This window comes from Coffea arabica, chromosome 9c, assembly GCF_036785885.1.
Source record: "Coffea arabica cultivar ET-39 chromosome 9c, Coffea Arabica ET-39 HiFi, whole genome shotgun sequence".
NCBI classification, from domain to species: Eukaryota; Viridiplantae; Streptophyta; class Magnoliopsida; order Gentianales; family Rubiaceae; genus Coffea; species Coffea arabica.
Window position 1 is genome coordinate 36443393 of NC_092326.1, and position 71746 is coordinate 36515138.

A 71746-nucleotide genomic window follows, 5' to 3' on the forward strand; every position below is an offset into this window, starting at 1 on the left:
AGGTGGAGGAAGGAAACATGGAGAAAAGTGAGGTAAGTTTTGTTTTCTTGTAGGAAGTTTTCTTGGCAAAATACCAAAATGTGCCAGGTTCATGCAAAAAATTAAAAAGGGCTGTTTTGGCTTTGTATGGACTTTGTTGACAAAGTAAAAGAGGGATCACAAAGTGTCATTGAAGGGAAAGGACGGCTAAAGCTTTTTGGTTCGTCGCTTTTCTTTTTCTTTCTTTTTCCCTTTTGATAAAAGAATGGGCTTTAGGTTTTGGGCTTACCTTGGGGACTTCAAATTAGGCCTAATAGACTCCCTTAAATTTAAACATCTTTATTTGACACTCAGAAAACACTCAAAAGCTACTTAAAAACGAAACAGCCCTACTTGTGTATCTCTAAAATGTCAAAAGAAATCTAAATTAAAAAATAGAAAGGGATTAAATTAGACAACTTAGACTTAATTTCAAACAAAAAAAAATAAATGTATGAAATTTTATCTGAAAAATGTGCAACAAAGGTTTTTTAGCAAACAACAATTTTCAGATACGGTTCAAAATTCGATGTCTATAGTTTGCCCCTATTTATCGGGAGTTCATAGAGGTTCCAAACAAAGAAGTAGACATTTTACGACTAAGATCAGCATTATGAACTTCTTCAACTTTCCTCTATGAGAGTTACCTAATTCGATAGCTTCAAATAACTTCTTCATTTTTGTCAGATTTAACACCGTTCCATCTTTTAATTTAGGCTTCATGATTGATAGCATATTTAAATGGTCTACCAAGAAGAGAGAAGTTAGTAGCATAAGAAACAAATAAATAGCAAATAAGCACATTAGAGCAACAAAATATAAATAAATGTAAAGAAAATAAGAATGAGGGTAAGATCCCTCCCCTCATATCCAGTGCGGGATTATTAATCAAGCTTACAAATGGGAGTAATTTTTATTTTTTTTAAAAGAAAGAAGGTTATTGGTGATTTTTCACTGATTAGTAGCTAGAGCTATAAATGAGTCAAACTGAGCCAAACTTTTAACTTTCAATCTCGATTCATTTATGTAATCAGAAATTTGTAAAAAAAATTTCAGTAATCAGGATTTCGGTAATTGGAAATTCGATAAAAAAAAAATTCGGTAATTCAGGAATCGGTTGTTTGAGACTAATATCCAATTATCGTCCAAACTTTAGTTTGGTAAATTGGATTGGAAAATTGGTAACTCGATGATAACCAAAATTTGAAATGTCAATAGCGAGTTAAAATATTTTAATTTTCTCTAAAAAATTGTTGTAATAAAATAATATCCCATATGTTTTTCAATAAAATTGAGTTAACTTAACTCAAACACACATGGTATGCCAAAAAAAGGGTCATAAGCCTAAGTCCTAGGTCATAATTTCAATTCTTAAACAAGAATTTCAAATTTAATTGTCAAGTTAAACTCCAACACGTCAACTTTCATCAAAGTTTGACTTCCAAGTATAGTTATAGTTAAGTTAGCTAATTAGTAATTACTAAGTAGTATTAGTAATAGGATAAAGATTTACTCTTATATTTAGTAATATATATATATATATGTAACATTATATTACAAAAATTTCAATAATTTGGCCGGTTATTGGTAATTCGCTGATGTATTTTTAATATTTGTTCCTAAACCATTTTACCAAACATTATATTTCGATTTTTTTTAAATCTATTTTCCTGATATTCGAAATCTGATTTAAATTGGATCGGCTGATTTTTCAAATTTTCCAAAATATGGACATGCCTAGGCTTGATAACTTAAATAAGTCGAAATTGAAAGCTAAAATTTTGGCTCAATTTAGAACGATATTTGAATAGAGGTTTCAGCAGAAGAGTTAGTTCTTCGACTTGGTTCTAATCCTTACGATTGCTCTTTTTAAAATTGTGATTAATTACTTTACTCAATTCTTCCGGAATTCTGCATTCATCTGGTAAATGATTTTCTTAATTAGTATAGTCTCTGATATTTATTCATGTACCGGGGTTAACATGATTTCCAAGTGAAGCAACCTACTGAATCACTTGTCCCACATCGGTCCCAAGAGAGCAACTATCTAATTATAAAAGAAGCCCACATCGACGATTAAATCGTGGTAATAATTGTTGTGATGATCTAATATGGTAAGAAGCCATGCTATGTATTAAAAAATTCATAACTTGGCTCTGATATCATATTGACTATCATATACTATTATTAGCTTTTATGATTCGTGTTCAATCACTTTAATTTTATTTACTTCTTTCATTTTTATTTTTTATTTTTTTTTATTTTTCAATTTGTGTGATATTTTATGTTTTGTAGTTGAATTACTTTAATTTTGTTTACTTCTTTCTTTTTTATTTTTTATGTTTTTTTATTTTTCAATTTGTGTGATATTTTATGTTTTGTAGTTAGGTGTCAATGTATTTTGTTTTCATTTACTTTTTTCGCTATTTGGTATTCAATTTTCCCTCTTTCAATAGGTATGAACAAAATTTGAGCATTTTTTCATTTTTGCTTTTTTTTTGTGTTTTTATATTTTTTTTCAATTTCTGTGGAATTACTTTATTTTTGTTTATTTTTTCATTTTTCATTTTTATTTTTGTTTATTTTTTAATTTGTGTGATATTTTACTTGTTGTAGTTGGTGTCAATGTATTTTGTTTTCATTTACTTTTTTTTTAATGTTTGGTACTCAATTTTCCCTCTTTCAATAGGTATGAACAAAATTGAGTACTTCCTTTTCTATTTTTGCTTTTTTTGTGTTTTTATATTTTTTCCTTTTTTAATTTCTGTGGCATTTCACATGTTATAATTTGAGTGAACTTATCCTTCTTTTTTATTTTTATTTTATGTAGTTATGATTTTCCTCTTTCAAATTGTGCGATATTTTGCATTTTTTATTTGGTGTCAAGTTGTTTTTTTTTGTTCATTTTTTAATTTGGGAAGGTATTTTTCCTCTTTCTATAGGTTTGAACAAAGTTCAGTACTTCCTATTCATTTTTTATCTTTTTTAAATTAACAAATTTCCTTTTTATTTGTTTGAAATTATTTTTCTTTTTTCAATCTAAAATGATGTTTTGCTTTTTCATTTAGAGTGAACAAAATTCAGCACTTTTTTTCTTTGGAAGTGCCAAATCAAGCACTTCATTTTCTACTTTTTCTTTTTTCTATAAAGAAACTTCCCTTTTTTTTTTTTGGGTTGAGGTGAACAAATTTGAACATAAGAGCTAAATTATGTGAATGCATATTTATGACCTACCTTAAGCAACAGTTAAAAATTGTCATCCATTATTTCCTATTTTTATTTATTTTTTCTTCTATTTTATTTAAGTGAACAAAAGTGAACCAAGACAAATCAAGTCATCTCACATTATCAATTAAAGCAGACAAATGCCCAGTTAACAAGCTCTGGCAACATAAAATAAGATAGAATAGCTCAGTTTAGCTTCAACCTGCTGCTAAGCCAAAGGGTTTGAATCCTGTTTTCTACTTTAAAAAGCTTCTTAAAGTAAGAATATTATAAATTAAAGAAATCCCAGACCCAAAGGGTTTAGGATCAAGAGTATATTAGTAGGAACCAGTATTAAGGTGTTAAGGGTTAGGGAAAGCAATGGTTGAGTAGAGTCAAGCTCGACTTAATTTCATTGCAACTCGATTGAGCATGAACTCAAATTTCAGCGTAATCTATGTTTTGATGGGATTCAAATTAAAATAAAAGTATTTATGATATTATTTTAAAATAAATACATAGATATTTCATTCCAATGACTATTGATTAGCAAGGATAAAATCATGAATATCATTAGATTCGACGAGTTTTCAAGTTGAATATCTTTGAACTAGACATGTAAATTCATTCAACCGGCTGAACTCGACTTGAGTTGTCCAACGTTAAATCTAGTATTGATTGTGCTCGCGAGCATGTTCAATTCATTTGCAGTCCTGATCAACTAAATGAAATTAAAGAAAAATTCTATAATTTTAAAAAAGAAAAAAACCAAAGGGATGAAAGGATAAGCTTATTCCTGCAACGGTAACTTAGGAAAATTGTAAGTAGAGCTCCAAATGAAGACAGTTTTAGTACAATTAGAATCATATACAAAGTTTTCGGGACCTAATCTCACAGGTGGGCTCAAAATGCCATACGTTTTATTTCTTTATGTATCAACTTTGCAGTTGTGTGTTAAAACTTGTTTGTCACAGCAGCTCCCTGAACCAAAAGGTGAATCTTAGTTGAAAATCAATATGGTGAAGTAATTATGTTTTGCTGACTTAATTTACTCATTGAAAAGTTATAACTCGAATTGAAAATTCCAGAGTAGATAAAATTACCCTGAAAAACCTTTGAGGCCTTGATTTACTAGTCAAAGTTGAGAACTTAGGATTTAAAGATTTTAGATTCAAGTCTAACCAAAGTGTGAGTCTCTTCTGATTTCATATTAGTATTTATACCACCAAATATTTTGGGGGGGGGGGGGGGGGGGGTTGTTATAGTTTGAAATTAGTTATGATCTCTTCCAATCTCTTGTATTGATCCCACAATTGTAGGTTATATGTAATCACATCCCAAAAAAAATCTACAGATAAAGTGTAACGTCTCTCTCCTTCTAATTTCATTTCTTTTACTAGGCAAGGAATAACTCAAGAAAAATGGATAAATTCTATAACACGTAGTTCATATTTACAACTATCTTCACTGTGCCATCTTGCTGTGAAGAGGCATGGTAAAAAATGATCTAGGAATAATTTTATGGCATTCTATGGTAATAGTAATTGATGATGCTGAAAATTTTGGCATCAACCACAATGATTTCACTGGACAAGATTGTTTTTATTGTGACGAATTTTTATTAAATTAGCTTATCTTTCCATTTTGTCCGAAATATTTTTTAACCAATATATATGAAAAGAGAGAGCCATTTTCATATGTGACAAAATTAACAATCTTGAATTAATAACCCATTTTTCCCAAAAAAAAAAAAAAAATAGGAGGAAGGAGGACGGAAGAATAGAATTGTTGAAAATCAATTTTTTCCGAGGAAACAAAGAGTCAAACACTCTCAACCCTCATTATCTTTTTGAAGTAAAAACCTATCCAATTGATCAAACCTCAAAGCCCACTTATTTTCTTGACAAGCTCTTCGGAACTTTGCCTTGCAATCTGAGCAAGCAGATAAAATTTCTCATTCCCGTTCTTTAAATTTGCAGGATCACGCTTTGCTGCAAGGAAGACTGTCTTACAAGCTTGAACTTCTTGCTCAGCATCAACTGTCTCAATTGGAATGTTGTCGAATTGATAAGAATTGAAACTCCTCTTGGCAATTGTAAGATCACGAATGGCATCGTTATAGTTCTTGGAGCAATGCCAATACAAATTGTTCAAAAATTTATCTTTTTCTTTCTTGGAAACTGCATTGATCTTAGTATGGATATCTTTAGCCTGCTGTAGTGCCACAACAATTGAGGCTTTAGTTATGGCTTCCAAAGTTTTGGAAGTCTTGACATGTTTGAGGTTCAAACATTCTTGAGGGTTTGATGTTTTGGAGCAAATTTTATGCTGGATATCAGGCTTATTGGCTATTGAAGAGGGAACAACAGAGATCAAGAACAGGAAGAAGAAAATCAGCATGGGGGAAGTGTTGAACAAAGAGGCCATTTTTGAGGGGCTTAACTTCTCTCTTTTGTCACTGAGATGAGATTTATTTTCTGGGATTGTGAAGCAAATGCTTAATTCGGACTATTTATACAAGGTTTGAAAGGTTGGAGGAAATGTTTTAATGACATTGAAAATGTCATGCATTACTGCTTTTCACCTTACACATTGGAAATTGGCAGATAATGGACTGGAGGTTTCATTTATTCTTCAGTTAAGAAAAGAAAGATTAGTGTTATTTATGATAAGATAACAAAATTAACGTTTCAAATTAAAGGACGAATTTATGCTAGCTTTTACTTTTGGTAAGAATTAAAGATATTTAAGCACAGATGGTATGCAGTTCAGTTGACACATTTGAACAGTGCACGTAATTTCAACTCCATTCTTACAATTAAACTTATCGAAAGTAAATAGTGTTCCTCCCATGGCAAAAAGGTGTATCTAATTCTCGATTATTCCAACTCATCAGGAGGTTTTCCCAATAGAAACTTTATGTAAATAATCAGTGTACCAATATATTCAACAAGGAACTCCATGTTTATCCAACATACCAAGTAAAATCTAATGAAAGAATTTGTACAAAAAAAATACTTTTCTAAAATACATTTTACACGGATTGTAACAACGAAGTTTTGGCTTTTTAAGATACACAATACTGAACATAGAATAGGTTTTAATGTACCACTAGTGATTAATAAATATTGAGTAAATCTTGTATGTATGGTCAATGTATATACTATCGTGATTAGATAAATGCCATAAATGTAAAATTTAGATTTAAACTTTAAATTCAACAAATGTAACATATATGGATTGCTATTTTCTACAGAAAAATTTTTACGTTTTGAACACATTTTTTAATCATTTTTTTCAATCGTTACAGTATGTTATTCTATAAAAATTCCTAAAAATAGCAATCCAAACGGGCAATTTTAGATTGTCTTTGCCATTCACAGAATTACAATTTGGTAGTTTACACGATAAATATCATTACAATCTTTTCGAACAGAGGGTAGTTAAAAAAATAATTAAAGAAGGTATCACTCGTTGAAGTATCCTTCCAATTGAAGATAATTCAAGTGAATAAATCAATTTATCTTGATTATCATGTGTGTGAGAAATGCAGTACAAAAATTCTAAATTGTTTATTTTAACCAAAACAATAACAATCTTATACTGCAACTCCACAATTTACTAACTTATCAGAAATAGCTTTCTCCATAATTCCAAGTAAATTACTAGAGAATTACAACATTCAAAAATTTAAATAAATAACAAGGGGAAAAAAATAAAAGCCAATTGAGGAAAATGTAAAAATTAAGGGATTTGCATACTTGTTTGTTCTGTGGAATATCAAGAAACTCCTGTTACCATCATTTTCACAAGAAAATCCACCATTTGCTGAATTTGCTCCCAGCCCTCCTCCTATGGAATCCTCTTGATGTTCGATTCTACAGCCCATCCTCGGCTTCAGCCACAGCTGCAACAGCAGAAGTACTAGTACTGCTAGTACTAGATTATACTACTACCGTAGATTTCCCGAGACCCATCTCCATGTCTCCATAATCTTCCTCTATTTTCTCATACTTCCTCAAATTCAAGGCTGTTTCACGCCAAAAGGTTGCAATTTATGTGTAATAATGCCTCAAGCTCATCTACTAGCAGTGTTGATCAGAACCCATCTCAGAACTTGCTGTTCTTCTTGAAGTTGAAGGGTATCTTACTTTTTTCATTTTAAGTTCTTGGTTATTACAAAACATGAATAAATTGGTCAAAATTTTTATTGTTTTTGAATGAAATGTGTGTCAGATTGACTGGCTTAAATGAAATTGTTTGCAGATATGAAGTTTATCGTTCTTGTGATTCTGTGGAGTTTTTTTCCCAATTAATTGTGATTCTGTTGTTGTTTTGCTTTCGGGGTTGTGTTGTTATTTAGTTCAAGATTTCTGCCAATGTCAATGTCAACTTCTGTTTTCTCCAGCTCGCGAGCATGTCCAATTCATTTGCAGTCTTGATCGACTAAATGAAATTAAAGAAAAATTCTATGATTTAAAAAAAAAAAAAAGAAAAAGAAAAAAACCAAAGGGATGAAAGGATAAGCTTATTCCTACAACAGGTTACTTAGGAAAATTGTTCGTAGAGCTCCAAATGAAGACAGTTTTAGTACAATTAAAATCATACACAAAGTTCGGGGACCGAATCTCACAGGTGGGCTCAAAATGCCATACGTTTTATTTCTGTATGTATCAGCCTGCAGTTGTGTGTTAAAACTTGTTTGTCACAGTAGCTCCGTGAACCAAAAGGTGAATCTTAGTTGAAAATCAATTTGGTGAAGTAATTATGTTTTGCTGACTTAATTTACTCATTGAAAAGTGATTACTTGAATTGAAAAATCCAGAGTAGATAAAATTACCCTTGAAAAAACCTATGAGGCCTTGATTTACTAGTCCAGGTTGAGAATTTAGGATATAGAGAATTTGGGTTCAAGTCTCACCAAAGTATGAGTCGCTTCTAATTTCATATTAGTATTTATACCACCAAAGATGGGGGGTTTGTTATAGTTTGAAATTAGTTATGATCTCTTCTAATCTCTTGTATTGATCCCACAATTGTAGGTTATATGTAATCATATCCCCAAAAAAAAAAAACCACTAAAAAAGTGTAATGTCTCTCTCCTTTTAATGTCACAAGTCTAAACACCCGTGCTACGAGCACGCATAATAGATCATATTTTTGAAAGAAATTATAATCAATGAAGGAATTTAAAAAGAATAAGGAATGTATGTAATTGTTCGTATAATTTAGGGCACATGAAAGTATAGTTAAAAAAAATGAGATTTTGTACCAATAGTTCAATATATGATAAAAACATCCCCATTATTTATAAACTACCACATTGATGAAAGTTGGATCCTGCAAAAAAAAAAAAAGTAGAAATCTATATCATAAATTGAGCGACATAAGGGTTCAATTAAATGTAACTGAATATTTAATTTAATAAGTAAATGAAATGCTTACAAATATTTTGCCTTCGATTTGATAATCTTCTATGAATGTAGGAACATTATTCACACCAATTAATCAACTCTGAGTATGAATGCTAGTATTGGGGGTTTAATTAATTCTACTGAAATTTGTGGAATTAGTACTATAAATAAGAATGCATAATTTTTGCATGAATTAATGTGTTGGTCGAATAGTGTACCTCAATTTTCCTAACAATTAAGAGCAAAGAATTCAAAATTATCATTTGTTTTAGAAAGTTTGTAAATAATATTGTATAAAAACATATACGTATAAATAATTTATGCCTTCCCTTTTAAATCTCTAAAATAAGAAGCATTACAATGAAATATGAATCATGCATACCTGTCTTGAAGAGTGAGGTATAGATTACCACTGGAATCTCTAACTTGTATTTTAATATTGTATCTATTAAGAAGAAATTGTGATATATAACAAAAAAATGTAAATAAAATTACAGAGATATTAAAATAATTACTTGACAATAGTATCGACTACGTCATTACAATGGATACACACTATTTTTGAAAAAATGAGATTGACATGATTGTCCACAATTTTTGCCTAAGTCATGAAACATATTGTCTATATTAATGCTTTGAATGTAAGCAAGTACACAAAAATATTTAACCTAAAACCATTTAAAAAATGTATAGATTACAATTATTAATTCAAAATAATATGTAGATAATTGTTCATTAATTAATTAATTGAGAGAATTTTTACCATAGGTGTGAATGCATATTCGGATATCCGTATTCTCTTAGCATTTGATATCAACAATGTCCGTGACATTATAAAATTGCATGACCGCAACAACGTCACTAACTAATTTCTGAGCACATTTATCATTTTCAAACCTACATATTTTTCAGATACATATTCATGAGTGTATGAAATATTTTTAATAATTTAATAATTTGTTATTTTTAAAACTTACCAACTGTGTAGATATTGAGCAAAATCCAAGTAGTGATTGACATAAAATTTGCTTGCTCGAATTGTACAAATTGATGGCCCTGCATAATGTGCTATATTTATTAATAAACTATAAAAATTAAATAAAATAAAGTGAAAAGAAATTGATTTACCTTTATAATTTCTTACACAAATACCATAGGCTAGTAAAACATTATTTTTTTGCAACAGTTTGATGCAGATGTTCACCATCATCAGTAGCAAATTTATTACACAAAGTCAATCGAGCTATTGTCAAGCTTCATTTCGAGAATTTTGGTAAGTATAAATCAAAATTTGTAGAAAAAAATGTTTTGAAAATATTGAATTTATTACAATCAAAATGCCAATATTTAAAGAATAAATAGTACCGAATTTCTAATTTGATGTGTGTGACATTTGAATCGATGTAGTTGGAATTTTATCCATCGTAGTTGACATGAGATTTCTCGTTCGTCAAGGCAAAGTTGTTGGAACTTTTCGAATTGTTGTGTGGGATCGTTGTGGTGTATGTTTCGTATTGTAACCAAATGTTTCCTCCGTTTGCAATCTGGCGAATTTGAAATTTAGGCGTTGGTGGAATGCTTGTAGGCGGGCATGTTCCATGGTGAAACTAAGTTGAGAGCTATGATTGATACTAGAGGTTCCGTATTGTAAACAAATGTTTCCTCCTTTTGCAATCTGGCAAATTTGAAATTTAGGCATTGGTGGAATGCTTGTAAGCGGGCATGCCATGGTGAAATTAAGTTGAGAGCTATGATCGATACCAGAAGGAAGTTGAAAGAGACCGATACCAGAAAGAAGTTGAAAGAGATAGTAAATTGCGATTTTTTGGTCAAATTATGTTGTTATCTAGGGGTGCAAACGAATCGAGCCGCTCGATTCGAGCTCGACTCGAGCTCGATCAATATCGAGCTCGAGCTCAAAACATTAAGCTCGTTAGCTCGCGAGCCGGCTCGCGAGCTCGAGTATATATATATATATATATATTTATTTTTATTTTTAATAGTAAAATTACATAAATATCCTTAATATTTTATTATTTATTAAGAAAAAATATTATTTTATTTATTTTTTTTAAAATAAAATAATTATTTTTTATTTTTTTCGAGTTCGAGCTTGAGTTCGAGTTCGATGAAATTAAGTTAAGGCTCGACTCGATAAGGCCAAAACTTGACTCGACTCGACTCGTTTGCACCCCTATTGTTATCTTTTATTATTGGGTTGGAGGAGTTTTAATTGGAGTGGAATTGTTAATTGGAGGAGTATTAATTGGAGTGGGAAGGTGTGTGAAGGGAGGAACATTAGTCAGAGTGGAATTCTTATTTGACAGAAACGTAGTCGTGTGACTCAAACGTGGACATAATGCATTTTATAACATAAATTAAATGTAAAATGCTAGAAAAATGAAATTAAGAATGGAACGGTGTATGAAGGTTTGTTGCTAAAAACCTCTTTTCAAATTTATATAGATGTAGATTTCTTTTGCCAGGCAAGGAATAACTCGAGAAACATGGGTAAATTCTATAACGCGTAGTTCATATTTACAACTATCTTCATTGGGCCATCTTGCTGTGAAGAGGCATGGTAAAAAATGATCTAGGAATAGTTTTATGGCATTCTATGGTAATAGTAATTGATGATGCTGAAAATTTTGGCATCAACCACAATGATTTCATTGGACAAGATTGTTTTTATTGTGACGAATTTTTATTAAATTAGCTTATCTTTCCAAGGGCTACCTAAAAATCATTTTGTCCGAAATTTTTTTAACCAAAATAGATGAAAAAAGAGAGTCATTTTCATTAGTGACAAAATTAACAATCTCGAAGTGAAAACCCAATTTTCCCCAAAAAAAAAAAAAAAAAGGAAAAAGGAGCAAGGAGGAAGGGAGAATATAATTGTTGAAAATCAATTTTGTCCGAACAAACAAAGAGTCAAAGACCCTCGACCCTCATTATCTTTTTAAAGTAAAAACCTATTCAATCGATCAAACTTCAAGGCCCACTTATTTTCTTGACAAGCTCTTCAGAACTTTGCCTAGCAATCTGAGCAAGCAGATAAAATTCCTCATTCCCTTTCTTTAAATTTGCAGGAATACGCTTTGCTGCAAGGAAGACTGTCTTACAAGCTTGAACTTCTTGCTCAGCATCAAGTGTCTCAATAGGAATGTTGTCGAATTTATGAGAATTGAAACACCTCTTGGCAATTGTAAGATCACGAATGGCATCGTTATAGTTCTTGGAGCAATGCCAATATAAATTGTTCAAAAGTTTATCTTTTTCTTTCTTGGAAACTGCATTGATCTTAGTATGGATATCTTTAGCCTCCTGTAATGCCACATCAATTGAGGCTTTAGTTATGGCCTTTAAAGTTTTGGAAGTTTTGACATGTTCGAGGTTCAAACATTCATGAGGGTTTGATGTTTTGGAGCAAATTGTATGCTGGATGTCAAGTCCCTTAGGCTTATTGGCTATTGAAGAGGGAACAACAGAGACCAAGAACAGGAAGAAGAAAATCAGCATTGAGGAAGAGTTGAACAAAGAGGCCATTTTTTGAGGGGCTTAGCTTCTCTCTTTTGTCACTGAGATGAGATTTATTTTCTGGGGTTGTTAAGCACATGCTTAATTAGGACTATTTATACAAGGTTTGAAAGGTTGGAGGAAATGTTTTAATGACATTGAAAATGTCATGCATCGCTGCTTTTCACGTTACAAATTGGAAATTGGCAGACAAAGGACTGGAGGTTTCATTTATTCTTCAGTTAAGGAAACAAAGATTAGTCTCATTTATGATAAGATAACAAAATTAACGTTTCAAATTAAAGGACGAATTTATAATACTAGCTTTTACTTTTGGTGAGAATTAAAGATATTTAAGCATAGATGGTATGCAGTTCAGTTGACACATTTGAACAGTGCACATAATTGCAAAACTCCTTTCTTACAATTAAACTTATCGAAAGTAAATAGTGTTCCACCCGTGGCAAAAAGGTGTATCTAATTCTCGATTATTTCAACTCATCAGGAGGTTTTCCCAATAGAAACTTTATGTAAATAATCAGTGTACCAATATATTCAACAAGGAACTCCATATTTATCCAACATACCAAGTACAATCTAATGAAAGAATTTCTACAAAAAAAAATTACTTTTCTAACATACATTTTACACGGATTGTAACAATGAAGTTATGGCTTTTTAAGATACACAATACTGAAGGGAAAATCATTCAAAATGTCTTTCATATTTTGTAAAATGTTTTTTTTCTGTCCCTCACTTTTAAAAGTATAATGTTACGCCTTTTACAAATTCACATTGGTCAAATTTAGTCTCTGCTTAGGTTTTTGACCAGTTTTTGGTCGAAATTCATTACATGCCTTGTATGTGATCATTTTTAGGGATAAAATTTTCAAATTAAAATTTACATAATCCATCTATAGTCCTCTACATTTTACAAAATGAATTATTTTGTCTCTCTCATTTCACAAAATAAATTTTTTATCTCTCACATTTCACAAAATGAATTTTTTCATCCCTCATTGACGATGTGTACGAATAAATTTTTTTTAAATCCATGTATATATTTATTTGATTTTATCTAAACAGTACGAATAGCATGTACTATATTTCTATTTGATTTCACCTAAACAGACTAGTTGTAGTTGTACACATGCTATTCAATAGATATATACGTGGGTTTAAATCTAACAATTCTATTTTAAAGCCATGTATATATATTTGTTTTCACCATGTGAATATATTCAATATTTGTAGCCTTTTCTATTTTGATAATAATTCATTTATTGAGTTGTGTAATAAAATCATCTAATTAATCGGTTCTAATTCGAATTCTATAGTCATGCTAACAAATTATAGTTTAAATTTGAAATTTTCACTCACCACTTTTAAGACCAACAGTTGAATTTATTGTATTGTGATTATTTTAAAATTTGAAAATGTCAATCACTTACTTCTTTTTGTCATACTTTTTCTTTGTTTATTTTTCTGTCCAAATTTAATTCGATATAAACACTTGATAATATTTAGAATTAAATCTCTTCTTTGTTTTCAATTTTCGAGTAAAAAGAAATGAACATGAGTGAAAAATTAATAATTTTTTAAACCCCTATATATATATATCTATTTTAATTTTATCTAAAATTAAATAGAGATATATTACATGCTATTCGTATTGTTCATGTGAAATCAAATAGATATATACATGAGTTTAAAAAATTATTCATACATATGATCAATGAAGGATGAAAAAAATTTATTTTGTAAAATATGAGGAATAAAAAATTCATCTGGTGAAATATGAAGGACGAAACAACTCATTTTGTGAAATGTGAGGGATAAAAAAAATTCATTTTATGAAATATGAGGAACTATGGATTGAATTATGTAAATTTTGATTTCACAATTTTACCCTTCAAAAATTATCACGTGCAAGGCACATAGTGGATTTTGACAAAAAAATTAGTTGGAAACTTAGATAGGGACCGAATTTAATCAATATGAATTTTTAAAGAACATAAAAGTACTGTCGCACCCCATTTTTGAAATAAAATAAATTATGAGTATTTACTATTTAGGTGTTAGAAAAATGAATTTTTTGATTTGAAAAATGAGTTCTTTATTTTAGAGAATAAACAAAAGAAAAAAGGTCTAAAATGGGACTTAAGAAATGCGATGGTTTTGACCCACAATAATAGTCTAAAAAAGATTTTTATGAAAAATAGGAGTCGCCACTTGGTATTGAGTTAAGGTGTATCAAGTCACCCAAAAATATGTTTTTTAATAAAAAAATAAACAAAATCCTTTTTAAACGACTCCAATTTTTCGAAAACAAGAGAAAAAAGTTCAAGAGTCACGGTTGAAGAAAAGGAAGGCAAAGATTTGATCTAAGGCATTTTTTCATCCTAGTCAAGGTTAGTTGCGTGATTTAGTCGAAAATTTTCTTAATCTAATCTATAAAATTTATCACATTTGGATGTTTCTATATGGATACAAATCTAGACCTAATAGATATCGAGAGGGTCAAAATATCTCTTCAAAATTTAATTGGTACAAATCATATTAATTGTGATGCCCAAAAATAATTCTTAGAAGAGGTCACGAATATGCAAGAATGAGATTCAAAGAAAAGAAAAATTATAATAGATAAATATACGTGACCTAAAAGAGAGGAATACAACATAACGGGTATAGGGGACTCAGATTCGTGACTTTAATTTTTCTTTTTATAGAGAGGATGAGAGCGTGTTAAGACTAAAAAGTTACACTCGTTCATTTCTCATATTTGAAAGGTGACTCTCCTAACCTAATCAAGCAAATGAACTAATCTACTTCTAATTTTCCTAAATAGTATGCAAATCTAAATGTCATGTTTCGCGCACATAAAGAGAAGGGAGATAATATAAAGGAAATATCATGCCAAATGAGAAAAAGGATCGTAAAAGTGAAAAGTATGCATGAAATGCAATAAATGTCAAGCAAAGTATGAATTCTAGCATGAAAATAGTCTAGAGGGGTTTAACATTGAACTAACCCATTTCTACAAGTCTTTACTAACGTTGGACTAGTGAAAAATCAGGGAGAAATGCCACAACTAGTGTGATGACGTCATGCATTTATTATAACTAAATAAATCATATAAAACATAATTAAAGCGAGTAAACATATAATGCACATGGAACACATAACACATGTGCATAATTTCTAGATACAAAACCCTGATGAAAGCGAATAAACACGTAAGCACACAAGCATGCAAGCACACAAGCAAATAAATGCAAATAAAAACCTAACTGTTACATTTGGGGCCCTAATTACAATCTAAGGGGGGAATTTAAAAAATAATAATCTAACTATTATATTTATCTAACTAAATACATTTTTAGCAAAAATTAAAACCTATCTATTACATAGCCTAACTAAATGCATTGTCTTGAGCAGCTATCTATTACAACTTGGCACTTAGATGCCTCTCAAATAATCATCAAAATTAAATAGAATAAATGAAACTTAAAATAAATAAAATGGGTAATTAAAGGAAAAAACATTCGAAACATGCAATTACACATAAAAATACATTGGAGCAGATAAAAGAATTTAAAATGATAAAAGAGGTTACCTCCTTTGAAGTTGTGGTTTTTTTTTTTTCGGAAACGATAGATGAATTTTATAGCAAACCAAACTTTACAATATTTGAGCAACGGCTCAACCACCTATACAAAGTGTACGATGACACTAAGAAGAGACAAAAATTCTCTCTCCATCTATAATTATGCTTAGAGCATAACGACTAATGCTTTTACATAGAGACATATTACTATTTTTTCCTACTTCAAAAAAGCACATTTGAAACAGATTAGCTAGAGCAAGTATATCTTCCACTAAGGTGACTATGTTCGGATTGTCTCCTTTCCCACTTTTCAGCATGGCAATAAGATGTTTATTGAAGTTTATGACTTTAATCTTGTGCCAACCAAGCTGCCTTACTTTGATGAGTGGCAGTCTCACTGCTGCAACTTCATCTTGGATGTCCAGTAGCGAGGTTCTATCCACTAGTGCCTAGTCAGCTATGATTCTTGTTCCATTCAGCTTGGCCACAATGCCAATTCCCATCTTGAAGTTGTGGTTGAATGGGGTAAAATTTGCTCTGTTTATGCTCCAAAATCAACAAAATGATCAAAGTACTAATTTAATTATAAAGAAATGGAAATAATCATGAAATCTATCAATAAAGCACTTAAATGAAGTATAATTAACAATTAAAGAAGATAGACAATTTGTATTTAAGAAATCAAAACTGTCAATGACCTAATTACAAAAATTAAGAAAGTTTTTAGAATCAAATTATAATTATTATAAAGATTAGGGGTCAAAATAAAAGAAAAATAAAGTTTAGAAACCAAACTGCAATTAAATTAGGGACCTAATTAAAATAAATCTAAAGTTCTTAGGATCATAATAAAATAACTTAAAAGTATAGGGGCTGCAATGCAATTTATGCCTTAGATCTTCTTAAGAAAACAAGCCACTGGCCATCATTTTTATTTCTTTGGGCAAGAAATTCCTAAACCCGGTCAAAAGTCCAAGAGCAGTCCGGCCCATCTTTTAATCACTCAAGCCTAACCAGTTAGGCTTTGCCCTCCTAGCCCAAGTCGAAACCCAAAAAAAAAAAATCAAAAAAATCAAAACCCATTCCCAAAACCAAACCAAAATAACATTATGGAGGAATGTCAAATTTTTAAAAATTATTCCAAAATTTCAATTCCCATACCAGTGAATTAAACACCAATTATGGAGTTTATTCCATTTCTTCGTTCCGATACCCTTTTACCAAACGCCTCCTAAACCTAAAAACTCTCCTTCTTACAAAACCCAACCCAAATATTAAATCAACAAAAATCATTGAGCTTTATTTACGCCTTAAAACCGAGAAATATTCTGACCAAAAACTTCTTAAAACATTAAAAAAAAAAAGGGATTAAAACTTGAAAATGGTAAAATTGGTTCAATTTTCCAGATTGTTTTGGGCCATAATACAATTAAGTAAAAATTAGGAGGCCAAACTGCAATTTTGCTAAAGGCTTATGCAAGCCATCGAACTCATCATCTTCAACTTTTCTTTCGCATTTCGTCAAACATAACCAATGCTCCAATCAGTCATCCAAGTTTCATATCAAAACAACCAAATCACGCAGCCCATTATCAAAGCCAAACGTCGTCATCCACACACAAAGATTTAGAACAAGCTCATGCAATGTGTTTAACTGTTGGGTTGCAAGAAAGTAAGAAACGTCCCAGTTCATGGCTTTAAAAAACTGAACATTTTAATCTTGGCCTCTTCTTGGTTTTAATGAGATTTCATCAGACCTCTAAATGTCCATTATCGAACCAGAAATCATTGGGAAACAAACATGGCAAGGTCATGAAGCGAGAAAATGGAACCAACAACAAGAGTGCAAGAGTTCATGTCCAATGATTTAGATCTGCGTGAAAAACGTGTTAAATCAGCAAGGAGAGGAGTCATGATTACTTGAGAGTGCTTACACAGTCGAATAAACGTGAGATACTCCCAAAAACTGCTTGATGATTTCTGAAATGAAACCCAGAAAATTTTGTCGCAGAGGCTGCAGCGTTGATGAACCAGTTATTTTGATCTTCGGTTTGGCGATCTTGTAGATGTTTTCTCTGAAACTCTTCAACACAAAAGTTCTTCCCCTACATCCATAGAGTATCCAGAAATCAATAATAGATCCAAAAGAAGTCAGGTTGAAGAAGAAAATGACCTATGAATAGGGCTTCCTGCTCAACCCTGGCTCAAGTTTTCTAGAAAAATTTCTGCACTTTTTTTTATTTTTTTTTCTCTCTGGTTTCTCTCTCTTTTGTTGTTTTTTCTTTCCTCCGCCGCTCTCCCCTTGTTCCATCCCTTCCTAGGGCTGTGTTTTGTACCTTTTATAGCTACAAAATCCCCCCAAAACCTAGAACTAAGGGAGGAGATTGGAGCTGCATTTTTTGTAGCATTTTTAAGTCACTTGATCAATCTTTCAATTGTCAAAACACAAGATTAGATTATCAATCTTTCAGTTGTCAAAACACAAGATTAGATGTCTAGTCCTTGTTTAAATGTGGAAGGCCAAGAAAACAGAAGCAAAAAGGAACTAAAATTGCGCCAAACGTTGCCAGCTACATCTTGTACTGGGTCGGTTCTTCCTCTTCGTACGAAGGTCGGGGTAAATAGCGCGCGTGCAACTACAGTTTTTTTTTATTTTACAAATACTGATTTTAATAAAAAAACTTTCTTCTTTTTTTTTTTTCTTTTCCTTTCTTTTCCTTCTAAATTTCTAAAAATAAGTAAAAATGATTTTCTCAAGAAAATGAAACAAAATAAATAAAATTTAACTAAAATGAGCTAAAAAATAGGAATAAAATAAAGAAAAATAGCAAAATTTTTAGAATCTACAAGTACATTTTTTAAAGTAAAGAACGAAAAAAATTATTTTGTAAAATATAAGGGACATTTTGAACGATTTTTTTCAATACTGGATATAGAATAAGTTTTAATGTACCATTAGTGATTAACAAATATTAAGTAAATCTTATATGTATGGTCAATGTATACACTATCGTAATTAAATGAATGCCATATATGTAAAATTTAGATTTAAAATTTAAATTCAACAAAAGTAACATATATAAATTGCTATTTTCTACTGAAAAATTTGTACATTTTGAACATATATTTTCATCTCCTTTTTCAGTCGTTACAGTATATTATTTTATAAAAACTCTAAAAAATAACAATTCAAATGAACAATTTTAGACTGTCTTTACTATTCACAAAATTACAATTTGATAGTTTACATAGATAAATATCATTACAATTTTTTCGAATGAGGCAGTTAAAAAAAATAATTAAAGAAGGTATCATTCGTTGAAGTATCCTTCCAATTGAAGAGTGAATAAATCAATTTATCTTGATTATCGTGTGTATGAGAAATGCAGTACAAAAATTCTAAATTGTTTATTTTAACCAAAACAATAATAATCTCATACTGCAACTCCACAATTTACTAACTTATCAGAAATAGCTTTTTCCATAATTCCAAGTAAATTACTAGAGAATTACAACATTCAAAAATTTAAATAAATAACAAGGGGAAAAAAATAAAAGCCAATTGAGGAAAATGTAAAAATTAGGGGATTTACATACTTGTTTGTTCTGTGGAATATCCTGTTACCATCATTTTCACAAGAAAATCCACCATTTGCTGAATTTGCTCCAAGTCCTCCTCCTATGGAATCCTCTTCATGTTCGATTCTGCAGCCCATCCTGGGCTTCAGCCACAGCTGCAACAGCAGAAGTACTAGTAGTGCTAGTCCTAGATTATACTATAATCGTAGATTTCCCGCGACCCATCTCCACAATCTTCCTCTATTTTCTCATACTTCCTCAAATTCAAGGCTGTTTCACGCCATAAGGTTGCAATTTGTGTGTAATAATGCCTCAAGCTCATCTACTAGCAGTGTTGATCAGAACCCACCTCAGAAACTTGCTGTTCTTCTTGAAGTTGAAGGGTATCTTACTTTTTTCATTTTAAGTTCTTGATTATTACAAAACATGAATAAATTGGTCAAAATTTTTATTGTTTTTAAATGAAATGTGTGTCAGATTGACTGGATTAAATGAAATTGATTGTAGATATGAAATTTATCATGCTTGTGATTCTGTTGAGTTTTTTCCCCAATTAATTGTGATTCTGTGGTTGTTTTGCTTTCGGGGTTGTGTTGTTATTTAGTTCAAGATTTCTGTCAATGTCAACTTGTGTTTTCTCCAGCTTGGCTTTTGCAAGGTTTCATTTCGTGCAGCTTTGTTCATAATCTAATAAAAGTAGTTGCCTTTAAGAAAAAAAAAATCTAATAAAAGTTGTTGGATAAAGATTCTATTAAATTGACATCATCGGGAAATGAGGCCTAAATTAGCTAACTTTTTCACTAAATTGACATAATACTTTAATGTGTGAGTTTTATGTTTCCTCATGTGGACGGTAAAGGAAAAAGCATGTGCCCATGTCATAGAATAGGAGCATTACCTGAGCCACCATTTTCTTTATCACAGAATTGCTTGTATATTGTTTCGAAACTTAACAGAGTTATGTGGGATATCTTACAGAATCAAAATTGTTCTGGAGGGCATTAGTATTCTGATCAGTGATCAGGAAAGTATAAGACTGGCTCAGGGCATATTTCTTGTAGCTTTAAAGCTAAAACTTGTATCCATTTGATAGGAATATCCAGTCACGCTGTGGACACGCATGTTCTAGTTTTTTCTTGGTGGAACTCTTTCCTTCTATCCCTATCCACCAGATAAATCAAAGAATGCTTCGGCAATGCCGTTGCTGTACGTCATTTTGTGGTTACAATTGCAATTGCTTAATCACTTTCTGCGAACTATGCTATGGAAGAAGATGCAAGTATTAAAAGATTTCCAGGACTAATTTTGTTCACAGTTTGTGAAGGGATGAGAACGCAAGATATGAGACCATGTAAACTGTTTTTTCTCTTATTATTTCACGCGATATAGGTGTTTGATACAGGTTGACTTTTTGTGCATGAGGTAGCATTCAAACTCGTAGCACTGAATGGAGTTATTTCTCTGATAATTTATGTTTGTCCAGGGTATTGATGGATGTCTACCGCTTCGGCAATCGGAAAGCCTTCAACTTAGGTTTGAAATTTGATAACAAATGAATGGTGCTGAGAAAGTTGTATTTTATGTTTATTGTTTTCTATATGGTCAATACTTCTGATTGCAAGTTAGATATTCTTTGATTGATTTTGTCAGCATTTCGAAAGCTTGGACTGGACTGTGCCAATTGGACTGAACCAATTTATTCAGACCTCATCAGGTGGGAGATGAATCAAACTTGGCTCGACAATTAACAACTATGCGTCATGTGTCCATATTAGTCATGATGGCAAAAAGTTGAAGATAAAATTCAATTTTGTAGAAACTGCTTCTTGTGGACACTGCCTAAGCATTTTTTTGTTTTTTCATTTTGCTTCTTTTGGACAGTGTAGTAATTAATGGTGCTATCAATACATATAGCCTATGGGGACCAGCCAAAAGTCAGGCTTTGAATTCAAGAAAATTGGGACTTTGATGGTTCATCTGAATCATCTAGTGCAGTACTTATTTTCAAAGAGTTTCTTTCTAGCAGTGGTTGTTGGCTGTAGGGATGAGATAAAGTTATGAGAATAATTAGATGGTTAGTTATTTAAGGGAAACCTCTAGATCATCCTAATGTAAGTATTCTGGGGATGGTAAAGATGAATGGATATTAAGAGCCTAAAGAAATACTGTGTAGTATATTTAACTTACAGTACCACTAGCGTAAATGGTGATTGAACCTTTAGAATTTTGTAAAAAGACGATACATGAGTTCCCTGTAGTAGATCCTGATGAGAAGATAGTTCAGCATTTGTTGTTCATGCTCAATGACCAGGTTCAAATGTCTGTTGGATCTTTGATTTTGAACTTTGTTCAACTGATCAAAGTGATGTAGAAGTTTAATGCTTGACCGATCTCTTCTTAGATTTCTTCTTCATTTGTCTCTTACATCTTCTAAGATTATAAAAGAAGTCAAGGAAAGACTACTGTAATTTCATCTTCTGCATCCATCCGTGTGAATGTGTTCTACATTGATTAAAAGTCTTTAAGAACATATTTGCGTTAGTAGGTTCCTCTTTTATCAATGCTTTAAGCTCTGCTGATGTTTTACCTCCTCAATAGTGATCATATGTTTGTAAATTTTGTCTCTGTTATGAATTTCTGATGAGTAGAATATAACATTATTTTATCTCAGGAGGAGTCGTGGTGATGAGGAAAAGATGTTGGTCATATATTTTAACAGGGTGAGCCTCATGATTTGACTTTGTGAAAGTTGAATGAAACTAATTTTTTCTGGACATCATGCAAGCTGTAAAGTTTCTAGTGTCGAGGTCCTTTTGCAATTCTTAATTTCAATTTACAGTTTTCCCTAACTGATCTCTTATACAGATTGGTTGGCCTACTTCAGTTCCCACCAATGAGAATGCAGCATTTGTGAAAAGTGTTCTCCGGGAGAAGGTACTGATGAAAGCATACTGAATGATTTCCTGCTTTATCTGAAGGCGTAGATGAGACTGTTGTTGTTGTTATTTATTTATTTTTTCAAGTGTAACAGGATGTTGATAAACTTTGTGTAATCACTATGTCACTGTTGGCTCAACAAACTGTAAATGAACATAAGCATCTCTTTCAGTGATTACGGACGATTGGTTTACCCTTTCTTACACCCAGAAAGGTCCTGTCTACAATATTGATTGCTTAAACTCTCATGGAACCCTCACCACCAACACCCCCCCACAAAAAAAAAAGATAAAGAGAAAAAGAAAATCCTGGGTTTTACGAAAATCTGAAAAGTAAGGTTTTTTTTTCGAATCTTAAATTCCCACCTTTATCATGTTAGCCAGGCATACATAATCCCCAGAATCCTTGGCTAGTTGTAAATGAATGTCTTATGGGACCCAAGTTACCAGCACTTTCTTCACCTCCTTTTCTCTTTTTTTACTTTCTTCCTTTTCCCTTTCTCTTAGATGAGGTGGGTACAAGGGGTAAGGTTCTCCTTTTTTTGGATAATTTAGGCCTTGGACTTTAATTTGCAATTTGATGCACCTTGAAATTGCATGTTGGTACTAATGATGATATGTTTGTTTTCCATGCATCCTTAGTCAAAGTTCACATCTTATTTCCTTTCCTTTTGTTGCATAATCAGTTAGATATGCTGCAACATTGTTCTGTCATGTATAGAATTCTAGACATATCTTAAACTTGTTGCTTAGATTTTTTTTTTCTTTTTTGAATACTGTTCTACTTATTTCTTCACCCTATCTTATCTTGGGATAGTTAAATGTGTAATATTTTCAGATGTAAATTGCTAAGTATTCAATTTACTCTTTGCAGAAAAATGCACTGGATGAGCTTGTGATGTCAAAGTCTTTCCCACTCAGACCTGGGGTGGAGGAGTGAGTGACTTACCTTAGCCCTGGTTTTTAAATCAAACATGTGATATGTATTTCCATTAGACTGATGTCTTTATGAAGAGTTCAAGACTGGTCATGACACTGAAGTATGCATACCTTTCTTAAAATATTAGGTGATTTTTTAGAACATTGTTGATCCTTTTACCTTTCTACTAGATATTGAATTATTCTCTGGATTCTGTTAACTGAATATGAATCAAGTCCCGTTTTGCCCACTTTCTATGTTTTATTACCTTAAATCAAGCATACTACGGATGTATTCCCCATGTGTGTCTGTGATGTTTCCCAACCCTGCAATTGGAAAAAAAAAAAAAAAAGGAGAGAGAATCATTTAGTGACAGTCTTTCCATGATTACATTAGTTCATTCCCCTGATTGAGTTTTTTGGTCAGTCATTTGGACGTAAAGTCTAAGGTGTTCAAGAATTGATGATGTCAAATGGAGAGAAAACTAGTGATTACATTCATTTCATGTCATAATTCTTTTGCTTTAACAGATTGACAATAGGAGGTGAATATCGTGAACAAATTGCAAGGATGATGCACCTTGGCCTGCTCAATTGATGTATGCCTTTCACCCTATGTAGCTTGTGATAGAAGACTTCCTCAAGAGGATATAGATTTGTTGGCTTATCAATATAAGTTGAACTTATGATAAGATTAAAATTGTTTTTGCATTTGCATACTGGTTGCTCCAGCATCGCTTTTTAGTGCTATTTTTCAAGGACTCTTCCGGGAATAAAATCCTGTTATCTCACATTTAATGCTTTTGAAAATCTGGGACATTGTCCTTAATGTGGGTCTGGAAAATCTGGGACATTCTTTGCTAATTGGAAGTCTTACCATTGTTCATCTTTTCCCCTAAAACCAGAATTGGGAATGCCATCTTGTTATTTGATGTACCTTTCTAGGCCATAGTTTGTTAGCTTTTTTTCCTTAAATCATAAATGAACATTAGCAAATCCAGTTGTATAACATTTATTGACCTTCGAACTTTTAGTCTTCTGACTAAATTAAGGGTAAAATTTAAGTTTCAACAAAATGTAGTTGTCCTCTTTTTGTAGCCCTAGCATGTTATTTCATGAAAAAGAAAAAAAAATACAAAAGAGGCAAACAAATGAATCTGCTAAGAATCATTGAGCTGTTTTCTTCTCTTTCTTTTGTTTGTCTTACATTGTTTCTCGTAAAAGTGAATCCTGACTGTTGCAAATGGTCTTGGACATTCAGGATAAATGTAGAACTTGAATGATGTTTTAGCTGGGCAGTACTTATATTTATTTCATTATATAGATCAGTTATCTTGCAAAAAGTAACTTCGATTGTAATCTTCTGTTGTTTTATCTTTATTCCTTTGTTGATATATAAATCTCCGACCACAATTGAATGCTTCGAATTTGGTTTATAGAAATGGGCTCAGTTCCCTTAGTTGCCTTCAGTGGTTTTTTGCAAAACCAGTAAATTTATTTGTTGTCATAGCATGAACTTTAATTTTTCAACAATCAATTTCTTTGATATGCATTTTGTAATAAAATTGTCTGGCATGGTTTTTGCAGTTTTATTGATGATGCATGTAAAGAAGGGGTACCTGTTGTCATATTGACAGCTTACAGTAAAATGGGAGAAAAAGTAACAAGGTTTGTGGCTAATTTTTCGTTATGCTTATTGCGGAGACCTTGAAAAGATATGGAATTTTAGTATTATGGCAGTGCCATGATATCTTACAGATGTTAAGGCAAAAATTTGAGAGGACATTTGTAACTCAAGATATGTGATAGAATATATTATGCCAATAGGATACAAGCATAGATGCCAACTCTGAGGTGTTGGTTTACTAAATCAACCTATAAAATACTTCTTTAAACTTGATGAAATGAGAATCTTCTTTGATATGATCATACTCAATTATTGAGCTAATTGTGCTCTTGCACCTAATTTTTTATTTATTGCATATAATAAGTGTATATGGAGCTTGGTGCTACCAATTGTCTGTGAAAATGTTGTGGACATCCTAAAATTTTAACTTTTCAATTCCAAAGACAATCTTGTCCCAGTTCCATTTGTTCACTTATGGTCTAGGTGCTTTCTGACACATCTTTTTTTTGGGCACTTTCTGACACATCTTAACAGTTTGAAGAATATTGCTGTTGCTTCATTCCACCTGTCTGCAGATATAGCTCCTTATGCATGTGAAGAATGAGTTGTCCTGAAAATTACTCCTATGGCTACAAAGTTGCTTAACAATCTGACGTTCAGGATTTATCAGCAGACGATTTGCGTAATTTGCCTTTGTTAAAGTTTTGCTGCAATCTAGTTCTTTTAAATCTCTGCCTGTCACCCCCTTTTGTTGTTTTAATGTGAATTATAGTGATTCCAGCGTACATTATTGGTCACATGTTTTTTCTTTTTCTAGGAAAAGTGTTGCTTACATTATGGGTACCACCACACTAGCTGAGCTCATCTTGTTTGAGTGATTTTCAGATCCATTATTGAGAAACTTGGAAATGATCGAATGTCAACGGTAAAAATCATAGGAAATACAGATGTAGAGAAAAGTTTGTACGGGCAACTTGTATTCGGCAAAGGTGTATCTTCTAGCCTTGATGAACAGTTAGCCAAGGAAGTGGCTAAAGCAGGTAATTAACAATTAGGATTTGTTTGCATTTCCAGTATGCATAAACACCCACAAACACCTGTATCTTTGTTCGAAATAGGATATATATATGTGTGTATGTATGTATGTATGTATGTATGTATATGTTTATCTTAGTTAGAGCTAGGAAATGATGTGTTGTACATTGCCTTTCCAGCTTCTGCCGAGAAACAAAGAATTGCAAAAGAGGTTGCTTCTATGTTAAAGTTGAGTGTTGATATTGATACTAGCTCCAGTGAAAGGTTAGTACAGTAAATGATCAAGACTTGAAAATTTTGTTGATTTTCAGTTGCTTATTTTGATATAAAGGTTCTTGTTGGTGGTCAAACATGTACCTGTATCAGCAATAGTTTTTCCTAAGTAAAAGCAAAATTAGTCCCAAAATAGGAATTATTTAGCTAAATAATCAGTTTAATTCGCCTCTGAACTAAAATTAAGACAAAATCTACTCTTTTGTAGCTTGCAACATGTTGTGGCCACACTACGGGCAGGTGCTGAATATGCAGAGGTTCCTCTCTACAATTGTGTGCTTATTGCAGGAGGCCAATTTGGAGCTGCTGGTGCAGAGCGCATAAGTATGCCTTGCATTGTTCTTCGGAGCAGGTAAAGCGCTTTACCACAAAGTACTTATCAGATGCAAGAATGACCATAATGTTTAAGTTGTTTATCTTCACTCACCTTATACAGAACTAGTGTTCTCTCTCACCTTCCATTGATTATGTTTGTGGTGCGCATCTGTTTGCTGTATGTGTGGTTTTATGGTTAGCTGTCTTGTTCATGGTTTTTTACTACAATTAAAGTGGTGATTCTTAATCTTTGACTATTATCTAGCTATCTGACGAATAAATTGGTAACATTTTGTTTCATTACTGGACTTGCCCATGAGACAGATACGCAGACTTGCGTGACTTTGTGATGCCTTATCAGCTGTTTGTTGGTACTTATTCACTTGAGACCATAGTGCAAAGCAATTTTGATTCCAAAATAGTCCTTAGCTTTGTACTTTAGTTTGTGCAAGGAACTGGAGAAAGGTTGTGCTTGAGTAATACATGCAACTGGAGAAGCCACAATTACCTGCTTAAAGGATGATGTCAAAGAAATTAGAAGATCCAACTAGTGATTTTTTATATAAATAAATGAAATTGATTTTATGTTTCCCAAATGGTGCACTTGTGCATGTAGACATTCAAATGGTTCTCAAATGATCTGTTAGATCACTGCACAATTTTATAGAGGAGCTCTCGAGTGATCATAATCTCTATAGTTTCTTGTCATAACGATGACCTTTGACTACACCACTGCTCTGTACATTTCGTGAAACAGATAAGTGATGGGTGGCCCCCACCCAAATCTTCTCCAGCTATTCCCACTGAGAAAACAAATAAATAAAATTACTGTTAGTTAGTGTGTCCAAACTGTAGAGGCATGAAATTCTATTGATAGATATCAGGCTTTCTCATCTCAGGAAGGTACGATTCACCAAACATCATGGTCTCATGCACTAGAATTACCGAGCATGGTTCAAAGTCGTGGTCGCGGTCTGGACCGTTCCACATCAGTCTCGGCATATCAATCATGGTCCTAGCAACACGCAAATTTGGAAGCATTTAATATTCTAAAAATTGTGAATAATATTCAAAAAATGCTAAACAAAAATAATTAAAAAAAGCAAAAGAAAATTTGTAAAATGTAAATTTGCGAGTTGACTCGGGATGACTCAGGCCAACTCAGCTGAGACTATCTGTATCGGAGACTTCTCAGCCGAGTTCTCGGCGAGTCAAGTATTTGGGAGTCATCTCATCCTGGTATCGTATCGGAGGGGTCCGTTCCGGTGACGACTCAGCTGAGTCGTTTCAGTCTCGGCCGAGACTTTGAACCATTTTACCAAGTCAGTTTTCTCTTTTCATTGTTTTTCTTGCCGTGACCAGCTCACATGCTTTTTTAACATGTGACACCTACTTATCTGCCTCCTCCCCTTCCCCCCCCAACACCCCCCCCCCCAAAAAAAAAAGAAACCAATCATGGTGTCCTGCACTAGAATTTACTGAGCCAGTTTTCTCTTTTCATTGTTTTTCTTGGCATGACCAGCACACATGGCATTTTTGTTGTGCTTTTTTAACATATTACACCTACTTAACTGTCTTCCTCCCCCCCCCCCTCTTTTCTTCTTTCTTTTCTTCCTTTTTCTTCTTTCAGCAAAGACATTTTATTGGGTTATATAATTCTCTTTTCTAGCAAATAAATAAACATTATTACTGTTACTTTTTTTTTTGGTCTCATATGCCCTACCTCCTGTGCGGATCAATAGTTTTACAGCCAGAGCTGAGTTCCCTTCTGCGAATGCTGTAATGGACGGGTTTGGTGGAGCTGATCTTACAATTTCTAGAATGCTAAAGAGACGGTGGTCCTGATCTCCACTAAGATGCTTGATGCCAAGAATGTTCAGCGTGACACTTGTCGATGAACTGACCAGACTTAATTTGGGTTCAAGGCCTTGCTGCAAGAACAAGATGTCCTGACGTGTACTACCATTATGCACATTCCAGATGGCACTTTTCCATGGTGTCATTCTTGAAACAAAGCATATTTTGAACCTATGCACTACCAGTCGTGTAAGAATTCATGGTGTCATTCTTGCTACAGTTGAATAGGAATTAGTCCTGGTGTACTGCTTAGGACAGCTGAAGCTAATTTTGAACCTATGCACTACCAGTCGTGTAAGAATTCATTTTTCAGCTGATCAGGCATTTTCCTTCTACTGCCTCCCAATAACTTGAGCCCAGCTGCATGTGTTTTGCTGATTTTGCTCTAGGGGTTTTGACTTCATGAATTGCTGTGTTTAGATCAGGATTTTGAGACTAGTTGATCACATTATGATCATGTTGCAATCGTTTCTTCATATGTTTCTGCTTCCCATTTCGGTGTTTCTTCTATTTCTGACAATTTGACTTCTGGTGGGCATTGGAATCGTGGACACTGGAAAGTAAATTTTGTTTAAACTTATCCCACAAGTGGAAGTTGGAAGCTTTGCAAATTTGCACAAAGACTAACGCTCTTTTAGAAGCAGAAACGTATTGCGTTGTGCCACTTAGTTATCTCTAGCAACATAAGTATCACCTTTGGAAGTGTGAAAGATTATTTACAGAGCATAGGAAAACCCAAATCTCTTTTTGTTTATCATCACAAATTTTATTGAAAAATCAAGAGAGAATCCTAAAACTACAGGGGGCCGATGAGCATATAAAACCAAAGAAAAGAACAAAAAGGATTTGGCAAAATGGTCCAGAATTTGAAGGACTATGCTAGAAGAGTCGTTGTTAAGAAAGCAAGAGAGCAAGCTGGGAAAGCTTTTTATTCATATGAAGGACAAGTAAGCTGCAGGTGTTTACTTACTTCCAACTATCAACAATTTATTCGTGTTTCTTATCCAATTCTAATCTTTTAGGTTCGTAATGGTCTTCCACCACGATAATGACTCCATGCCAAGGGTTTGGACTGGGAAGGAGGACGTTAAAGCTATTACACGAAGGGCGCTCTGCAGTAATTTGCAGAGATATTCTGTGTTGCAGGAGAATGATGCTTAATATTTGGTGGATTAGTGAATGTTTCTAAAATGCACATCTTTTTGGCAGGATCGCAAATATTTTGTCAGTGTTGGCTGCCATACGCATGGATGAGAAACCAGATAAGATAAAGAGTTTCCTGTCCTCTATTCTTAATTCATGGTTCAAAGACTCGGCCGAGACCGAGACGACTCGGTGGAGTCGTCACTGGAACGGTGCCTTCTGTTCCGATACCGTGACGAGATGATTCCAAGATAATAGATTGCCGAGAACTTGGTCGAGACGGATAGAAATGATTGAGTCATCCCGATTCAATTCGAATTTTTATTATTTTTGTTTATTATAATTTTTAGAATATTAAATGTTTCAAAAATTTGTGTCTCACCAAAATCACAACCGATATATTGAGACCGATGTGGAACGATCCGGCGGCTTTGAAACATGATTCTTATTGATGGCACAGTTGCCATATCTTCCTGGAATAGACGTTCTGGTGTCGTTGGAGATCCTCTTGCTTTGAGCACATGAGAAGGGGTGCTAGGTTCTACATTATAGTTGGCTTTCTTCTAATTGCATGGCGTAATCTCTCAGTATATACTTGTGCAAAGAATAACCATTATGTGCAAGAATGTGTAAGTTCTAAATAGCACGACGTACGGCTATTCCAGAACTCCTTTCAGATTTTATTTGCCTTGATGCTCTTATTGAGCATGGAACTAGCAATATTACAGATGATCAGCATTAACTCATAATCCATCTCAAATGCAACTAGAGATATCTAGGAGATCGATCTCCATCGACATACAACATTAGCTATTGAACTTAGAACCCTAAACTTCTCTAGCTATATACATGCAGCTCAATGCACATCTCAGAATCTTCTAAGCCCAAAAAATCCAGGGATGTCAAGTGCAAATGCAGGCAATGACCATGTAAAAAAAACCTAGATAAGCAACTATTAGAACGGAAGGAAGAAAGAAGAATAACCTTATGATGAAACACAGTGGATAAGGTCAAACCATGCATATCTCAGCCATCAATCTGCAGCCTCCCTATCAGCCCTCTTCCCGAGTTTTCGCCACGTTTTGGCTAGCTCGTCACTGTCAAATTCATTCATCTTCAGACTGTTGCCTGTTGTAATAACAAATCATCCACTGCTTTAAGCCCCCAACTGCTGAGGCAAAAAGGCTAATCCACCAGGGAAAATATTCTACAAGTGGATCCTCAACCTTCTCTTTTAGCTGTGAGGGGCCCCTGGTCTAAAATCGAACGCCTGGAGGAGGGAGGCATTTAACTTTTAAAAAAAAGGCTGCCAGGCCTCCTCTCTCTCATAAATTATCCAAAAGAACAAAATCGGTTTTAGAGCCCATGCAGACCAAGTCTTCCATTGCAGGGAATTTACAGGCAAATCAAATTTAGAGCCCATGCCAACCCAGTTTTCCAGTGCCGGGAATTCACAAGCAAAGCGGCAAGTGGTGTCTTCTTGTTGGAAATTCTTGCAATCTTAGTGTAGAAAAGAAAAATAACTCTTACACATAATCTAGTGACTACAAGAGAAAATACATTTTAACCAGTAGAGTTGGTGCAGTGACTAGAGAAACACTCTTGGAATCTTCTCCAAAAAAACTTTACAAAGTTCGAAAAAGAGAGAGGATGCATTTTATTTGTTTCGGGTTTCAGAGTTTTGCACCCAATAAATGTTGTTTACCTGATAAACATTAATTGGGATTCGTTTGATAAAATTGAAATCCAAAATTTGAAGCCTAAAATTTAAAATCTGAATCCATTAAGTTATTAAATTGTTAAGTATTAAACCTAACAGCATCATATTCAAAGATAAGTTATTACTTATCACTTAATTTTGAAAACAAATTTTGTCTAAAAAATTCAATGCTACTTAATTAACTCAAATGTTCAATTTTTAACTATCAAACGATTTGAATATGTTAAAGATCTAATTTCATTAAATTTAAGTGACAAATTAAGTTATTAAACAGGGCCTCTTTCCTTATCCAAACAAAAATGAGAACCAAATTTCCTTCTTACCTCGTTGTTGTTCGCAGATGCTTTTAGTTGGAACGTCTAAGTACATGTATTCCACCATTTGCATGCATCGCTCTATCCCACCATACAATTTCTCCCGATTTCGAATGGTGAAAACGTAAAAGAACTGAGCCCCAAAACAAAAATGGAAAAATACAGGAAACTGGAAGCATTTATTCTATAAACATAACAAATTATACATAGAAGTGTCAGAATACGAACTTTTGGATCAAGAAAACTCCTCGTGTTCCACATTTGTTACTCTTCTGCGAGTTAGCTGAGGACTCGAGTACTCAACACCAGTTTCACTTGAATCGTTGGAAGAAACAGATGAATCCATAGTTGAAGTAGATGTTGAGGTGCGTGTTGGCGTCTGACTTCTGAAACTCTGAGAAGCTAGAGTTTGAGTGTGTCTGGCTGGTTCATGAGCTGGGTGCCCTTGAGCTTTGGCAGCGAGTTGCCTCAGAAGAATCATAACTGTAGGAAAGAACCTTGAAGCGACGGAAATTAGTCCAGCCATCTGCAGAAACCAAAAGATTGTTAGAATTTTGTCATTCTTTACAGCAGAAGGGCTTTTCTCATTCATAAAGCGTCGGACAGGATGGATCGGTAACTGACAAAGATCAAGTATAGGTGACATTACCAGTGATAACTTGCCTAACCTAGAAGATAGCAGGCATCCAATCACAAGGTGTATAGCCAAAAAAATCATATAGTAGTTTGACTATCAATCGTTTATTTCGCAATCTGCGGGGCAAGAAAGTACATGCCAGTTCTCATCTTTACATGAAAGAAATTGCAATGACACCAGAAATTTGATGAAACAACCTGAATTTTCCGAAAGAATTCGATCAGCATAAATTTATCTCATATAGGATCAGAGTATGACAGGGAGAATGGAAGCAGGTATCTTTCTCACACACCCCAATTAGCCAGCTCTATGTGTCTTCCTTTATTCTACCTTCTGCATTCAGAGCTACTTGAAAATTTTCAATCTCTTTCAATGAAATTAGCATATCTCATCTCCATTCCTCACCCTTCATTGTTCTTATTATATACTCTTTCAACACATCAATATGATCAAGACAAGGGTATCAGAACTTTGATAAACTTTAATCATATATCAAAGTTTCCATAACGAAAACAGGAACTGTGTGCAACGGTGAAAAACAATTTCAAAGCAGATGGTCCCAACAGTCAGCTACCAGTAGGTGCAGGTACATGCACCAAATGATTCCCACTATCACTCACAACGGATGGTAAAAGAAGTAGCTAGATGTGTTGTCATTCACTAGGAGCATATAACTTTAAATATAATTCTAGATATGTATTCCTCCATTTTAACCCCGTATACTATCACTGGAATGACTAGAGTGAAAATTAATTGACCAATATGCTGAAAATTTAAAAACTCAATACCAGGAATGGGCTTTACATGTATTCAAACCATCCAATAGATGACTGCCACCATCGTTCACAACGGCTGGTAACAGGAGTAGCCAGTTATGATGTTAAATAAAAAAAACCGCATAGCTCTAAATTATATTTTCTTCCATTTTAACCCAGGCATACTGTTACTTGATCTGACAGGACTAAGAAATGAATTGACCCATATTACACTTTCATCCCAAGAGCCAATGTGAGCAGATTTCACTCATAATCTCAAACGCAATATGAGTCACTGGTTTTACTGATATTGGAAGTTTAAACATTTTTCCCATCTGGAAATACATCCAATTTACATTATGCATCTTGCAGAGAATGGAAAAGAGTCATTTTTCCCAGGAAAGAAGGTCCTTATCCAAGCTAAAGCATTAAACTTGATGCCCAACAACGTTATTATGAGTCTCTCAATCTGGAAGGCATTAACTAGGATCTAAATCACTATCATTAGCAATTTTTTCCACGAAGTTGCTGAGGTAACAGGTAAAGTAAAAGACAAATCAAATAGAGACTGAGTACCAACAAGAAAAAGGAAGGAAATACAATAGAAGCTACTCACGGTGCCATTTCGAAACTCCCCAGGAATGTCCATCTGTTCCCATATGGCTCTCCCAAATAAATATATAACAAACAGGGCCAGCATGTAAAGAGGATTTCTGTCACATGCAAAATAAAACAAGATAACATACTTCACTCTTTGAAGAAAATGCTGAAATTGCAAAAGAGTATTCCATCAATTGGAGGCATATGGACTACCGAAGAACAAGTTTTTAACTCGAACCCATCAGATCAATACCTCAAAAGAAACATGAACTCATTAAATCCAAGCACAGCCATTGCCATGATAGCCCAAGCAGGAGGTAGCCAATTATTGCTGCGCTTGTATGCCTCCTGAAATGAGATATGTTTTGACTCACAACGGTTAAAAATAGCTCTCATGATGCAAGAACTGATTTGAGGCATCATTCATACCAAGATTTACCAATGAACAGATAGAGAAGCTTCACTTGTCTCCAGTTATGCAACTTAAACTGCATAAAGTAGGATACCCCATTTTTTTCCTTTATTTGTTTAATTTGCTGCTATATTAAGTTCAAAAATACAGACCCCCACATATTAATTTCAGATGAGATCATTCTTGTTATTTTTTCATTGATTGTAAACCCGTTTTTAAAACTAGATTCCATGAAAACAATTAATCCCTTAATGAACAAGACAGAAACACATAAATAGTGCTGTACCCGTGCAGATATAGCTTGTGTAACCACATATTCTGTTTCTGCAGTAAATGTTCTCCATATAGACTTGCACTGCACTGGACTAATTAGTGTGTTCTCAGGGGGCACCTGTAACAAACACATACCGAAAGATTACACCACGCAATTAGAAGAAAGCCAACTATAATGTAGAACATAGTACCCCTTCCCATGTGCTTGAGGCAAGAGGATCTCCAATAATTCCAGCACCTCTACTCCGGGAAGATATGGCAACCGAGCCATCAATAAGCATAGAGGACAGGACATTCTCTATCTTATCTGGTTTCTCATCCAAGCGTACAGCAGCCAACACTGACAAAATGCTGACAGCCTACCAAAAAGAAGTGCATTTTAGAAACATTGATTAACCCACCAAATATTAAGTATTATTTCCTCCAGCAGAATATCTTTGCAAATTACCGCAGAGCGTGCCTCATGTGTAATTGCTTTAATGTCCTCCTTCCCAGTCCATACCCTTGGCAATGAATCATTATCATGGTTGAAAACCATTGTAAACCTAAAAGATTAGAATTGGATAAGTAACATGAACAAATTATAAACAGCTGAAGTAAATAAACACCTGCAGCCTACTTGTCCTTCATATGAATAACAGCTTTCCCAGCTTGCTCTCTAGCTTCCTTAACGACAACACTTCTAGCATAGTCCCTCAAATTCTGGACCATTTTGCCAAATCCTTCCTGATCCAGTTCGAAACCAGCAGCGGCTGTGGAAAAGCCTGATACAGCTCCGTCTGCCTCACGTCTCAGAAGCCTTCTTATTGAAGCCCACGTGTCTTTGCCACCAGTGTCAAAAAGGGATTCCACTGGTTCACCAAGTCTTGCACTAAGTTGTTTCTATCAAAGGAAATATATGAATGCTTTATTTTTTTTCTGTTAATAAGCATGACAACATGAAGATAAACCTGTCTTCCACAGGAAAGGAAAGAATAGCTAAGCAACAAACAGTGTAACCTTGGTGGATCAATTATGAGTTATTACCTCAAATTTAGCAATCAGTTGTGACAACTTTTCAGCACGAACAGAAGATGCATGAGCCTGCATATCACGTTGAAGCTTCTCACGAATTTTAGATGCATCCCAATCAGCATGCTTTATCACAGCATCTAAAACAAGGACAAAGCACTCAAATGAAGCAAATTACAACTGTATGGTAAACCATTCCCACACCACCAACTAGAGATGGAGAGATAGGGCAGAAAGATATTCTCAACACTTGAAGGTCTGAAAGATATCACGCAGAAAAAGCAGCAACAAGCCCGCATTGTTGCTCAAGAACCATTTTGGAATTAATGGAGGCCTAAAAGCTGAACCAGAAAGCTGGTTAATCACCCTTACCAGTCAATATTATTACAATGTATCTAATTAGGACCTCCAATGCTTTTGGCCAAAGAAAAGTGAAAAGAACACAACAAATGAGACTCAGAAAATGCAACTCCTTTTAGAATGTATTATAACATTTGACTGAGGAGATGTGTCAATTGTTGCTTCCCAATACTTTGTGCTTCATCCATAGCAGTCTGACTCATTTATGTACATTAACAGTTCCCAAGTTTTTTCTGCTTTATCCCTTAAACTATCTTTTTGTCACAAATAGTAAAGGAAGTTCTTAGAAGCATGTAATTCAGGCCCTTCCATGGTTTTAGTGGTTAACCGTGACAGAAAGTATGATAAGCTAGCCAACTGAAGGAACAGTGGCACCAGAAACCACATTTGTTGGAGGAGAAAATACAAACTCTTAAAAGGGGGAGAATGGGTTGCTATAAATAGTATATAAAAGGCCAGACAGAAGGAAGATGGGAAGAAGTAAGGGGTGAATGGCATACTGGGATGAGATAGAGGAGAAAGAGGTGGCAAGCTAGGAGGCAGAGATTGACTGGGGAGAGCTATACAAGTACCTAGAATGGTTGCTGACTCAACTTTTTAAGGCATAAAATTATGACAATACTGTCCAATTCAGCAGTGAGCTTGACAGAAAATAAAGCATTTCATATGCACAAGGAAGCTTTAAAGGTAAATCTGCCAAATCGCCTTCAAAATCTCTCACATCGTCTCCATGACTGGTGCATTTCAGCACCAGCTATTGTAGCTGATGTCTCTGTTAGTCCACACCTTACATGCATCATAGGGGAAAAAAATACCCATAACACCCACGTCTACAGGTATTTGGCCAATTTCAAGTTATTTAATTCAATTTCAATTTCACTATCCTTTTATACTCCACCCTTCCACAGTAGGTGACACTTTAGCAACACCTATAATATCCCGCCATGGCAAAATGCAACACAAAGACTAACACATAACCTACGTTTTAAGAGGTGCATTGCTGTCTATAAAGAATCCACAAGTTTGACCATGAAACATATCCAAATGTAAAAGAATAACCTGAACAACCCTTGTCAAACTCGAGCGTTGAGGATTGCATACAACTATTAACAGAAGCCACAAACCCTTCTCCTCTAGATAATTTTTGCTCAAGTTGAATTTTGAAATTCATAAGTGCACTAGAACGCAGATGCCCCAACAAAGTAATGTAAGCAGGATGGACCAACTGCACAACACAGGAATTGTCAGCATATGACAGATCATAGCAGACTGAAAAGCTCAAAAACTATCCCAGTTTGATTTTCAACAGCAGAAAGAGATGACGAATCATGTAATGATACAAAGGAGAGAATAATATGTTAGGGATATCGAAATCATGCCAAGAATAGAAAAAGAAAGTAGAGAAGGGGAAACCAGAAACAGAAGAAATCTTAAAGATTAAAAGTTCAATCAAACAACTGAATGAAAAGGACCATTTGCTGGATATAAATAAAGTAATATCCATACGAACAGATAAATCCCAATGATAATTCACTCCAACAAAATCTGATGTCAAAAGCATTAGTACAAGTTTCATGATCAATGGCTTTGAGTTTCTAGGTATTGACTGAGTTTACAGTGACTTTAAAAACTATACTATCTTCTCTTCATTGCTTTCTAGCAAAGCTGCAAATCTGTAATTAATTTATTAATTTATGATCTACTTACTAGAGAAAAGAAAAATGGGGAAAAATGAAATACATTAACCCTCTACAAGATAAAATTCTCCAAATCTCTTTCACAGTTTTGTTGTAGCTGTCATTTTCTAATACCCATACTCTTCATGATTAGCTTGCAAACTACACTAAGTAAAACAAGAAAAAGGGAATTAATACTACCATTGACCTTTTAAAACTCCTCAAAATGAGTTATCCATCTAGTGGTTTCACAAAATTTGTGCTATGTAATTGGATTACTGAGGAAACTATGCAAAATGACTCATAAAAGTGAACTTCATGAGAATCTGAAGAAGATCACAGAGCTTGTAGATGTCATGAACAGAGGAATACTAAATATAGCAGAAGAATCCTAAAAGAACACTACCAACCTGTAATGCTTTTGACTTCAGCAGCAGACGCTTGGCATTTCTGACACCTTCTTCAAAGTAGACAGCCTCCATATCATATCTATTACATGTTATAACCAATTAAACAATCTCAAGTCCTATGTTACTTTTCCCAATGTACCTGAGCTCAAGAAGAAAATAAAGCAGCACTACAGTACAAATCCAGTATATATAACCTGAAGTCTCCATTCATATTTGTAGGGCCACACACCAAATAAAGCTTTTGTCAATACTACATGAAGATGATAAAATGTTGCCAATGTATTTTATTTTCTTCAAGCTATATGAACTGTCTACATGTTTGAATCTAGCAAACCAACTGAATCAAGATATTTTTTAAAATAATTAACTTGTTTACAAATGATCACATGTATAAGAAATCCAGTGATCTCCACAGCAGGATCAGTGAATGGTTCTTGCAGAATTCTCAAGGGCAAGAATTTAACTGTCCAGGTTTCTTGGTGATAAGGAAAATCTTCACATAAGTTATCAAAGAGAGCTTTAACAACCATCTAGATGGAATGACATTGGATTGCAGCATCAGCAACAATTTATTGTTAGATTTGATTCTTGAAGAGCAAAGTATGAAATTATCCGGATGGCTAGTTAAGAATTTCAAATAGTTTACACATCATGCTTGGATACAAGACGTGCCAACAAGCAACTGAATCAACATTAATATCTGCTCAAAGACAGAGCAGTCTTATTCTGTATTTTATTCTTTTGTTGCCCCCAAGGAAAATTGGCAGAGGGGAATCAGATGTTCAAAGAGCAAGTTATCTTGCGTTAATGGTAAAAACTTTCAAGCTTCAGACGCACCAGTTATTTCATAAATGCCTCTAAGATGATGATTAATATTTCTACTTGAGATCGTTATGAACTTACTCAGATAGATATGCATCCAAGATTGAGCTCAGCTTCCTCCCAAAACCCTGAACTGGACCAGCATGGACTGCTTGCTCCAAAGCCAACCAATCCTATTTCCAATAAAGATCTTAACCACAAGCAAATGAAACAAATCTTGTTTTACTGAGACAATGGAAATATGCATAAACCTCATCAGATGCCAATAGACTGAACTTCTCATTTGCAATCTCTTCACATCGTACTGTAGCAACCATGACCTAAGAGAAAATATGTTAGATCACTTATATTATCAGAACCTCTATCTTTATCTACTCTATTGAAGATAGAGAGAGAGAGAGAGAGAGAGAGAACCTTGTGGGCTGGGAGATCAAGATCCCTATTTTCTTTAATAACTTTCCATATCTGTTGTGTACTAAAAGAAAATCCAGAGGCAGGAACAACAGCTCTTCTGTCACCAGCAATCCCTCCTGGATATATGGAATTGAAAAACCGCTGCCTTAGTTGTGCAACCTGTATGAAGCAGAACAAACAGTAATGACATGATAAAGTTTACCTGATATAATACCACAGAAATTGAAAAATCAAAATAGAGGAGAGAGTATGCACCCAGGACAAACAACCTGCTCTTTAAATTGTTCTTCCCTCTCTTCAAAGCTGGATAAGGCAGTGACTTCAACCTTCACATTCAAACAAATACAAAAAGAAAAAAGAAATAAAAAAGAGAATCAGATTGATAAAATATATTGTAATTTAGACGAATTCAGAAATGGGACATGAGGCAAACAATTTTCTTACATTGAAAAATTCACTGAGAGGGGTGTCCATGTGGGCCAGAGGCTTTGAAACTGTATCCCATATCTGTATAATCAGTAACCTTCAATAAGACCAGAGTGAAAATGTCCATCCAAGAAGTAAGTTGCTTTTAGATTCTAATATAACTGAGACACAATATTACCTTTTGAATGTCCTCCCTCAGGATAGGTTCCAAATATTCGAAAGGTGTCTACAAGAATCCCAATATAGGCACATTAAATTTTCTCTTGAAAAATACACAAGGATGGCGAAGGCATTGATCACATAAACAGCTATCAGACCTTTGTTTTATCACGTATAACGAATAGAAGTGTCGTTTTTCGCGGACTAAACAGGCGCATCATAACCTGTCAAAAAGGAAGATACAACAACATAAGGCACTGATGCATTCACAAAAGACCATAAACCATATTATATACCTGAAATACAATTTTCAGAAGTGGTTTATTGGAAGCCTGCTCTCGACCAATGTCATGGCACCACCTGCATGTGGACAGAAAGCTAAGTCTTAGTAGCTACCTGGGATTCTAGAATTTGTATTAACAAATTGTATAAGAACCATGAACAACGGTAATGAAAAATGATTAGCCAAGTGAAGCAAAGAAACCAAAATGTAAAATTCCAAGACAACACGGTTTTGAAGAGGACAAGAGATGATCAAGAAGTTACGAAGTCATGAAAGATGTATATGTATATATATGTCTGTATATATGTATATGTGTGCATGTCTGTGTGTGTGATAGTTAGATGCTCAGGATATCATAAAGCATGCTTACAGCAATAGCAGGCCGGGGAGAAAAATGCAGCAGGGCAGGGTTAGAATATTGAGTGGCAGAATAGGTTTTTGCTTCCTTGAATATTACATTCTAAATTTTCAAATAAAATATTTATATAATGGTCAGTTCTAACTTCTAAGGTGAAGAATAGGGTATCAAGATAATCCATGGCATCCATATAATAAACTCAAGAAACTCACATGTTTATTACAACAACATCTGCAACAGCCAAAGCAAATAGTGCACTCTGCTTCTCAAATGTTGTGTCATCCTGGAATCAAAAAATCAACACCTTCAATGAAAATGTGTGATGCATTAATATCTAAAGGTTAAGAACACTAAGAGAAATCTCTACTATGCCATGTGACCTTAATGCTGTCAACATCTTGCATATTTCACCCCCATTCAAGCTATACATGTTTGGCTTCATTCTTAGCTCTAGCTAATAAGATCAGTCCATGCAGTAACCTAGATCATCTCTTCAAATATATGAAGAACAAGCTTAGCAGATCCGTTTTCCTGATTAACTAAAAAGGGAATAAGCTTCCAGACCATGGTCCACCCATTTTGCCAGAGTGATTTGGATATTTATCAAACAAATAACTGCGCTAAGAAACCTTAAAAAGGCATGTCAACTAATAAAATGGGTAGCACTTGCAAAAAAAACATAATAATAATAACAATAATAGTAAGTGGTAGACCATCAATAGTCGTGTCAAGAGTCAAGGACGCCTGTAGACAACTTCTGATATCCAGGCAATTTAAGTTAGTGCTGATACTTTTACACTACTACACCGCACCATCCTCGCTCAAGATTAGCATTCTGAATAACTGCTAAAAGCTATTGTAACTCGCCATATTCACATTGTACTCAAAAATACAGATTTTAAAAAAAAATGAGTGCTTAGAATACAAGATACAAAACGAAAAATTCAGTACCTCGCCCCTCTCGCGGCCATCAGTGCCCTCCAAATCCATCACTACTGTAAAGGGCTCGATACCCACTGCCTTTGCTATCCAAATGCCCTTTGTAGTTTGACTCCTATAACAAAAATTGAACAAAAAAAATCAGAATTAACACAAAATGATATCTTGTGCAAGAAATAGCGCAACTTTCTCTTTCTTTTATACTAATTAAAAAGAAAATCCAACCAAAGCACAAAAAGAGGGGAAATTTTATGAATGTACCTTCCCTTAAAAGCATCCATCTCCCTGAAGTTTGTATAGAATAGATGGTTTAACAGAGTACTCTTCCCTGTTCACATATCCAACTAAACTAGTTTAATCATCAAACAACCCAAAGAAAAATGCCAAATTCAATCTATATCGCTAACAAATAAGCTCATAAATGGCTAAATTAAACCATTAGTAACCAAATGAAACAGAGCAAAAATCAAGAATGATGATATTTACCACTGCTCTGAGGTCCCATAATTGCGACAACAGCATAGGAGAGGCCGCACTGAGAAAACTTCATAGCTTTCATGAACTTCTCCAAACCAACAAAGTTAAATTCGCCGTTGCCGTCGATTAGCTGCGTCGAGCAACAGTTCTTCTCCTCCTCCTCCATCACTAACAACTCCTACTATAGTACCACCACCAGCTCCAGCTTCTCTATCTTCCTCCGTCTCTTCAATCCAACTTCTGTGAAGTTCAAATGGAGTTTTCGGAATCTTTGAGGATTTGAAAAAGGTTGTAGGAGTGAGGTTAAAGGAAAGAATTTGGGAATTGATGAAGATTTTGTTTAGTCGTTTACGAAGTTAAGAAAGAGGGAAGAAAGGTAAAGGAAGGATTATTCTTGAACTGTGTAATGACTTTTTTTTTATCTTAACTTTTTATGTTTATTTTATTTTGTTAATTAATGTATTATTATGATAAATAATGACGTAGGAGTAGGAGTAGCAATTGAGACGGTGCCGAGGCTAAATATACCCCGCCTCATCCCCGCCAAACCATCCGCAAATATATATATATATATATATATATATATATTTATATACATATATATAATATTACCCTCGCCTCATCCCCGCCAAGCCACCCGCTAATATATATATATATATATATATATTTATACATTTATATGCACATATATATAATATTTATTTTAATTAGTTATAAACTGATAATAATGATATTATTAGTTATCAATATTATATAACGTATATTAGTATGTGTAATATAATTGATACTATCAATTATATTAAAAATTATACATATCTACTAGTAGAAATTATTTATTAATTATACTAAATTTACTAATATATTTATATTAAATTTCTAATTACACTTAACAAAATAACACTTTTTTTCTCAAAAAAATACAATAATGACTTAGTGATTGTATTTATTACAAAAGTGAAAATTTGACTACTTTAGTAGAATTTATTTCATCATATTGGATTGCATTTAAATAGTTTTTGTTTAATTGTTTTTATGGATTTCAAATGTAAAATTATAATGGATAATGACTTGGTGATATGTTGATATTTTAGTACTTAATTATTTACTAAAATTTGACTACAATAAAATTATATGGTAAATTTTTATTAATCCTGCGAAAGCAAGGCGGGGCAAGGGCAGGGGACGTGGCGGAGACGAGGGCGGGGGGAAGTAGTAGGCAATCCACTCCTGCTCCAAACCCACTCCGTTGTCATTCCTATGATAATGTTAAAATGAGCAATTGCTACCTTTATTAATTACCGAATCATGGTAAATTTTGTAGAAAGAGCTTTAAACTCTTCAAAATTGCTTGAATGAAGGCCCTGATCTTTTCTTCTTAAATTGAAATGTCTAAATGATTTCCTTTTCTTTATTTTTCTTTTATTTTTTGGGATGAACGGATGTTGAGAATAGAAAAAAAAAATTTAGGGAATGAGCTAAATTGAGTTTAATCAGCATAAAGTAGGTAAATAAATTTCAATGATAAAAATTTAAATATATGATCATTGGAGTTGCAAATTATGCTATGCCATGTTTCATGCTTATGAGTTGTGATTAATTGATAGTTGCGAGAAACGAGTTAAAGTCATTAATTGATAGTTTTCATAGAGTCATTAATTCTATCATTCTATATCTAATCATGAAACGAGTTAAATATATATTATTATAGTTTTGAGAAAGTTCATAACAAAATAAAAAATTTTGTTTGAGCTATTTTTTATAGTATTTTCTACAGGCATTTTGATTTGGTGATGGGCACAAGAGAAGTTACGAAATTTTCTTTTCAAAAAAAATTTATGAAAATTTGATTCAGATGTCAATTTGTATCTCAAATTGCAGCTATTGGTATGTCTCTTATTCTGCAACAAATTAGGTACCATATTGCGATTGCAATTTCTGTCTCCGTTTTCGCTTCTGTTTCCCATTTTCACTTCTGATTGCTCTCACTGGGTTTTACAGTTGAAAAAGTCGCGAAGGATGGAGCTGCAGTTAGTAACCCGGGACCGAATGGGGCTGCAGAATCTGGAAATGAGAGGTTTCTTTTAAAGGGTACAGTTTCGAACGTAGTAGCTAAACTTTGGGCTATGATACATGGTTTGAGACTTGATTAGGCAAAGGGATGGAGGAAAGTAGTTTTGGAGTTTGAAACGAGTACGAATCTAGTTAAAGAAGGAAACAACAGAAGCATACATTGGTTATAACCTCTATGACCGACCTTTTACTTTTATTCGTTGCATCAGACTGCACTCCCATCACCGATTCTAAGTTTTCCGGCCAAAGTAATTAAACAGGATACTGCGTGACTAGTGCCCTGTGGGACGGACGCATGCAAACCATGTCACTCGGAAGTAGTAGTATATATAAGATCAAATGTAATGTCTCTATTAACCCACGAGGGTTGTGGGTAGGTATGGTGCTGGCACAAATCAGATACAAAAAGCTGCATTAAGCCTATGATATCTTACTAGGAACGCCCAATATTTTTCTTGTATGGTTCATCATGTGTGCACTTTGTAACGATGACAAGTGAAATCGCTGGTAAATGTATGTTTAGCTAGGGTGAGGGACAAGTCAAATCCCTGGTAAATTTGCTTACTAGCTATTGAATTTGGAATTCTTTTGTTTAACTTATTCAGTACATAAAAAGCTACATATACACAGTGGCGGAGCCAGAAAAAATTTTCATTGGAGGCAAAAGCAATTCTAAAATTTTTTACCTTCTCTTTTTTCTAGTTTTTTAAGAAAAAAATATTCACTAACAAGTACAAATGATACATATATTCAATGAAAAATATAAAAAGACAAACTCAAAATTATTAATGTAATAATAATTTTATTTCAAAAAGCAAACTAAACCATTTACAATTGCTTATGATGAGTTTTCATATTTTGATAACGGTTTACAACTTTTTCATTTTGAATTTTATGAAGTATATTTTTCTCAATATAAGTAACTAAACAATTATTCATCCAAGTGTTTTCCATTCTATTTTGTAACCGATTTTTCACTATATTCATAACTGAAAAAACCCTTTTTACAGTAGTTGTAACAACAGGTAAAATCAAAGACAACTCTAGGAGTATATAAATCAATGGATACACAAAACTCCAAGGGGCACACTTAAAATTATATCAAATTTTTATGAGTATTATAGAAATTCAAGGGAGGCAATGAGGCCCCTGCCCCCTGTGTAAATCCGCCCCTGCATATACATCAACTAAATATATATTGTATGCGGTGAATTATTACAACATAGGCAGGAAAGGTTGTAACGAAACTCACAAGATGAGACATGATTATATTTGAATTAGAAATTGATGATTGACTGAGCGTGCATTGATAACCCATGGTGAAATACTTCCTAATGAATTTGAAGCTACTTTTTTTTTTTTTCCGGTTTGGGGTGTCCGAGCCTACGCCCGACTAGTCCCCCAATCCCGAGGAGAGCGGGTCCCACCTATCCTCAGGAAATTACGCCGAGTTGTTGAGTTCGGGATCGAACTCAGGCCGTCTCACCTTAATGAGGGTTACACGATCACCCGAGCAACCCGTCGGGGGCATGAATTTGAAGCTACTTGAAGATGCGTTTTCAACTACTCAATAGTTTCTATCGAGTAACTAAAGTGTTACAATCTAATAGATTAAAACCTGTAATTTTATAAAATTACAACTTTTAATGCATGATGTAACAGATAACAAATCATCTAAAGTAAATTTCACCGTGTTGTGAACGAAACTTTATTCTCTATTTAATCATGTACCGCATGCAAATAGGAGAAAGCTTTCTTTTTCGTTTCTTCATGAATGAACCATGAATTTGATATCACCTCCAAAACTAACTGCATGAATGACACTAGAAATTTTACTATTAATATTAATTATGGTAGTTCATGGCTTCCAATCTCCAATGGCCTAAGTGGATCATCCTTGTGAAAGCACCAAGGAAGTGCAAAAGAGATGGACTTCTGTCAGTTGAGGAAGGCCAAAATGATTAATTTGGGCATTTTTGGGCTTAGGGGTGGGTCCTGGTGTGCGTCTGGTTGTTGAGGCCCTTGCCACTTGGGCCCCCATCCCACTTAATACTGATTATCTTCCTTTTAATAAGTTTTTAATATTGATAATCTTAACTATCCCTTATACAATTTTCTGATTTATTTTTGGAGAAATACTGCTAAATTTAACATTTAAATTATTGATAAATGACATCAAACAAGCTGAAATTAATCTTTTGAGTGCCAAAAACTCCTCCTCTCTAGAGGTAAAAAACTTAGGCCCGTATGGATTCATACTTTTTTTTCAAAAACTAGTTTTATTTTTTAGGCCACAGTAACACTCAATTAACGCACACAATTTCTAATACAACTTATTCAAAAAATATTTTAATTAAATCTTACCATATTTTCACCCATTACCACTATCCACCAACACCACCACCTCTCCCCTACTTCTTCTCCTCCACCTCTACTGCCACCATCATCGCCACATTTTCCCCTCATCTCTCCTTCCTCTTCCTCGTTCCTCTTCTCCTCCCTTCCCCTCTGCGCCCTTTTGCCTACTCTGGTCGCATGATGTAGTGGCATTTTCATGGGAGTGTATATACCTAATCCATACGAAACCTTTGTATTTTCATTTAAGAAATCTTTGTCCAAGTTTATTTGTTTGTCACTTTTAAATTGCATTTTTTTTATAGTGAAGTAGATGTAGATATATAAAGAACTATCTGGTTCTTTAAGGGAAAAGGTTGGGTTGGATAGCAAGGGAAGAGGAATTGTAAGTATGAGATATTGAATTCAACCCCACCCACTTAAAAAAAATGGTTCCTTAAATTTAATTTTGTCTTACGTACAATGAATTTTTGAAAAATTATGGCTAAATTATTTGTTTTTTTAAAAGTGAAATTTTTTTGAAAGAAAAGGACACATAAGTTTTCTCACATATTTTTTAAAACAAAAAGCAAATTTTTCTGACACAACTTTACCCAAATATAAAAAGTTCTCACACATTTGAGTATATTCACAAATTACAAATATAATAAAATGTTTAGTGGCAAAAAATGTAAAATATACCAAAAAAGTATCATATCTAAGACTAATTATAGAGAACGATACATATCATATATATATATATATATATATATATATATATATATATAATAAAGTCGTATTCTCATTCTTATCCCTTCATGTTTTCTCTTTCCTACGTGGCTTAACGAGACGGCAAGTAGTTTCCTACGTGGTTTACTCCTTTTTTGTATAGATATATATCAATTCGTATTTCTTATAAGATTTCTTAATATTATATGATTCTTATTTCTTACCCAAAAAAAGAACTAGAAAGTAATGCGATATAAATAAAAGAGACATAAATATCTCTATTAGATATATCTCCAAATTCATGCCAATAATTTGTGTACTGCGTAGGGAACCGAAGTAAATAAGAATTGTTATTACTACAAGAAGTAGAAAAGTAACTAATTTCAAAAGGAACCATTAATAATAGAAGTCAATATCTATATTGGAAATAAGATTCTTAATAAATTTTATTATTAAGTGCGTTATCAAAACATAGTGCATAGCACGAAATTTATGGAAAAGAAAAGTTAATTGAATCCAATTAACAATATGTATTTGACCCATACGGTCAAACATAAATTCCTATTTGAGTACGGGTTTGTAAATTCTTATAAATCCGTTCGTTGTTAATCAAAACATGCAGGTTATACTCATTACTAGGTTATAGAATTTACAATACATCTCTGCCCAGATGGTGGGGAGTATTTAGTGTGTGGACCTACATCATAGGAGTCTATGCACTTAAAGGACTTGATATAGTTGAAGTGGTCTTTCAAGGTAGTTATAACAATTCTTATTTACTTCGGTTCCGACGCAGTACACAAATTATTGGCATGAATTTGGAGATATATCTAATAGAGATATTTATGTCTCTTTTATTTACATCGCATTACTTTCCAGTTCTTTTTTTGGGTAGGATATAAGAATCATATAATATTAAGAATTTTTATAGGAAATAAGAATTGATATATATCTAAACAAAAAAGGAGCAAGCCACGTAGGAAAGAGAAAACATGAAGGGATAAGAATGAGAATACGACTTTATTATATATATATATATATATATATATATATATATATATATGATTTGTCCTTTTGCATATAAGCCAAGAAGAAAATTAATTGTGTTACTATTGTTTGGACGGGAGATTATTTGTCAAAATATATTTACTTACATCATCATTATAATTTTCAACACACTTTTTTATCTTTTCAATTATCTTTTTATCTCACACACATCACATCACAAAAAGTGCTACAGTAAAAATATCTCAAATAATATACAATCCAAATAATCAGAAGTTAATTTTATATACATTATTATGATTGCATGCATGACATATATATTAATATATATAATTTAGATTTTAAATTTAAATTTAAATTAATTTCTATACAATGATGATAGTATATATATATATATATTTTTTTTTTTATTCAAGATTAATTCTTATTATTATCGCTGTTGTTACAATTTTGAAGTCTGTTGCTTGCTCCCTCATAAGGGGTTGGGGCGAAGGCCGATGCCTTTAGAATATCAGACCATTTCGTACGATAATCTTCTCGGATCTTCTCAATTCCAACTAACTCTGCATATAAATGAGCCTGGTGCGCCCAACAAGTACATTGATGGCCACATACAAAGACAGGTTGTGAAATTACTAAAACAGCCCTGGTCTTTGTACCCCAAAATGCAGCAGGCTAGCGTCCAAATACTAAGAACGACAATGACGTGTCAGAGGCGGTAGTGATGGGGCCCAGTGAACCGTCCTCCCTTGGTCAAACCTCGAGAAGCCAGTCAAAGAAGCTCTGCAGCTGTGGGCCCTAGTGATGTCCTAGCTGGCAGATAAAAAGTCGGAAAAGGTCGCTGACGTGGCTCACCAGTCTTTTAGTGCCTTGAGGGACAAAACTAGCGTCTGTATATTTCCCAAAAGGACAAAATTGTCCCCCTTCTCCTGCAACTCCCTAGTTTAGGGTTGGTGTGTATATAGTTTGAGATCCCAAAAAAAGAAAGGATGGCATTATTATAATTTCAATGCAAATCCGGGGTGATTTTAGTCTTTGTGGAGACCTTGATCCAGTTTGAATTGCTATTTTTTTTAAATTTTTATATAAAAATACATAATTATTTGATATATATGAAATAAGAAGATAAATAGAAAATATGTTCACGAAAAATATAAAAACTTTTCTTATACAGCTTTTTTAAAAGGGTAATAACTTTTTGCACGGGAGACACGAGCATTCTTGAAGCTAATCTAATGATTAGGATGATATTTAGTACTCTCATACATTCTTTTAATGAAGATTTCCCCTAGCTAGGTCTTTTTAATGATACTTTTACTTTACCACGTACGAAGTTATTAAGCAGCTTTAAATTGAATGGTCAGTATGGTACCACATGGGTAGATGATAGTTTGTTTCTTCTTTCAATCGTGCATTGTCTTTATGAAATGGCTCTAAAAATGAAAATGAGATTTGGGAAAAAGTAGCTTGTAGACGACAAATTTTGGGGGAGTATTGACTAACAAGAGCAAGTCGAAATGCATCCATACATATAGTACGAGGAAACATTAATAGTTGGATATGGATTTTTATTCAAAATATTGTTTGACTTGCGTCGTAAATATGTTTTTCAACCAATTTTTTATATTTTTAATTATTTTTTTATCTCACGTATATCATATCACAAAAAATGTTATAATGCTATTTCAAATACTTTTTCTAAATAATCTCCAATCCAAACACATTAGGATTATCTTTCTTATAATTATTTTGACTTCGTTTGGATTGGAAATAATTTGAAATTTTTATTATTTAATGTAGCACATTTATGATGTATGTAAGATTCAAAAAATAAATTTTTCCCGTGAATAAGAAGGATAAAATCAATTTTCCTTCAAAAAAAAGGATAACAATATAAGTAAATCTTATATACACTGACAAAATATATACAACATTATCGTTGGATCCATGGTATGTGTGCAAAAATTGCAAATTTAAATTTCATGTAATTGTCATTTATCCAACATTAACAATGTATACGTAGAAAAAATTAATCCTAACAATATTTAAACCAATAAAGATTTCCTAAGCTTTTTTTGTTTTCCTTTTCCTTAGATTTCTAGAGTTTTGTCTTTGAATTATTTACCTTGGCTTCACTAGGTTATGTTTTCTTCTCTTTCTTGTTTGGATAGTGATTTTCCACAAAAAAAAAAAAAATTTTACACTTTCCGTGAACACATTTTTTAATTATTTTTTTTATTTCACATATCTCAAATCACCACAATACATTTTTTATTTTTACAAAAACTCCTAAAAACAGCAATCCAAACAGGCATGCGTTTGCAAAATCATTCGCAAAAGTAGCTGCTTTTTAGATTTCAAATATGCTCTTTATGTAATATGTGTCTCTTTGCACAAGGGTTCCATCAACAAAATTCGCTCTACTGATGGAGAAAAGTAAGACCCTTATTTTGCTTGTTTTGGTTTGGCATAGTTGATTGAACTTGGAAATGAAGAAAACTCAACATTGTCTAACGAAAACTTTTTACTTTTTTCATGAATATATTTTCAATCATTTTTTCATCTTATATATCTCAAATTGCTATAATACTTTTTTTTTTTAACAAAAATTCCAAAAAATAGTAATTCAAACAACTGTCCTTTAACTTTTCATTCAGTGGTTCTTTTCTTTGGACCCAAAAAAAAGGGCTTTTATGAAGTGGTTATTCTACATTCACCACATTGTCCTCGCTCACTTCATTGCAGGGTTGGGATACAGAAAACAATTAGAAATTATAACCAAAAAACTTTTTGGTAAGCAATTTTGCAGTTGTGTTTAGCTCCGTACCAACCAGAAGGGCATTATAGCATCTTGCGAGTTGCGGCAGCCTTCATAAAGCCGAGATGCGAGCAATAAATACAAGTTAGAAAGAGAGAGTCTTAATCGAAATTAATATATCTCAACGGGCCATATGAAATGACAATGGGCAAGTTGTCCTAGTTTCCATCGTATATACCTTTGAGAAAATTATTTTTATTTTGAAAAAAAAAATTGGCAAGAAAAAATGTTATGGCCAGACAAGTCATAATAACTAAGCATTTTTCAACTGTTTATATTGGTAACTACTGATTGTCATGAAACTGGAACCCAAGTCTTACTAATTTAGCCAAATTGCCTATTTTTTTGCTTTTGCTAGACAACCTTCAAGTTTTCTCTGATTGGAGAAAGAATATTGTACATAGAAATATTTGTTTGTATTGTGATTTTTCGCAGAAAAATTTTTACGTTTTTCTTGAATATATTTTTTAATTATTTTTTTATTTTACATACATCATATCATTACAGTACATTTTTTTTTATATAAAAACTCCTAAAAATAACAATCCAAATGTAGATAATTATAGATTGCAATTTTCTATCAGAAAATTTTGTATATTGTTTGTGACTATATTTTTTAATCACTGTTTTATTTCATATATATTAGATCATTATAGTGCATTTTTTAATAAAAACTGCACAAAAAAAATAACAATCAAAACGGATAATTTAGCACAACTTGAATCAAAAGGTTGAAGAAAATTTTTGTTCATGGGGTAGAGACTCCAAAAAAGGTCACACGGTGATGATTATTCCAATTCCCAAAATTCTTTCATTAATACTACACCGTTGCTACTATAATGTGATATCAATGATAATTGCTGCATGGTTTGTGGAAGACCTGAATGAACCTTAATAATATACCAAAATGTACTACAATATTTTTACGTTAGGCTTTATTATTCACCCATCTTTTCTGAAAGACAGTCATCATACTGGACTGGTGGTTATGATTGCTGCTGGCTTGGCCACGTGTTTGATGATGGTACTCAAAAGAATTCTGAGTCTCTCCCATGCAGGCAGCAATTGCCCTTCTTCCCTCTCTCTCTCCATCTCTCACCGTCTCTCTCTCTCTCTCTGTGAAAGTTTTTGGGGGTTGTGGATATGTCAGGTTGAATGGATTCTTTTGGCCTTTTCTTATAATGGTATGCATTCTACCCCTACAAAACTTCTCTTTCTCTCTCCCTTTCTGTCCCAGCGCTCCAAGCAGGGGAGTAGTGGATTGAATCAGTAGTTTTAGATTTCAACTTTAAGCTTTCAAGATATTTGAAGATTTTAAGGGGGTGGAGTGGACTCTTGCAGAGCCTTGCAACAGATACCAAAGTTCAATAAAAGATGTCCAGCCAAATTTAAAGAAAGTTGGAACAAGATAGTGGGATTACAGGCAACATCTTAGCTTAGCTTTATAGTTTATGGTATACTCATCATCATTAGCTTATGCAGCTATGCAAGAGCCAATAAGCCATATCATAACTATAGCATGAAGGTTTGTTCAAACATGCAAATTTTTTGCAACCAAGAAAACTTAACCAAAATCCTATGTCCATGTTTGGCTGGTTTTGGTTCACCCCATTTGACCCTTTTGCCCATATTAGCATTCTGATCAACTCTTTTATTGTCGGAACTTTAAAGTTTCCATTCCATCAAGATCAAACATCCTGTACAGTACCACAAAGAAAGAGGGGAGAAAGAAAAAAGTGAGATATAAAGGGCCTCTATCTTTTCAGTTTCACCTCTTCCACAGAGTAGTACTGAGATATTTCATATTACTGTCTATCTTTTTCTTTTATCTCTCTCTCTTTCTCTCAATGCTTTGTTGTTGGTCTTTTTCATGCATATAGTGATGGCTAATCAAGGTGGTAATAATGTGCTGAGAGACTACAGGAAAGGGAACTGGACAGTCCAAGAGACAATGGTTCTTATAGAGGCAAAGAGGATGGATGATGAGAGAAGAATGAAGAGGCAAGGTGACAGTGTTGGTGGTGAAAAACCAGGAGGAAAACCAGCTGAGCTGAGATGGAAATGGGTAGAGGACTATTGCTGGAGGAATGGTTGCTTGAGAAGCCAAAACCAGTGCAATGACAAGTGGGATAATCTCATGAGGGATTTCAAGAAAGTAAGAGAATATGAGAGGAGATTGGCTGATCATCAGAAGCAGCTTATTACTATTGGAGAATCGTCTTCGGAAAGAGAAAGATCAGATGAAAAATCGTATTGGAAGCTGGAGAAAAATGAGAGGAAAGCTAACAACTTGCCATCAAATTTGTTGCCTCAGATATATGATGCATTGGTTGAGGTAGTGGAGAGAAAAGTTCAAAGGGGATCAGTGGTTGGTCTTGTTGGTGCCGGTGGGACTACTGCTTCTATTCCCAATGTGCCGCCTTCTTCAGCTGCTGCTCTTGTAGGTCAGCCTTCTTCATTGCCTCCTTCAATGCAACATCTTCCCATCTCACCTCCAGTTTCAGCATTGCCACTTCCCCCTCCTGTAGTGGCTCAAACACCAGTTCAACAACAACAACAACATCCCCACACTCATCCATTTTCTCAGCAGTTGCCCACAGTAGGTATTCTTCCTTCCTTCCTCCCACTCTTTTCCCCTTTCTTTCACACACACCAAAGTATACACATTTTTCATAGTCCTTTTGTCAAGGGACCACTTTTAAGTTCCGAACTGCATTTGCCAATAATGATAGTTAAATCAGGTTTTTTCTCTCTTGCCATTGGTAATTAGCATGTTTTAATGGCATTCCATGTTAGTAACTTTACCATTTCTTTCTGATCACATGTGTGCATTATCCTGTTTATTTTGTAGTGTTGCAATGGAGGGAAGGGGGAGGGGGGGGGGTTTATTAGAATTATACCGTTGCCTATGAATAGCTCAATCCCGTTTTAATGGAATTCCATCTTACAGATTTTTACCATTTTTCCTGATCACTTTAGGATAGTTATCATGTGCTGCTATGTAGAGAGGTTGATTAATTAGAAGTTCACTTTTTTCCTATGATCTAATTAATGAACAAATATTGAATGAAACAGCCCCTGTTGAATAGCATTATTCGATTTTCATTTATGTTTCTTTCCATGGTTTTCTATGTGTAACAAGGGGAAGTGATAAATTAACATTACATTATCAAATGTTGTTTTCACCATCCTAAACTTAGTAATTCTTGGAGGTTAACGTAGTGAATGCAATTAACTACCTTAAGTTAGAAATACTAGTATCAATCCAGTGGTTTGGAAATGCTTATGTTTTTGACATGTGATAGTCAGATTCTGATACGAGTGAGCATTCAGACTCACCAGCAAAGAGGAGAAGAAGAGGGGAAGGGACCAGTGGGGGAGCAAGTGGTAGCGAATCACATGAAGTTGGCACTGCAATTTCTAGGAGTGCTTCTGTGATAGCAGAAACCATCCAAGCTTGTGAGGAAAGAGAAGAAAGAAGGCACAGAGAACTATTGAGCTTGCATGAGAGAAGATTGCAAATTGAGGAATCAAAGGCTGAGATCAGTAGACAAGGCATTAATGGACTGGTTGATGCAGTAAACAAACTTGCCAATTCTATTCTTGCTTTGGCTTCTCACAAAACCCAATCAACTCCAAAATAGTTACACTAGCTTATATTTAATTGAACATCAATTAATATTTCATCATCAAGATAGAGTATTTAATTGCATAGGGAGCAAGAAAGAGGGAGAGAGACATTATTAAGATTATCTAATTGGTTTGTACATAGTTTTGATCAAATTGATGGCCATATATGTAACTTGATTACATAGACTTGGGTGTTATTGTAAAAATATTCATGAATGAAACTAAGCAAGCCATTCTTTTGGGGTTGATTTCTTTCTTTTTTTTTTTTTGGGTGAGTTTATAATAAGTTTCCACAATCTCTAGACATATTTACCAACATGTTGTTTTGCTATACAAAATGAATATCAGTAACATGTTGCTTTGGTATACAAGATCAAAATTGGTCTGGATAGAGCCAAAGTCTACCAGGCAAGAAAATGGCAACCCAATGTTGGCAATTTCTCTAGGCACCTATGCAACACTAATTGCATATGTGGAGAAAGTCAATTGGTAAAAACGTTCATCAAACTGATTAGTGAATTAAAGTTACCAACAATATTCCCATTAATGTTTTGTGTGTCCAGAAGTAACCAATTTATAAGATAAGATAAGCTATTTGATGATAAAGTGAAACAAGAAAGAAAGAAAAAGAAAGAAAAGAAGAAAAAATTCTAAGTGAAGTGATGATGTATAAACAGTATATTGATATGGAATTTTATGCTACTGACGAGAAGTTCTGAGCAACATGTGTGTGGGTGGGATGGCAAAGCCCCAAAGACTGGTCAAAGGGATCCAGTCAATGATCTCTGGGGTTGGCCAGGCAGGACTACCATTACGAAGTGGCCATTTATGTGTTATTATTGGTGTCAGTCTTGTGAAGGCTGTGCAATGAAAAGGTTGTGCTTTCCCTTTCCCATCACAGGACTGAAGAGAGGAGTTAATACTGGCTCCAATCTTGTAAGCCCTAGTTTACCTTTTCTGACAAAAAGGAACTCAGTTACTGCACCTTTTCCTTTAGGGGGTATCCAAGCCATTTTCTCCTTTTTCATTGCAAATTCCACACTTTCGAGTTTTGCCTCATTGTGCTTGTGTAGGTCGTGTGTGCTGTGTTGTGTGATGTTTTCTGCTTTCTTCTTTCTTTTTTTTTTTTTTTTTTTTTGTCGTCAATTGTACGATATGAAGGTGATTGAAAAATATGTGAAAGACATATTCACATAAACGTAAATTTTTAATCCAAAAATTAGCAATCTAAACAAGTTTAGGGTGCAAAAAAGTCGAGCCCACTCTCAAACATGATTAACCACTCACATTAAGTAGCTCAGTTTGATGCTTGAGCTCGAGCCGAGTTGAAGTCCAAGAAAATTCTTCTTGAAATCGAGTTTTTTAGCTAAAATATAACCCTATGATTGTATGCTGAAATAACAGAATTCATTAATAATTAGTATACTTGATATGGTACAAAAAGATTTTGATGGGAGAGTTAAGTGTTGAAAGCTAGCGAAAGATTAGGTAATCCAAATACCAAAATAAATGCTAATCCGAATTTGAACTTCTCCCAAGACATTCACTTGTCGTATAGGGTTTGTCCGGTGCGTCTTATCCTTTAATGTGGTTGACAATTTATTTTACGAGGTGAAGTTTACTTAATGCATATTCTCACGTAGCGGCTGCGCCTCGCTTGTCAAAAAAAAAATTTATTGAAAAGAACGAAATAATTAGCTGGATGAGTCAAGTACAAGGTTAGTTAACCATTATTGCTTTTTCTTTCCTCGATGGCTGTAGACACAAGCAAGCAATTAAAATTGTCTTTTTTAATTGGGTGTGTAAGAGTTTTGATCACAGGAAGTACTCCAAAAATTGTGTGTGCTGCTTTGTATTTGCATTTCTCCATATATTTTCTAATGAAAAATTTTCCAATAAATTGTCTAATCACCTTTTCTCTATTCGTGCATGCTTATTAAATTTGTATTATGTTGATAAATATATGGTAAAGTGTGTTGTAAGTCACCAAATATTTTCAAAATTTCATCTAGCTCACTATACTTCTTTTTTGTGTCAAATAACCCGTTAGACTCTTGAAATTGCTCAATTTCGACCACTTCATCTAATAAAATCAATTAAATCAAGCAATATGTGACACACATGAGGCATTTGCTACAAACGTCAAGGCTCCATTGACATTTCACTGGAATAAAATTAGACTACACAATGGATCTAAATTGTAAAACTATGGAATATTGGGGATAAAAGTACAAGAGAAGAAAACTTTGGGGGACTTGACTATAATTCTCAAAACACATGTTCATTGTCTAGCAACCGAAAACGTCTCTTCTTGCTCTTGTTTTCACCGCAAACACAGACACAGTTATCATTTACTAAATTTATTTCTCCCTTCGGTATTTTTATACATATTTGACAGGCATAATTAACCCAACAGTTTTAGGTTTTACACAAGTTAAAATTTGCTAGAAAAATGTTGATCTTTTGATGGAATTGAATTTGATTCATGTCAAATATATGTTTGTTGGGTGGATATGATGATTTAAATGTAATTATGGTTGGTTTTGTACATAATAAGAAAAAAAAAGCCTAAAAAGAAAGTTAATCACTTGTAGAAGATGGTAAAAAGTAACCTCGAGTTATGTTCATCATGAGTTACTAAGTGAAATGCAAAAAAATATATCGTAGATATGATGTGCATGTCATGTACAGCAAATTCCACGTTAATTAACCAATTTATTAGATGGAATGGTCAAAATGAATCATTTTAGGAGTTTAGTGAGTTAATTGATGCTAAAAAAAAGATAAAGTAGATTAAATAAGATCTTAAAAAGGTTTAGTAAACTACGGTGCAATTGACCCAAAATATGATTCAAGTAGAGCTAACCCTGCAAAGTGTCTTGACTTTAATCACCTCATTAATGCTTATTGACTACGTTAAACTTTGGTACTTTGAAAACGAGTGTTGAATATCCAGACTTCCTTTACCAACAAATCAAATTCAAACTTGACTGTAAAACATCTAGTTGCAATAAATTGGATTCAATCGAAATTTTCAACGAGAAAAGAACTATCTTTCTGATTGATTTATTCCAAATGGAGCTTTCAACTAGGAAAATAATACCAATCCCCTTTCCTGAATGCTTTTTGGCTTGCATATATGGGCATGCAATCTCTGGATTGCATCCCGAGATACATATAGTACCATCTACTATTAAGTCCAACATCCCAAGGCTGAAAAGGTTTTCTCCTTGCAACTCTTAGTTCTATCTATCGTGTTTTTTTTTTTTTTTCGAACACGACAATTATCGTATAACTTATTTATCCTAAATTTATAGGGAAGGGGCATGTTCTATCTATCATGCTATTGCAGTAAAAATGCCCCATTTGTAATTCCCATTTGCATGGATTCAGAGTTTTCTGATCTCCTGTAGCAATAGTTTCTGAATACACAGAAACAAGATTACAGAAACTTCCATGCATGTATGACTTCCTATAACATAATAATGAGTTTCAGTGTATGTAGAACTTGAATCTTCATATTGGACATGATCATGAATCTCTTTGACCGAAATTTAACTTTCGCTTGCTATACTAGAACGAAAAATTGAATATGATGAATAAGTTTTTAGAATTTGCCAACCTAGGGTTTTTTGAGTGCTAGTATTCAAATTGTTTCATGTATTTCATTAATTACTGGTTAATTGTGATCCTTCGAAATTAATCTTTCTTCTCAAACCGTGTGGACTAACATGAACTTAATGACATGTGAATTGCAATTGTGTCTTGTCTCTAGATTACTTAATCTGAGTTATTTGAGAACTAATTGCTCAAGAATTGATATTAACAAATAGCACAACTCAAACAACCAAAGGAAACTAGATCAGGGCCAAAAAAAGAAAACCAAGAATCCAAAAATATGAGAATGGAAGCTTCATGTTCTAGGCTTTTATGGTGACTTGGTGGTTAGCCGATTAGGAAATTCTTGAAAACTACATGCAATTATTAAAGGGCACTTATCATTAAAGAATTGTTTGAAACAGGAGGCTACTTTCAGATTTGGCTCGTTCAAAGCATAGATTGAGTAGCCAATAATACATCCAAAATAGACCTAACATGCTATGGTAGACTAGTAATAGCTGATATATAGTTGACTTTTATCATTAGAAGCCATTAAAAGGTGCTGAAGAGCATTCTGGTGTATTGGCTAGACGTAGAGCCTGCATTGATGTTTAATCTTTACCTTTTTTCTAAACATTTCAATGCCTTGTCTTGAGGCCTTGTTTGAACAGCAATTTTTCAAACAAAAATTGCTACGTTTCCGCAAACTCATTTTTCTATCACCTTTTTTTCTTACATATATCAAATTGCTACAGTAATTTTTCTGTAAAACATCCAGAAAAATGCAATCCAAACAAGGCATTTATTAAGTCCATCAAGTGATGTATTGTAAATCAAGTACAAAATGTTTCAAGTCCTTTCACTTGCACTGAAAAAAGAAAATTCTTAAAAGAGATGCTTTAAATCGGGTGTGTTTTAAATTTTTAACGGCAAAAACTTAAAAATTGTGTTTAGCATGTAAGTTCAATAATATTTTTATAAATTATGGTAAACCAAGCAAACCCCTTATTTTTTTTAGTAGATCTACAATAGACGAGTGTTGGTATGATATTTGGTTAGATGGCCCTATGTGATAAACATGGTACAAGAGTGGGAGGGTTGTAAAATTGTATGGCAAGGACTCAACTCTTTTGCTGCAGCGTACAACTCAACTTACAAGGACGCATTAGGCAGAAGGTACCCGATCCTTGTCCTGGATGCATAGTGTCGGTGTCAACTTGTTTTGCATGTTTCAATGTTGGAATGTGTTTTTCTTTCAAAAAAAAAAAAATGTTGGAATGTGTTTTTGATGTTTGGGACTCATTCCTATTCGGTTCTTTAAATTAGGGTTCAATTTCCGTTGCCGATAGTGTGCCCACCACTATAGGTGGCAAACAAATCCATTTGGTTAAATTTACCCATACTCGCCTATGAATGGATGGGTATAGGTATTTAAAATTTTTGCAAATGGGTATAAATGGGTTATCTAATAATATCTATTTATTAAATGTGTATTATTGGGTAACCCATCAAATCCAATTAACTCATTTAAAATAGGAGTGTTTGGATACACATATTATTCCAAATAATATTTCGCTTGCATCATAAACACATTTCCCAATACACCTTTTTATATTTCCAATCAACTTTTTATCTCACATACATCACATCACAAAAAATGCTACAGTAATTATTCCAAACAATATTTCAAATAATACTCTATCCAAATGCTTCCTCTCTTCCCCCACCCATTTTTTTTAGATTTTTCATTTTGTCATGATGTTAACTACTTTTGTTTCAATATTATTATTATTTGTTGGTTTTATCTTATCATTTTATTTTCTCTTAGTTAGTTAACTTGCTCATTTTTCAGTATTACCAATTTATAACAAGTTTTATCCTCTTTTCCTATCTTTCTAAAATGAAAGTTTAAAATTACACACAAAAAAATTGCTAGGGGTTCAAAATTTTTGAATTAAGTTTTTATGTTAACTTTTATAGTACTTAGTTCAAAATTTTATATTCTTATTGTTCAATTATTAAATAATATGTAATTTTGTGACATAGAGTACGGATGAAAAAAAATTGGTAATTAAACTTATTAAGCATTATAAGTAAATATTTAAAACTAATAATTGGTGCAAAGGGTAGTATAAATTGATAACTTAGTTTGCAAAAATGAATTTAAATGAGTTTACAAAAAGTTAAAATAAATGAGTTATAAATGGGTAATTGGGTTATCCAATTCATATTTTAACTTACTCATTTATACTCATTTAATTAAATGGGTCTAAATAGGTTGATTCACTTATACCCATTACCCATTTTAACTAAATCAAACCCGCCAAAATCGCCCATTTTGACACCTCTACCCACCATGTATATGTGGAGGTGGGGTCTATATATGCGTTTCTTTAACGTTAGGGAGACGTGCAGTTTCGGTTCTTAATGTTAGTTATTAATGGAATTTTAGTCTTTAAAATGTTGACAAAAACAAATTTGGTCCTTAATGTTTAGTACATATGTGCAGTTTTAGTCTTTAAAATTTTGACAAGAGCAAATGTGGTCCCAATATATCCAATTTAGAGCATAGCTATAAACTCAGCACAGAGAGGAATCTAGCAAAGAAGGTGGGTTAACGGATTACTGGCTTGATCGGTGGATGAGTGATTGAGCAGATGGATCACTAAATATATTTAAATATCATATTTCATAATTTTTAATGAAGTATATATATGGTATAAACATTAATAAGCTATGACATAGCAAATGCTCATTTAAGTTAATTCGTTGTAGAATAATTAATTCTTATAAGAATCAATAAAACCTTTATTCAATTTGTAATCCTCCAACCTTTATAATTTTATCCTTGTTTGGTGTAATTATCTAGTTCATTATACGAAGTTTAAGTGCAAAAGATTATTAGAAACAATAATATTTGTATTTAAAACGAATTGTGTAATGTGTTATCTTTAAAATCCATTTCATAACCTATATAGTCTGAGGAGTAATGAGTTTTATTAAAAGATTTCAAATTTACAGAAATGAAAAAGAAAAAAGAAAGAGTTGACTAATGTTCATATAATGTAAAAAGAACCATCAACTAACATGTAGGTTAGTGACCCAGTGGTAAGTCTACCCTACATACATGCGGGCTACTGGCCCAATGATAAGTGCTCTCTAGGTATATGCATAAGGCCTCAAGTTTTGAACCATGCTAGCATCCTATTAAAATTTTTCCTACAAAAACTAATGCTACCCGGTTTTTAACAAACGACGCTGGGTTCTTGGTTTGTTCTGGTTCAACCACCGATTTGTTAACAAGTCAACGGGTCTTATTCTTATCTAATCAGATTAGAGACCTAGCTCAGTTAATTGATCAGTTCATCGAGTTAACCAATTGAACCATTGGGCCTAATCGAGTTTCGATTTTTTTACAAAATTGGCTGGGTTCGTGGTTCATTCTAGTTTAGCCACTGATTTATTTACAAGTCAATGGGTCTTGTCCTTATCCGATCATATTAGAAACCCAACTCGATTAATTGATCGATTCATCAGGTTAGTCGATTCATCGGATTAACTGATTGAACCATCAAACATGATTGGGTTTAATAACTATGATTTAAATTAGATTTAGAAATATGAAAAAAAATTTCCAATTACTAATATAATTTAATCACCTCTAGTCATTATGTTTGTTAAATTAAATTTCAAAATAAAGAAGCAAACTAGTAGCTTAAAATTTAAATAAAAAAATTAAGAAGTAAATCACTTGCTAACTAATTAACTAGTGAAAAGAAGGAAAATTTTATACTGAAAAATTAAAACTAATCAAAGCACCTAATTCATCTATCCTAAACTCATTTTCACACTCTATCCCCCATGCTCTCAAGCAAACAATAGTAATACTCAATTTTTTTTGTGCAGATTAACAAATTTTCTTTTTTTTTTTCCTTTGTTTCTTCGTTAATCAATTACTAACGTGCTATTACATGAGTTATTCTTATTATTCAAGGCTACCGCCTTTTTTTTCTTCTTTATTAATGTATTCAACAAACATGTGACTGCACCTGACTGATACTGTCAACATTGAGGATCAGATTTGCTTTTTCCAAAACTTTAAGGACTAAAACCACACAGGGACTAAACATTGAGAATTAAAAATGAATTTTTTTATCTTAACACTAGATAATAATTATCAAATAAGGTATTGGTTTAATAGTAAATCTAATATTGTTGAGTTGTAAGTCATTTGTATTCATCATTTTTAATTTAATCTTATAAAAACAAGACATTAGGCAGTACCTTCTTTAGACCTCAAAGTTCATTAAGGAGGTTGTAAACTAAAGTACGTAAGAAATCTCTATGTTTATTTAAACTTTATAGTAATCTGGGGCAAATTCTAGAAGACAAAGTCAAATCCCTGTGTTACTGTTGAGACAGCGGTCTACTCTTTCTCCGTTATGCAGTTATACCTTAGCGTCAGCGGAAGTAAACAACCCAACAACCCCCATAGCCCGCCCGACCCAGCCCAGCCCAGCCAGCCGGCCTCTTTTCTTCTCTTCGTCAACTAGAAAAAGGAAAAATTTCTGATCGAAACTATTCATAGTTCCATCCTGAGACGGAAATAAAATCTTGTTGTACATAAATTGTTTATTTTCTTGGGTTTGTTCCTTTTTTCCTCAGATTCGACATGGCCTCAAGTGGAAACAAAAGCATCAACGCCAAGCTGGTCTGTATATTCTTTTATTTTTTGTGAAATTCATTTTCTTTGTACTATGAATAAGATTCTTCATCTGGGCTGCTTTGTATTCACCATAATTTTGATTTCTTGCTTTGAATTTCCAATGAAATTGACTTCTGATCATGGTATACGTTTAAATTCGATTTTATATCTTTGCCCTTTTTTTTGAGCAATTGTGTTTGAAGATTTAGGTATCGATTTATGCTCAATCGAGTTTAGCTGGTCTAGTTGTTTTCCTTTGCATGATTTTGAAGTCAAATTTGTAAAACCCCTTTTCGTTGCATTGGTTGATCATGCGAGTGTAAATTTTTATGATTCTCATACTTAACTTTTTCTTTTATGGGTTTTTGTTTTTGTTTTTATTTTTTTTTGGGAGGGAGAGGGGAGGGGAGCTATTTTTCATTCTAATTACTTGATAAATCACCATTGCTGCTGCGGCATCAATCATTTTGATTCATAGACTTCTTAGGTTAATGGTTGATCTCCTATGCTTCTTGTTCTCAGTCATTATAATTAGATATGCTTGGTTGTCTTGGTTTTCGGTAACTTTAGCTCTAATATAATTGCATAGCCAAATAGTTGGAACAGGTTCCGTTGAACGTTTTGTCGATTTTCTGAGCATGTTTAAAGTAAGCCTTTTTCATCATGATCAGAACTTTTGTTTATCTGGATATTACTTTGTTTTGCATGTGTAAGGTGCTTCTGGGAGACGTTGGAGCTGGAAAGTCTAGTTTAGTGTTGCGTTTCGTTAAGGGACAGTTTATTGAATTTCAGGTTGGTATCAAATTTAGAGAACAAGTTCTAAACTATAGTGAAAAATCTTAACTTTGTTACTGTAATTGATCAACTCTTGATTCAACTTCTGTGATGATGATAGGAATCAACTATAGGGGCTGCTTTTTTCTCACAAACTGTGGCTGTAAATGATGCAACCGTTAAGTTTGAAATATGGGATACAGCAGGGCAAGAGAGATACCACAGTCTTGCTCCAATGTACTACAGAGGAGCTGCTGCTGCCATAATTGTATACGATATAACAAATCCAGTAAGTTTTCTTATCTGTTCTGTTGCTTCAATGGTTCTAGCATTATCTGTTTTCTTGCATTAGAATCTTACAAATTTGCAAAATATAGTTGTTCTGCAGGATTTCTGTTTCTTGATCCTTATGAAGTCCTGTAAATCTGCTTACTAGCAGGCTATTTGTTCTAGTAACAGTTATTTTATACTGTGAGATGCTTGGTTGGTCATACTTGTAGATATTTCATTTAATGCTCAATTAGTTCTCTTGTATCCGATGTGGTTTGTGATAACACAGTCTTCTCTCTGTAGGCTTCATTTGAACGGGCAAAAAAGTGGGTCTTGGAGCTTCAAGCTCAAGGTAGTTCCTGCATGTTATGCTATTTCTCTTCTTCTTAGTAGTAGTCTTTTAGTAACATGCAGCTTTAAGTTGGCTAGTGTTGTAGTCCCTTGTTGGTTGAATTATTGCTTCTACTGGAGTGGGAGTGACAATGTTTGACATGAAATGATAATTCAACCATTGTCCAACATCAGAACTATAAAGTTATGCTGTAATATTATTCAAGTGAAATCGGATAAATGTGCTCAAAATTTTTGAGAAATATGTTTTCAGTTAAAGTGATAAACTATCTACTTGAATCTTATTTGTTTGAACGTTCAAGTCAACTCAAAATGCCTGTTTGATCTGATTCAACTTCTTTATAACTTTTACCCATTTAAGATTTGCGCAAGTAGTTGAATGAACTAGTTTGATTTAGAAAGAAAAAGATGTCATTTTGGTGGATATAAGTTGTAATACTGTAAGAATTTTGATATTGTCCCTGATATCTCAGCTTAATCTTATTATTCTTTTTAAATGCTTGATCTTCATCTTTGATTGGGCCGTTAAGAAAGAATTAGATGATTCTATGGATTGACCTGATTATAGATAATCTAGTTATAGTGGTCTTGCTTGACGGTTGCCACGTAGATTTGTTTCGTTAAACGGGTTAAACAAGATATGTTTTGGAACCTGTTTGTGAATAAGGTCAGATTAGGGGTGATTCTGGAGTAAATTGTCATGTATAATAAAACAGGTCAGGTTTGGGTTCATAAATTAGTTCAGTTAGTTCCCATGCAGTTGACACCAATATATTCCTGCTTTTACTAGTTATGACAATTTAGACTGGGTGATTTTTTATCTATTGGCTACTTTTTAGGAATTTGACCTGATTACCAGGGTTCCATTTTAGTCTTGATGATTTACAAGAATACCTTGTTTATGTTCAAAGTCATTCCCTTTTATCATCGTCTTGTCATTTTAGATTTGTGTATTTGATTAAATTTTGTTTTTTGAATGGAATAATCTTTGTTTCCTTATTCTGATTGAAAAGGCAACTCAAACATGGTGATGGCTCTAGCTGGGAATAAAGCAGACTTAGCAGATTCAAGGAAGGTGACTACAGAGGCAAGTGTCTTTATTTTCCACTACCAATGCGGTTTCTTGCAATACTTTGTGATTCTATTGTTTATTGACGGAATCATTGAGGTCTGACTGTGAGAAACTTTTACGCTGTGGGAATCTCAATGACTTAATTGTCTTTGATAAAAGGCTGAAAAAAGAGTAATTCTTTAATATTTACTGGAATGACCTGACAATAGTACCCTAGAGATAGGTTTCATCAATGTAGATTGTGAAATCATAAACAATTGCAAGTTTGTATCGGATGGACAGGACTCTTGCATGTACCTCTATTGAATTTGGTATAATGTAACTTGAGAGGCATTTAATTAAATAGGTGCTCTCAAACAGATCCTCAAAGAGTTGAGGTTGAAATGGGTACTGTCAAACATATTTTAACAAAGTCTAGTGCCTTTTCATTTTTCTTAAAGAAGTTGACTACAGTTGTCTTTGAGCTTGTCTAGAACAGTATTTATGCAGCCCTATCTGCCTATATCCACTGTGTTAAGCTTTTTCTGAGCTGAAAGATGGTTGTTTCTTAAAATTAGTAAATCAATAAACCATACACGGTTCTTTTAAACAACATTGCTTTTCTAAACTTCCAGGACAGAGTTAGGTTTTAAACAACATTTTCAGGAGAGAATGTTAAGTAGCTTTATAAAAGTTAAGCGACCAGGATGGAACCCTATATTCCATTATGCTATTTGCTATGATGAAAAAGCAGAAATGTTTCTCTGGAGTGTTGTATAGCAAGACATAGTTGAAGAAGAGAACTTAAATGGGTGGCTGATTATGTGTTATCAGCTATATTGACTTGAACCATATCTTGTAGACATGTGAAATTGGTTTTGTGGAATTGACAAGCAGGTTATGAATCAGAATGCATGGATATTAAAGAGGTTGATTTAGAGTTCGAAAATTAGTGAAACAACTTTGAAATTGTACTACACAATTCTGATCTTAAAACATTCCTTTTCACCACTAACAGCAAAGTCCTTAAAGAATATGGTTCAAAACCGAGAAGTAAACAGCAGGGAGAATATTACTTTACAAACTTGAGTTCAATGATAACGCTTGCATTTACTTTTAGAATGGGATTTCATGTTGCAGGAAGCTCAAGCGTATGCACAGGAGAATGGGCTTTTCTTTATGGAAACATCAGCAAAAGCTGCAACCAACGTCAATGATATTTTCTATGAAATAGGTATGGAGTTTTAGATGGTAAACTTTCTAAGCATATAGTGATTAGGGAAAAACTTGGATGCATCACGGACTTGTGGCTGTATGATGCAAATGTTTTACTCTCTCTCTCTCTCCCTCTCTTTCTAAATATATAGTGAAATTCTCTATGGCACAGACTCAGGGACTGAGGATAGCAAAATTTAGTATTTTAGGTGTTGATTAGATGATTCCAGGAACTTGCTAATGAAACTTAATACAGATGTCATGCTTGGTTACCTTATGATATGAAATATCTCCAAAAAGAGAAGCCAACATGTGATAAACCTGAGAGAGAACACAAATTAAACCCCTGAATATGTGTGTGTGTGTGTGTGTATTTTAAATTGTAAGAGACTTTTTGAAAATGGAACTTTTTGAAAATAAAACTATGTCACCATATTAGGCAATATGTATTGTATTGGCCAAAGATGTTTGATTACTTTTTCCTGCATATTTGGGCTGAATCTGTTATCGACTACGAAAAGTATCCTAGGGATCTCCTCTTCTTCGAGTACTCCATTCTCTTTGTTACCTTCTGATTGATAACTAGCTTTTTTTCGTGCATCTGCAGCCAAGAGATTGCCTCGCCTGCAGCCCGCTGCAAATCCGTCTGGCATGGTTCTCATGGATAGACCAGCAGACAGAGTGGCCAATTCTTCTTGTTGTTCTTAGAATTTGTGTTGCTTGTCAAGGGATAAATGTATGTTCCAGTTCAATATCCTTATCATGTTGCGCTTGTCATGACCACCCGAACTTTCCAACTATGCGTCCTGTTGTGCAGAAATGTACAGAAATTCTTTACATATTCATGGATACACCTGTTACTGGGCTTGCTTCTCTCTGTTTAATAAAATGCTGTGAAATGCTTTACTATCAATGATCTTGGCTGTTTCATGGATAATAATCTTGGAGGAGGTGAGTCTCTGTGAAATGGGATGACACTTCTGCAAAAGACTTGTTCTAGCAATAATCCCATATGCCTGGTTCAGAGTAGATTAACATTTTATAATCCTGGGGTAACTATTGTCTTCAAGTGTATTATAGGATTTAAACTGAATCTTATACTAATCACATTCAGGGTTACCCAAAATTTGGGTGCAAGGTGGTAATATTTTGATTGATGTAAAGGTAAAATGAACATCCAAGTATTTAAGAACAACAAAAGGATTCTTCTTCTTCTTCTTTTTTCAAACAAATGAAAACCGCAACAGTTTCAGACAAATTTTTTTTCTTCTGGAAACTAATAGAGCATGAGCCATCATGGCCACTAGCATCAAAATTCCGGAGCTTGTTCCGTTGGAATAATTGGAGAAATAGTTTAACTTCCTCAGAAGATTGAGGCCTTGTATAGGGAAAGGTGAGAGACTCAATTTTGATAAATGAATTGAATCATTTTTTATGAGATTTAAGTTAAATCCCACAATTGTAAGATAAATACAAGCAACTTATAACTAAGCAAGTATTGCAACCATCAGGTAGAATATTGTTGTCCCTGTAATTGACTCTTCGATTTCAAAGAAAGATGGGCAATATTTGCGGCCAGATTTTGCTCGCTTTGTTGGAAACTTGGGCTTGTCTAATCTACCTTTTGGGGCAATGTAAAGAAAGCAAAGGTTGTGGCATGGAATCGGAGACAACTCTTTCTGCAATAAGGAATTCCGGCTGGATAGCCATTTATTTGTCAAATTTTATTTACTTAGACTGATCAACAAATTTCAATCACTTTTTTATCTCACATATATTACATCAAAAAGTGCTACGATAATGTTTTGAAAAAATATTTTCTCAAATAATCTATTATCTAAACACATACATCGCATCAGTGTAGTTTTTAACTTTTTTATGGTATTTTGGGGGGGGGGGGTAAACATCCACAATCTACTGTTCTTGAGCCTGCCTCCATGGTGCATGAGAGAGCTCTAAGATACTCTCCCTACCATTGAACCAAAGCCCAAATGATTGGTGTAGTTTTTAGTAGTTTAAAAAGAAAAAGCTTCATTCTAAACTAGGCATATCAATAGATAGGGTCTGGATTAGATCCCTTTGATTCAAATCCAAATCTATTAAATTTAGTTAGATCCATATCTAAACCCAAATCCTCATGGGTATGAAAAAGTAAGTTTAGACCTAGATCCTTCTGGATCTGGATATTCAATGGGTATCCATCATATTTTTCTAAACAAACTAAAATAAAATATATTAAAATTATATAGAGTTCAAAAATAATATAAATACCATCGAATTTTTATTTTCAAATAATAAAATTAATATTCAAGAAGTTGAATGCAATATTGTGAATTCAAAAAAAGAACTACCGTTGATTGCTTCTATTTATTTTGAAAATTTCAATTGTATCCACATTTAATCTTTCATTTATTTGCTTTTACTTTTTCTCCTTTTCCAAAAAATTTGTGCCAATTACAATGACAATTAGGATTAGTTTGAGAAAAGGAAACAATCATGAAATTTTACTGTAGTCAATCAAATGGCCATAGAAATATTATTTTACAAATTTACTGATACGCATATAACACACGAGCACACACAGACATACATACATTCATACATTCACACACAAATGTGTGTATGGGTAGGATTTGGTATTAGTTTGAATTTGAATATGAATAATAAAAAATCAGTAATAAAAAATCAGACCTTATCCAAACCCATAATTCTCTTATCCAAACTTATCCATACGCGATCCACTGAGATGCCTAATTTTAACCTCCGTATGACAACATCCAGACATGTGAAATGCATTTTGTCAGGGATTTTGGAAAGTACAGAGTGCAATGGCTCTAGAGACCGTTATTACAAGGAGAGAAAAATTATTGGCTTGGAATTTTCCTCCTAAGGGGTGGATGAAGCTTTAATGTGGATGGCTCACCAAGAAACAGTCCAGTCCAGGCATGGCAGGTTGGCCAGAACTCAAAATGGGACTATCAAGGGCGGTGGATTTTTGGTTTTAAGATTAATATTGGACATTCATCTAGTCTTGCTGCAGGATAGGGGTATCAATGGGTCGGGTTTGGACCCGGACCCGACCCAAATTAATAGATTTTTTTTTGGTTTGGATTGAAAAATAATTTCAATATCCGAGTCCAGATTCAGACCCATTTATTCTAACAAAAAAAAAGTTGGATACGGAATATATGATTTGATCCGTATTCGACTCGGATCCGAATAATATATTAATAATTATAAAATATAAATATTTCTAAATATATTTTTTTACCAAATTAACAATTTATTAATGACTTTGTAGATTGATTTGTGGTTAGTTTTGGATTGACTATTGAGAATTATTTGTAATTTGATTTGTTTAAATTTGGAGATTAGATTTGCGATTGGTTTTGAATTTAATTTTGAAATATTTAAATTTGGATCTTTTAGACTTGGACTCGATCTGGATCATTCGGACCTGATTCCGAAATTCTAATATCAAGACCCGTTGGGTATACGAGTCAGGTCCAAGTTTACTACATAAAAACAAGTTTGGGTTTGAAATTTTCAATTTCGATCCGAACTCGACCCATTGACACCCCTATTGTAGGACTCCGGGCATTATGACAGGGGCTGAAATTTTACTTGGGAGCTTGGATGATTTAGAGATTGAGGAGATTGAGCCCGACTCCAATGTTGAGCTTCCAGATGGTACAACACGAAAGAAGGGGCAGGTACATTTTAATCTATTTTGGAGCATTGGTGAGTTACTTAGGTCATGTTTGATAATTTAATTTAACACTTGAATTTAAAGGATTCAAATCTTAATATATTCAGACGCGTTTGATAACAAAAAATTGAACAACTGAATTAATTAAGTGACACTGAATTTTCTAAACAAAACTTATTCCAAAAAATAAGTGATAAGGTATTCACTTATCACTTAATATGATATACACTCTGTGACAGCCTCATCTTCCCCTAAGGCAAACCAAAGGATTCAACGGACCGCCTGCCCAACTCTCGCCAGGATTACGGGATCAAATCACACAAACCCTATATTACGCGCGATATAACCCAAAGAAAACAAACAATCGAAGACCACCAAGCCAAAATATAACTTACCAAACCATACGGTGAACTGGGACTTCGATTAAACACTCCAACGAAAACGAAAACGAATTGAAAAAAACGGAACGAAACGCGGCTACATCACAATCTGGCCAAAATTTGGCCCGATAGCAGGCCGGATTTCCTGCCAAATTCAAGGCAGTAGCCATCTCCAATTTTTTTCAATTTACCCTGTCAATCAGGCCACCTATCCGGCCAAGAACTGGTAGGATATAAGGCCGAATTCCCCTGAACAGTTTTCCGCCAATTTTTTTTTTCTTTTCTCGATCAAATCCCACTCTCGCTCGAATCCCCACCAAATACAAGTAAAGTTCATATAAACCCATAGAACGTCCATTCACCAACAAATACACGAAGGAAACATGAACAAACACTTTTATACATATGTTAGAACTTTACAAGTCAAAGTGTAATACTTGATCAAAATACAAGTACGGTATTCTTATACAGAAAAGTTATACAAAAGAATAGCTAGAGCTCGCTCTACTCCTTTTTTCAAAATCATGGTTCAAAAGTGTTGTCCCCTGAAAGGAAAACAAAAGGTAACGGGAAGGGGGTGAGCTTACGCTCAATGAAGTACCAAAAATACAAGTAGTCACGAATCATGGCATCTCACTTTTAAGGCACATATACACAACATATAAGGAAATGAACAAACATCTCAACTGGAAAGGATACAGGTGGTTCTCAGGAGCCAAAATTCCCATTGCAGTACTTGATCCAAACCCGTTGACTCTCCGTCAACGTATATAGAACAAACATGTCCGTCGATTCCACTTTACGCCAAATTTTCGTCCACCAAACATACCCCTTATCGGACCCGAACACTTCAACAGAAATAGAAGCGGTAATACTCGAGTATACCGAAAATTCAGAGTTTTCAATACCTAAAGATTTCCCAGAAACAGACTACCGTAAATCATTATCTAATCGACCAGACCCTGCCGACTCGACTCGAGTAACTAGTCACAGGATTTGAGCTCAGAAGTCACAGAATGGTCGTTGGATACAAGCCTCCAAACGACGTCAGAACAGGCACAGATAACAGATTCAGTTTTTTTTTCACGGTAAGTAGGCATACAGACAGACAAGAGAATGAGTGTGATAAAGTACACTCTCATCTCATTCAAAGTAAGCATATAGTATAGTTATTCCATTCACAGATTGCAATTGCAGGTAACCAAGTTAAGCAATAAATGAGGGGGGTGGTACACTCACCAGTTCAAGCATAGATATTTCAAAAGTTTTCACCCGAAGTATGGCTTTAATCGTCAAGAAACCCTAAAATAATCAAGATAAAACAATTATGGTTCCCACATCCACAAACCCAGTAAACAGAATGCATAAATAAGACTCGACTACAAGTCGTACGCCTTTCCAAATTAATTACTAGTATAAAAGGATAAAAATGTAACTTTTGAGCAAAAGGATAACAGTTAGTCCAAGGGATACGAACAACCCCAAAACCCTCCATTTATACCAAAATGCAACTCAAACTTAAAGGAACCAAATGACCTAGAAAATTGAGCAGCATTTCCCTAAATTTCGTTACTTTTCCATCCTACAATCAACACTAACTCATCTCAAATCAACCAC

General features: G+C 33.7%; 6 protein-coding genes across 13 annotated transcripts; 3 read left to right on the forward strand and 3 right to left on the reverse strand.

Annotated features, from left to right (window-relative positions):
• Positions 1–5103: 5103 nt before the first annotated feature.
• LOC113708172 (pectinesterase inhibitor) lies at positions 5104–5649 on the reverse strand. The gene has a single exon (XM_027230643.1). The coding sequence runs from the start codon at positions 5647–5649 to the stop codon at positions 5104–5106; it is 546 nt and encodes a 181-aa protein (XP_027086444.1).
• Positions 5650–11627: 5978 nt separating this feature from the next.
• LOC140014210 (pectinesterase inhibitor-like) lies at positions 11628–12182 on the reverse strand. Its single transcript, XM_072064636.1, has one exon. It carries the CDS (start codon positions 12180–12182, stop codon positions 11628–11630), a length of 555 nt encoding a protein of 184 aa, XP_071920737.1.
• Positions 12183–19333: 7151 nt separating this feature from the next.
• On the forward strand, positions 19334–28775 carry LOC113708871 (CBBY-like protein). The gene is made up of 11 exons (XM_027231543.2): positions 19334–19721; positions 20822–20871; positions 20989–21052; positions 22010–22058; positions 22204–22272; positions 23149–23210; positions 24780–24860; positions 25705–25859; positions 26034–26118; positions 26336–26479; positions 28185–28775. The coding sequence occupies exons 1-11, from the start codon at positions 19441–19443 to the stop codon at positions 28285–28287; spliced, it is 1143 nt and encodes a 380-aa protein (XP_027087344.1). The 5' UTR covers positions 19334–19440; the 3' UTR covers positions 28288–28775.
• A 2861-nt stretch (positions 28776–31636) lies between these two features.
• Positions 31637–41911, reverse strand: LOC113708569 (protein ROOT HAIR DEFECTIVE 3 homolog 2). Of its 4 annotated transcripts, XR_011820989.1 has the most exons (23): positions 41498–41911; positions 41273–41339; positions 41024–41126; positions 40285–40355; positions 39728–39791; positions 39590–39655; positions 39451–39498; positions 39291–39353; positions 39116–39172; positions 38847–39005; positions 38684–38752; positions 38514–38605; positions 37611–37689; positions 36584–36749; positions 35180–35304; positions 34773–35035; positions 34602–34698; positions 34345–34512; positions 34167–34271; positions 33722–33816; positions 33485–33581; positions 32126–32310; positions 31899–32002 (listed from the first exon to the last, which is right to left on the reverse strand). XR_011820989.1 is itself a non-coding variant. In XM_027231040.2 (22 exons), the coding sequence occupies exons 1-22, from the start codon at positions 41652–41654 to the stop codon at positions 31712–31714; spliced, it is 2502 nt and encodes an 833-aa protein (XP_027086841.1). In that variant the 5' UTR covers positions 41655–41909; the 3' UTR covers positions 31637–31711. The 4 variants fall into 4 exon arrangements, 3 of the variants coding, with proteins under 3 accessions (XP_027086841.1, XP_071920874.1, XP_071920875.1); XM_027231040.2 differs by lacking the exon at positions 32126–32310 and having other exon boundaries at positions 31637–32002; positions 41498–41909; XM_072064773.1 differs by lacking the exon at positions 32126–32310 and having other exon boundaries at positions 31637–32002; positions 41273–41355; positions 41498–41636.
• A 9609-nt stretch (positions 41912–51520) lies between these two features.
• LOC113708513 (uncharacterized) lies at positions 51521–54320 on the forward strand. 5 transcript variants are annotated; one of them, XM_027230974.2, is made up of 3 exons: positions 51521–51628; positions 52325–53047; positions 53754–54320. In XM_027230974.2, the coding sequence occupies exons 2-3, from the start codon at positions 52327–52329 to the stop codon at positions 54086–54088; spliced, it is 1056 nt and encodes a 351-aa protein (XP_027086775.1). In that variant the 5' UTR covers positions 51521–51628; positions 52325–52326; the 3' UTR covers positions 54089–54320. The 5 variants fall into 5 exon arrangements, with proteins under 5 accessions (XP_027086775.1, XP_027086776.1, XP_027086772.1 ...); XM_027230975.2 differs by having other exon boundaries at positions 51544–51628; positions 52368–53047; XM_027230971.2 differs by lacking the exon at positions 51521–51628 and having other exon boundaries at positions 51647–53047.
• Positions 54321–62168: 7848 nt separating this feature from the next.
• LOC113709103 (ras-related protein RABF2b) lies at positions 62169–66953 on the forward strand. Its single transcript, XM_072064966.1, has 7 exons — positions 62169–62385; positions 63094–63171; positions 63275–63442; positions 63727–63775; positions 64788–64865; positions 65970–66059; positions 66648–66953. Exons 1-7 carry the CDS (start codon positions 62347–62349, stop codon positions 66746–66748), a joined length of 603 nt encoding a protein of 200 aa, XP_071921067.1. The 5' UTR covers positions 62169–62346; the 3' UTR covers positions 66749–66953.
• Positions 66954–71746: the final 4793 nt, after the last annotated feature.

Coding starts and splice junctions, on each gene's coding strand:
- LOC113708172 (XM_027230643.1), bottom strand. CDS start 5,649: ATGGCCTCTTTGTTCAACACTTCCCCCATGCTGATTTTCTTCTTCCTG.
- LOC140014210 (XM_072064636.1), bottom strand. CDS start 12,182: ATGGCCTCTTTGTTCAACTCTTCCTCAATGCTGATTTTCTTCTTCCTG.
- LOC113708871 (XM_027231543.2), top strand. CDS start 19,441: ATGGAATCCTCTTCATGTTCGATTCTGCAGCCCATCCTGGGCTTCAGC. Junction 21,053..22,009: donor ATTTATTCAGACCTCATCAG/GTGGGAGATGAA, acceptor ATTTTATCTCAG/GAGGAGTCGTGGTGATGAGG. Junction 22,059..22,203: donor TGGTCATATATTTTAACAGG/GTGAGCCTCATG, acceptor TCTCTTATACAG/ATTGGTTGGCCTACTTCAGT.
- LOC113708569 (XM_027231040.2), bottom strand. CDS start 41,654: ATGGAGGAGGAGGAGAAGAACTGTTGCTCGACGCAGCTAATCGACGGC. Junction 34,272..34,344: donor CCTCAAGCACATGGGAAGGG/GTACTATGTTCT, acceptor TGTTTGTTACAG/GTGCCCCCTGAGAACACACT. Junction 33,817..34,166: donor CACAAGCTATATCTGCACGG/GTACAGCACTAT, acceptor ATCTCATTTCAG/GAGGCATACAAGCGCAGCAA.
- LOC113708513 (XM_027230971.2), top strand. CDS start 52,315: ATGCATATAGTGATGGCTAATCAAGGTGGTAATAATGTGCTGAGAGAC. Junction 53,048..53,753: donor TCAGCAGTTGCCCACAGTAG/GTATTCTTCCTT, acceptor TGTGATAGTCAG/ATTCTGATACGAGTGAGCAT.
- LOC113709103 (XM_072064966.1), top strand. CDS start 62,347: ATGGCCTCAAGTGGAAACAAAAGCATCAACGCCAAGCTG. Junction 62,386..63,093: donor AAAGCATCAACGCCAAGCTG/GTCTGTATATTC, acceptor TGCATGTGTAAG/GTGCTTCTGGGAGACGTTGG. Junction 66,060..66,647: donor TGATATTTTCTATGAAATAG/GTATGGAGTTTT, acceptor GTGCATCTGCAG/CCAAGAGATTGCCTCGCCTG.